The sequence below is a fragment of the Patiria miniata genome, unplaced genomic scaffold, assembly GCF_015706575.1.
Source record: "Patiria miniata isolate m_02_andy unplaced genomic scaffold, ASM1570657v1 HiC_scaffold_1, whole genome shotgun sequence".
Taxonomy (NCBI): Eukaryota; Metazoa; Echinodermata; class Asteroidea; order Valvatida; family Asterinidae; genus Patiria; species Patiria miniata.
Window position 1 is genome coordinate 378,307 of NW_024037047.1, and position 51,785 is coordinate 430,091.

The 51,785-nt window shown below is 40.7% G+C and overlaps 3 protein-coding genes across 5 annotated transcripts; all 3 read left to right on the plus strand.

Moving 5' to 3' along the window:
- Positions 1-4,489: 4,489 nt before the first annotated feature.
- On the plus strand, positions 4,490-25,495 carry LOC119723060 (monocarboxylate transporter 12-like). Its single transcript, XM_038193581.1, has 5 exons — positions 4,490-4,598; positions 5,668-5,916; positions 6,184-6,422; positions 23,247-23,928; positions 25,380-25,495. The coding sequence occupies exons 1-5, from the start codon at positions 4,490-4,492 to the stop codon at positions 25,493-25,495; spliced, it is 1,395 nt and encodes a 464-aa protein (XP_038049509.1).
- A 1,486-nt stretch (positions 25,496-26,981) lies between these two features.
- On the plus strand, positions 26,982-33,063 carry LOC119732973. Of its 3 annotated transcripts, none has more exons than XM_038206583.1 (4): positions 26,982-27,087; positions 29,948-30,007; positions 31,109-31,260; positions 32,015-33,063. In XM_038206583.1, the coding sequence occupies exons 2-4, from the start codon at positions 29,953-29,955 to the stop codon at positions 32,252-32,254; spliced, it is 447 nt and encodes a 148-aa protein (XP_038062511.1). In that variant the 5' UTR covers positions 26,982-27,087; positions 29,948-29,952; the 3' UTR covers positions 32,255-33,063. The 3 variants fall into 3 exon arrangements, with proteins under 3 accessions (XP_038062511.1, XP_038062625.1, XP_038062579.1); XM_038206697.1 differs by having other exon boundaries at positions 26,986-27,082; positions 29,946-30,007; XM_038206651.1 differs by lacking the exon at positions 26,982-27,087 and adding an exon at positions 29,451-29,674.
- Positions 33,064-34,587: 1,524 nt separating this feature from the next.
- On the plus strand, positions 34,588-46,134 carry LOC119733172 (NLR family CARD domain-containing protein 4-like). The gene is made up of 5 exons (XM_038206787.1): positions 34,588-34,811; positions 37,604-37,764; positions 39,476-39,643; positions 40,221-40,304; positions 40,923-46,134. Exons 2-5 carry the CDS (start codon positions 37,611-37,613, stop codon positions 43,910-43,912), a joined length of 3,396 nt encoding a protein of 1,131 aa, XP_038062715.1. The 5' UTR covers positions 34,588-34,811; positions 37,604-37,610; the 3' UTR covers positions 43,913-46,134.
- The last annotated feature ends 5,651 nt before the right edge of the window (positions 46,135-51,785 follow it).

The window sequence follows — 51,785 nt, forward strand, 5'->3', positions numbered from 1 at the left end:
TTTTTCTAAATTTACTTCGTGGGTTTGTAGTACATGTAATTTCAAAAAGTAAGACTGCCACTTTTTAGGGACATACTGTTACTGATCTGATTTGGAAATGTCCTTTCAGTCAAATAAGCAGTGTGCAACGTTTTTTTTTTTTTTTTAATTCTGAATAATTCAAGTATGAAATTGTTTTGCTTTTTGCAGCTTTGTGACCTACTCTCAATTCGCGACCATGGGATACAACAAGACCAGAACATCAAGCTTCGCGTTGGCGGCTTGTTGGGCGGTGGACTATTAGGTAACTATATCTCGATTGGGCATGAGGCTGTGTTACAACTGATAATGTAGTAACCAACGGATAACGTATCACCAACCGATAATATATCACAAATTGACCGATATTGTATCACTAACCGGTAATGTAGCAAAAACTGACTAATAGTGTAGTAAAATGTGTATCCGATAATGTATCACGTGTCGACGGATAATGTAACTACAAAATAACTGTATCCGATAATGTATCACCACAGAACGGATACTGTATCAACCAATAATGTATCAAAAATCAACCGATAAGTATCAATATATTTGGAAAAGGTGGAAATATTGCAAATTAATTAAAGTCTAATAAGTGTCTTTGCTATGATAAGTCCCCACTCGGGAAAGTTTATCATTTAGAATATTTTTTGTGTAAATTTGGGAGGGAGTTGCTCTGGTTTGGAGACGCTCTACTTCCAAGTGGGCCTAAGCTAGTGGCGTATCCAGCTTTTGATGTCGGGGGGGGGGGGGGGGGGTAACTGCATTCGCACATCTGCGCCGAAATGTGGACAAGTTCTTTTCTCCGGACACTTGGCCTCCGTATGGGCTCCGTGCTCCAACCCAAGAGGGCACGTTTTACCACTTTTGAGAGCACCATGCATGGACGCACGGGACCATTGATCTCCGTATGGAGGGGACACAGCATGTGCGAACTGTACTGTCTGGTTCGCGCGCAAAGTTCAACGCCACTTCCAGAATGTGCCAATAGCCGCAGCGTCTTTGCATGATCGTCGGGCAACGTCGGCGCGCGCATACGTTCAATTTAACTTGCGATGGTCTCAAAGACTATTCCCTCCCCCAGTAACTTTGCATCATTCAAAATACGCAGTGGATGGACCGGGACCAGTCTAGGTCCTCCCCCAACTCTCCGTTTCTGGCCGTTGAAGGGGCACTTGTGCACGGAGCCCATAGTTCCATGGTAAAATCAAAAACTGAGGGAGGGGGGGGGGCTGGAGACCACATGACACTTGGGGCGTTGTTCATGATACAGATGTATCAGCGCATTTCAAGCTTTTTTGTGCTTTTTCTCCCTTTCTCATTACTGTTTAATACATTTCGGCGGTTGGAAAGTTTGAAAAACACCTCAAAATCTGCCTTTTTTTCTCTAAATACAAAATAATGGGGGTGGGTTGATCCAATAGCCCAGACCCCCTTCCCCGTCAAAAAGTGGGGCGGGATACATAGGACATGAAACAAACATTTGTGTACACCTTTTCTTCGTACTGATACATTATCGGTTGATTTTTGATACATTACCGGTTGATTTTTGGTACTTTATCGGTTGATACAGTATCCGTTCCGTGGTGATACATTATCGGATGCAGTTATTTTGTAGTTACATTATCCGCCGACACGTGATACATTATCGGTTAGTGATACAGTATCAGTCAATTTCTGATACATTATCGGTTGGTGATACATTATCCGTAGGTAACTAAATTATCAGTTGTAACAGGCTGCTTAAAAAAAGGTACCCGGGTTCCCGTTAAAGGCTTGGACTTGTACCATATTTTCATTTGGGAGCGCTTACAAAATCCTACAATCATGCACACGTTTTGCCTAATACAAATGCCCCTTCTCAGGACGCAGACAATTCGCATGTGACGTCACCATCTAACATTTTGCTACTGCCATTTTTGGCGAGCTGCGAAGCAGATGCGAGCCTATGTAATACCAATTTCCGTCCGTCTGTCCGGGCGTCCGTCCGTCCGTCCGTCCGTCGGAACGTCTGTCCGTGCTTACCAGTGACCACTTGTGGGGTACCTGCCCATTGTTGGAGGTACCCCGCAAGTGAAATCTTTAGAAAATAGGGTACCCCGCAAGTGAAATCTTCAGAAATAGGGACAAAGGGACAACAATGGAGGTACCCCAGAAGTGTCCGCCCGCTGGAACGTCCGTCTGTCCGGCCGTCCGCGTTCAGATAAAAATGTTGAAGTTTTTGGTTCTAGTTAACTTGGGGAAAAAATAAATGCAGTTGTCATGTATCATCTCTATAACTTCAGTTAGGTTCATATCATTGCAGTAAATTTTATGATTTTATTGAGGAACTTTAATTCAAGGAAATGTTAAAGTTTTTAATTGTAACATGTACATGTACACTGGTATAACATGTACGTGTGTGTATACCGGTATAACATGTACATGTACATTATGCATTTTGGGGATGTACATAAGCTTCTGGTTTGATCTTTTAGTTTGTGGGGTTGGAGTAGGGATGGGGTAGGGGAGGGTGGGGTGGGGTGGGTTGGGGGTAAGGTTGGAGTTAGGGTTTGTGTGAGTAGGATGAGTAGGGGAGCTAGGATGGGTGGGGCGGGGTGGGTTGGCGTGGGTGGGGTGGGTTGGGGAGAGGGGTTGAAATACTGGATTTGGGTGGGGTGGGGATTTGTAGGGGTGGGGTGGGAACAGGTAGGGAGAGACAGGTAGGGGGAGACAGTTAGGGAGAGGATGGGCATGGATGTAGGGGTTGGGTTACGAGGGGGTTGGGCAGGGGGCGGGATATAGGATCGGAATAGGGGTTGGGTTGGGGATGTGTAGGGATGGGTAGGGATGGGTTGTTGTAGGGGTTGGATAAGGGGAGGAGGCAGTATATATGAATCAGAGTAGGGGTTGCATGGGGTCAGGTGGGGATGTATGGGTGGGAGAATGGGGTGGGCGGGATATTGGAATTCGAGTAATGGTTAGTATGGGGATTTGTAGGGTGGGTAAGGACAGATAGGGGAAGATTGGGTAGGTGGGTGTAAGGGGTTGGGGTAGGGGAGGGTACGGGTCAGGGGAGGGGGAAGAAGATAGGGATTGGAGTTTGGGTGGGGTTGGGATGTGTAGGTGATAGGGTGGGATGGTTAGGGGAGGATGGAATGGGTGTGGGTAGGGGGTTGGGTGGGGGAGGGGGAGGGGCGGGCTGGGGATGGGGTAAGGTTTTGGGATGGGGTAAGGTTTGGGGGAGGTGGTGATGGTGCTGTGTCTACACATGTACATGTATACCCATTCTTGTTCTGCATTTGTGGCGACTACACAAGAGTTTTTCCATGGTAATACCAGTATAGGGAGCAGAAGACACTGTTGGGGCTGCAAAAATCCACAACTGGGTCCTAATTACCCTAAAAATGGAAAACTCCCCCATAATACAGTGACGGCTATTTATTAGGTAATCTGTTGACTTTTTATGTTGACATTTAAAAACTGACCCCTACACCTAGGCACATCAACAAGAATCCTGATCCCCTTCCATCATGCCCATCCCCAACCCTACCTTCAGCCTGCCTTCCTGCCTTGGACAGCGAGCCATGACGGCTTCGCCGTTCTAGTTGTTGTATGGAATTTGTTTTGTTTTTATTTTTATTTTTTTTTTGTTGGGGGGGGGGGGGGGCTAGACAAAATTTGCGTAGCCCCTAGCCCCCCCCCCCCCCCCCCCCCCGTAGAACCACGCCTGGGTTTGCGGTGTAAACTGCAACTTTCGCGAGCATCATCAACGTGAAAAATGTTTTGTTTTCCCGTATTGCCAGGTTTATATTTTGCAAATTCACCACAAGTGACTTTCGACACTTTTGTTGTAGGGTGTGTCAGACGTTACTAAGTAAAAAATAAAGTTGTTTACGAGTACTCGATTCCATAATCTGGAAGCAGTTCCTGACATCAACGGTCGGGTACTCGGGTACCTGGTTCCGATGCACAGGTCAAAAATCAGTTGCATTGTGTTTATCAAAAATTCACCTTTCAAAACGGAGGAGTAAATTTGTCCCCAATTTCGGCAGCATCCCTTGGTAAATTTTAAATTACAATGAGCTAAAAAATAAACCCCTGCCAACGGTGAACTTGGAAATGACGAAGTGTGCTTTATGTTCTTTTAACAAAATTTTGTATAAGAGTTCCCGTCTACACTTACATGTGTATGAGCTGAAAGCGTCACATATGTTTGATCAGTCAGTACGATGGGCTTCGGATCTTAACCTCACCCTAGAGTTTAGCGTTTGGAGCCCCTATGCCTTGCTGAGATGATTGATGCATACTGTTTTTATGATTTTGCATTGCAGAAGACGAAAAGTCGAGAAGCATTTGCTTCTCAGAATTGTCAGACGAGCTTGGACGAGGCTGGAAGAGGCTGGCCAGACAATTGGGATTCAAGGAAGGACAACTGGACCAATTCGGAGAAAACTACAGAGGAGACTTACACGAACAAATCTACAAGATGTTAGATGCCTGGTGGAAGAAGCAGGACAACCCTGCAGATGCTCCTGAGAAGCTGAGAGACGCTCTGCAAGCGGTGGATCGTGCTGACTTAGCATCACAAGTACCAGGTATGAGAGCTAACCGAAAAGGTCAATGCACTCTTTTTTGGTCAAGTTTAGCTTACTATACATCACTTTACTTTATGTGTTACTTTTGACGAAATTTAAAGTAATACCAAATAATCTTTTTTAGAAATCGTGAGGCTACTAACAGGTTATATCTCTCGGTGATTCAATTTCAACTGAATGAAACTTTATTCTCCGGATAATCAAAGCTGTACATTACTTATTTTTTACAAAGTTGCAGCTGCTGACAAACGATACAAAACACCCAATATTTAAATTTGTGAAAACTATTTGACATCTCTTTGGGTACATTTCATGAAAGTGCACTTCTTTTAATATTTAGCCATTATTTTCCCAACAACTGAGGTCGTTGTTCATGTGATGTCAATTTAGAAAGACACTGTTCAGTACAGGTTTTTTTCTGTTTAAGTTGTGAATCTATACGAATATTTTCACTGCTCATTTCAAATAATTTTGGAGAAACAAATTACTCATTGGCTTATCGTCATTTTACAGAATCAACAACGAATCGCCAAACGAAAGCAAAACAAAAGGAAAATGTACAACGTAAATAGCTGTAACATAGATGTTTCTACATGAAATGACATCAAACCTTTGCTCAAGAATAAGAAAATTGAATTTTTGAATTATCATCAAAACAAGAAGGCACCAAAATGACCCTCAAAATAGCCAAATGTAAATTTAAGTAAGGTTAAAAGGCACATAAAGGAGCCTTTTTTTAAAACACATTACATGGGCCATTTGCTGATACACCATCAGCGGAAGATATCAATTTCCACAAACGTTACAAATTATGCTAACCTTCAGCAATATTTCACGTTGTGGATTTGCTTACGGTTGCGTGCATTAAAGCAGTTTTACTCTGAATTTAGCATGCTCTTCACTGGCTTACTGCTTACAATCTCTGTGAAAATGATAAAAAAAAGTCTTTAGCATGTGTTTAGCAGAACCATGAAATTGGGCCCGTATTTTTAAACTTACAGATCAACTTTTTATATATAAATCCTAATAATTTACTTGATTGTTCCCCCGAATGACTTTTTCTGCACAGGCACTGCAGGAGCCACTTTTGATGTTGACCAGTGTGCGAGAGAACTGGCAGCTCATTACCGAGAGACGATGAAAGTGACGACGCATCCTAAAGAGAAGCACATGGCCAGAGAGATGGATGACATGTACGTCAATCTACAGCTATTAGAAGAGACAAACATACCATCTCCTGTCTCCTCATCAGAGACAGAGACGCAGGCAGAAACAGTCAGCCAATCGGAGCATTTGAAAGCATCCAAAAGAGCTATAGGTATCCCTGATCTTCCCAAATCACAACCTGATAAGGAAAAAGGGCTTCATGTTCAGAACATTTCCCTTGACTCGTATAAAGACATGCTTGTGCTCAAATCAAATCGATTATTAATCAGAGCTGAGGCGGGTTACGGGAAAACCACCCTTCTTAAAAGGATTGCATACGATTGGGCGGATATGAAAACCAAGGTGGATCAAACTGAAAAACAACAAAAATCTGAGCCCACATCAGTTCTGGAAAGATACGAATTTGTCTTTGTGATAGATGTCAATCGAATGGGTAAGAAATTCGACATCATCGACGCCATATTCTCTCAGATACTCACAGACAGCAAACTGAAAAAGAGAGACTTAGAACAATACATCCATGATAACCCAGAGCGCGTATTAATTCTTTTAGATGGCGCTGATGAGATTTCTTTACAAAGAGTAAAGGACGCACAGTGCAAGAACGGATTTGACTTGAACGGTGTACTATCGTTCAAATCACTGAAGTCGTGCAAGGTAATAGTTACGAGCCGACAGAAGACGGCAAATGAACTGCTGACTATGCATGCACACTACACAAAAATTAACATGGTTGGCTTTGACGAGAAAGGCAGGCAAAAGTACGTGAGGAAATACTTGTCAAATTTTCAATCAGATAATCAAAACAGCTTCCTTGAAAAGGTGAATGGATCTGAAACGCTTCGTAGTTTAGCGGAGATACCGTTATTTCTGTGGCTGATGTGCCACACATGGGCAGCTGAAGGGAAACTTCCTGATCAAATAACAAACCTTTTTGGGGATAACATTCAGCTGCTTTTCCAGCATAAGGAAAGTAAGGAAACAGTCGAGCAAGTTTCTGACACTGAGACACATGTTTCCAAACTTGGTCGGATAGCTCTTGAAGGTTTGTTAGATCCAAATGGGGAAAAACTTCATTTCGAGGAAAATGAGATAGATTCAAAGGATCTAGATATGTTTGAGAAGGGATGTGATGTTGGCTTGTTGTCAAAACGAAAAATGTGTCAAGGTCTCAAGACGGTTTCTCACTTTTCGTTCATTCACAAGACTTTCCAAGAATATAGCGCAGCGGTTTATCTTGTAGATTTGTCAAGAACTGACCGGCAAGCCTTTGACCAATACTTGTCTCGTATATTTCATGGCAATGTGGAAAGCGTGGAATACGTTCTGCGATTCTGCTGTGGGCTGAACGGAAATGCCGCCGAGGTGATTTTGCAGCGTATTGGAGATCTCTTCAAGCAAAATGAACTGAACAAGTCCCTGCATAGAATCTTGATGTTGCTCCTGTTTGAAGCTCAATCAGAATCCCTTGTGAAATACTTTGTTGAGACTGCGAAGGTTGCGTTTCCCTGTGAACTCCAAGGTGAAGTTCTCGTGGCTGCGCATTATTTCTTTCAAATTGGGTCCAAACATACAACTCTACACAAACTAGGCATACAAGAAATGGGTGCTACATGTCGAGGTTTTGCTGACTTTAGACTGTTAGAAGATATCATGACACACATACAATGTAAGCCAATGCTTAAACTTGTACTTCATGGAATCAGCTGGGGTAGCTTTGTGGATAACTCCACGGGGATATTGAAATATCTGAAGTCTTTAGAAGTACATAACTGTGATTGGAACCTTGTAAAACTTTTAGAAGTGCTATCGAAAACCAACACGCAAACAGTTAAATTGAATGGCATCAATTTGCATGAGACACTGTCAAAACAAAACATTCAACCAGTTCCATCTCTGAAAGAATGCTGTCTTTTCGATTGTGGGCTGACAAACAGTGACATTGAGCCACTTTTCTGTCTTCTTTCATTAGCAGGCAGCATGAAGAGAGTGGTTCTGAGGGAAAACAATTTGCACGGTTTGCAGCCTGTCACGATCGCTAGTGTCCCTTCCCTTGAAGAATTGCTACTGCTTGAAAGCGGTCTGACAAACAGTGATATAGAGCCACTTTTCTCTCTTCTTTCATCAGCAGGCAGCATAAAGAGGGTTATTCTGAGAGGAAACAATTTACACGGTTTGCAGCCTGTCACGATCGCTAGTGTCCCATCCCTTGAAGAATTGCACCTATATGAAAGTGGTCTGACAAACAGTGATATTGAGCCACTTTTCTCTCTAGTTTCCTCAGCAGGCAGCATAAAGAGTGTTGTTCTGAAAGGAAACAATTTCACGGTTTGCAGCCTGTCACGATCGCTAGTGTCCGATCCCTTGAAGAATTGCACCTATATGAAAGTGGTCTGACAAACAGTGATATTGAGCCACTTTTCTCTCTAGTTTCCTCAGCAGGCAGCATAAAGAGTGTTGCTCTGCAAGGAAACAATTTACACGGTTTGCAGCCTGTCACGATCGCTAGTGTCCCATCCCTTGAAGAATTGCACCTATATGAAAGTGGTCTGACAAACAGTGATATTGAGCCACTTTTCTCTCTAGTTTCCTCAGCAGGCAGCATAAAGAGTGTTGTTCTGAAAGGAAACCATTTCAACGGTTTGCAGCCTGTCACGATTGCAAGTGTCCCATCCCTTGAAAAATTGAAACTTTTTGAAAGTGGTCTGACAAACAGTGATATTGAGCCACTTTTCTCTCTAGTTTCCTCAGCGGGCAGCATTAAGAGTGTTGTTCTGCAAGGAAACAATTTCCATGGTTTGCAGCCTATCACGATCTCTAGTGTTCCATCCCTTGAAGAATTGCACCTATATGAAAGTGGTCTGACAAACAGTGATATTGAGCCACTTTTCTCTCTAGTTTCCTCAGCAGGAAGCATAAAGAGAGTTCTTCTGAGGGGAAACAATTTCCACGGTTTGCAGCCTGTCACGATTGCTAGTGTCCTATCCCTTGAAGAATTGCACCTATATGAAAGTGGTCTGACAAATAGTGATATTGAGCCACTTTTCGCTCTAGTTTCCTCAGCAGGCAGCATAAAGGGCGTTGTTCTGAAAGGAAACAATTTCCACGGTTTGCAGCCTGTCACGATTGCAAGTGTTCCATCCCTTGAAAAATTGAAACTTTTTGAAAGTGGTCTGACAAACAGTGATATTGAGCCACTTTTCTCTCTAGTTTCCTCAGCAGGCAGCATTAAGAGTGTTGTTCTGCAAGGAAACAATTTCCATGGTTTGCAGCCTATCACGATCGCTAGTGTCCCATCTCTTGAAGAATTGCACCTATATGAAAGTGGTCTGACAAACAGTGATATTGAGCCACTTTTCTCTCTAGTTTCTTCAGCAGGCAGAATAAAGAGCGTTGTTCTGAAAGGAAACAATTTCCACGGTTTGCAGCCTGTCACGATCGCTAGTGTCCCATCTCTTGAAGAATTGCACCTGTATGAAAGTGGTATGACAAACAGTGATATAAAGCCACTTTTCTCTCTAGTTTCTTCAGCAGGAAGCATAAAGAGTGTTGTTCTGCAAGGAAACAATTTCCACGGTTTGCAGCCTGTCACGATTGCTAGCGTCCCATCCCTTGAAGAATTGCACCTATATGAAAGTGGTCTGACAAACAGTGATATTGAGCCACTTTTCTCTCTAGTTTCTTCAGCAGGCAGAATAAAGAGCGTTGTTCTGAAAGGAAACAATTTCCACGGTTTGCAGCCTGTCACGATCGCTAGTGTCCCATCTCTTGAAGAATTGTACCTGTATGAAAGTGGTATGACAAACAGTGATATTGAGCCACTTTTCTCTCTAGTTTCTTCAGCAGGAAGCATAAAGAGAGTTCTTCTGAGGGGAAACAATTTCCACGGTTTGCAGCCTGTCACGATTGCTAGTGTCCTATCCCTTGAAGAATTGCACCTATATGAAAGTGGTCTGACAAATAGTGATATTGAGCCACTTTTCTCTCTAGTTTCCTCAGCAGGCAGCATAAAGGGCGTTGTTCTGAAAGGAAACAATTTCCACGGTTTGCAGCCTGTCACGATCGCTAGTGTCCCATCCCTTGAAAAATTGCACCTATATGAAAGTGGTCTGACAAACAGTGATATTGGGCCACTTTTCTCTCTAGTTTCTTCAGCAGGAGCATAAAGAGTGTTTTTCTGAAAGGAAACAATTTCCACGGTTTGCAGCCTGTCACGATTGCAAGTGTTCCATCCCTTGAAAAATGAAACTTTTGAAAGTGGTCTGACAAACAGTGATATTGAGCCACTTTTCTCTCTAGTTTCCTCAGCGGGCAGCATTAAGAGTGTTGTTCTGCAAGGAAACAATTTCCATGGTTTGCAGCCTATCACGATCGCTAGTGTCCCATCTCTTGAAGAATTGCACCTATATGAAAGTGGTCTGACAAACAGTGATATTGAGCCACTTTTCTCTCTAGTTTCTTCAGCAGGCAGAATAAAGAGCGTTGTTCTGAAAGGAAACAATTTCCACGGTTTGCAGCCTGTCACGATCGCTAGTGTCCCATCTCTTGAAGAATTGCACCTGTATGAAAGTGGTATGACAAACAGTGATATTGAGCCACTTTTCTCTCTAGTTTCTTCAGCAGGAAGCATAAAGAGTGTTGTTCTGCAAGGAAACAATTTCCACGGTTTGCAGCCTGTCACGATTGCTAGTGTCCCATCCCTTGAAGAATTGCACCTATATGAAAGTGGTCTGACAAACAGTGATATTGAGCCACTTTTCTCTCTAGTTTCTTCAGCAGGCAGAATAAAGAGCGTTGTTCTGAAAGGAAACAATTTCCACGGTTTGCAGCCTGTCACGATCGCTAGTGTCCCATCTCTTGAAGAATTGCACCTGTATGAAAGTGGTCTGACAAATAGTGATATTGAGCCACTTTTCGCTCTAGTTTCCTCAGCAGGCAGCATAAAGGCGTTGTTCTGAAAGGAAACAATTTCCACGGTTTGCAGCCTGTCACGATTGCAAGTGTTCCATCCCTTGAAAAATTGAAACTTTTTGAAAGTGGTCTGACAAACAGTGATATTGAGCCACTTTTCTCTCTAGTTTCCTCAGCGGGCAGCATTAAGAGTGTTGTTCTGCAAGGAAACAATTTCCATGGTTTGCAGCCTATCACGATCGCTAGTGTCCCATCTCTTGAAGAATTGCACCTATATGAAAGTGGTCTGACAAACAGTGATATTGAGCCACTTTTCTCTCTAGTTTCTTCAGCAGGCAGAATAAAGAGCGTTGTTCTGAAAGGAAACAATTTCCACGGTTTGCAGCCTGTCACGATCGCTAGTGTCCCATCTCTTGAAGAATTGCACCTGTATGAAAGTGGTATGACAAACAGTGATATTGAGCCACTTTTCTCTCTAGTTTCTTCAGCAGGAAGCATAAAGAGAGTTCTTCTGAGGGGAAACAATTTCCACGGTTTGCAGCCTGTCACGATTGCTAGTGTCCCATCCCTTGAAGAATTGCACCTATATGAAAGTGGTCTGACAAATAGTGATATTGAGCCACTTTTCGCTCTAGTTTCCTCAGCAGGCAGCATAAAGGGCGTTGTTCTGAAAGGAAACAATTTCCACGGTTTGCAGCCTGTCACGATCGCTAGTGTCCCATCCTTGAAAAATTGAAACTATTTGAAAGTGGTCTGACAAACAGTGATATTGAGCCACTTTTCTCTCTAGTTTCTTCAGCAGGAAGCATAAAGAGTGTTGTTCTGAAAAGAAACAATTTGCACGGTTTGCCGCCTGTCACGATCGCTATTGTCCCATCCCTTGAAGAATTGCACCTATATGAAAGTGGTCTGACAAACAGTGATATTGGGCCACTTTTCTCTCTAGTTTCTTCAGCAGGAAGCATAAAGAGTGTTTTTCTGAAAGGAAACAATTTCCACGGTTTGCAGCCTGTCACGATTGCAAGTGTTCCATCCCTTGAAAAATTGAAACTTTTTGAAAGTGGTCTGACAAACAGTGATATTGAGCCACTTTTCTCTCTAGTTTCTCAGCGGGCAGCATTAAGAGTGTTGTTCTGCAAGGAAACAATTTCCATGGTTTGCAGCCTGTCACGATCGCTAGTGTCCCATCTCTTGAAGAATTGCACCTATATGAAAGTGGTCTGACAAACAGTGATATTGAGCCACTTTTCTCTCTAGTTTCTTCAGCAGGAAGAATAAAGAGTGTTGTTCTGAAAGGAAACAATTTCCACGGTTTGCAGCCTGTCACGATCGCTAGTGTCCCATCTCTTGAAGAATTGCACCTGTATGAAAGTGGTATGACAAACAGTGATATTGAGCCACTTTTCTCTCTAGTTTCTTCAGCAGGAAGCATAAAGAGTGTTGTTCTGCAAGGAAACAATTTCCACGGTTTGCAGCCTGTCACGATTGCTAGCGTCCCATCCCTTGAAGAATTGCACCTATATGAAAGTGGTCTGACAAACAGTGATATTGAGCCACTTTTCTCTCTAGTTTCTTCAGCAGGCAGAATAAAGAGCGTTGTTCTGAAAGGAAACAATTTCCACGGTTTGCAGCCTGTCACGATCGCTAGTGTCCCATCTCTTGAAGAATTGTACCTGTATGAAAGTGGTATGACAAACAGTGATATTGAGCCACTTTTCTCTCTAGTTTCTTCAGCAGGAAGCATAAAGAGAGTTCTTCTGAGGGGAAACAATTTCCACGGTTTGCAGCCTGTCACGATTGCTAGTGTCCTATCCCTTGAAGAATTGCACCTATATGAAAGTGGTCTGACAAATAGTGATATTGAGCCACTTTTCGCTCTAGTTTCCTCAGCAGGCAGCATAAAGGGCGTTGTTCTGAAAGGAAACAATTTCCACGGTTTGCAGCCTGTCACGATCGCTAGTGTCCCATCCCTTGAAAAATTGAAACTATTTGAAAGTGGTCTGACAAACAGTGATATTGAGCCACTTTTCTCTCTAGTTTCTACAGCAGGAAGCATAAAGAGTGTTGTTCTGAAAAGAAACAATTTGCACGGTTTGCCGCCTGTCACGATCGCTATTGTCCCATCCCTTGAAGAATTGCACCTATATGAAAGTGGTCTGACAAACAGTGATATTGGGCCACTTTTCTCTCTAGTTTCTTCAGCAGGAAGCATAAAGAGTGTTTTTCTGAAAGGAAACAATTTCCACGGTTTGCAGCCTGTCACGATTGCAAGTGTTCCATCCCTTGAAAAATTGAAACTTTTTGAAAGTGGTCTGACAAACAGTGATATTGAGCCACTTTTCTCTCTAGTTTCCTCAGCGGGCAGCATTAAGAGTGTTGTTCTGCAAGGAAACAATTTCCATGGTTTGCAGCCTATCACGATCGCTAGTGTCCCATCTCTTGAAGAATTGCACCTATATGAAAGTGGTCTGACAAACAGTGATATTGAGCCACTTTTCTCTCTAGTTTCTTCAGCAGGCAGAATAAAGAGCGTTGTTCTGAAAGGAAACAATTTCCACGGTTTGCAGCCTGTCACGATCGCTAGTGTCCCATCTCTTGAAGAATTGCACCTGTATGAAAGTGGTATGACAAACAGTGATATTGAGCCACTTTTCTCTCTAGTTTCTTCAGCAGGAAGCATAAAGAGTGTTGTTCTGCAAGGAAACAATTTCCACGGTTTGCAGCCTGTCACGATTGCTAGCGTCCCATCCCTTGAAGAATTGCACCTATATGAAAGTGGTCTGACAAACAGTGATATTGAGCCACTTTTCTCTCTAGTTTCTTCAGCAGGCAGAATAAAGAGCGTTGTTCTGAAAGGAAACAATTTCCACGGTTTGCAGCCTGTCACGATCGCTAGTGTCCCATCCCTTGAAAAATTGCACCTATATGAAAGTGGTCTGACAAACAGCGATATTGAGCCACTTTTCTCTCTAGTTTCTTCAGCAGGAAGCATAAAGAGAGTTCTTCTGAGGGGAAACAATTTCCACGGTTTGCAGCCTGTCACGATCGCTAGTGTCCCATCCCTTGAACAATTGATGCTATATGAAAGTGGTCTGACAAACAGTGATATTGAGCCACTTTTCTCTCTAGTTTCCTCAGCAGGAAGCATAAAGATTGTTGTTCTGAAAGGAAACAATTTCCACGGTTTGCAGCCTGTCACGATCGCTAGTGTCCCATCCCTTGAAAAATTGAAACTATTTGAAAGTGGTCTGACAAACAGTGATATTGAGCCACTTTTCTCTCTAGTTTCCTCAGCAGGAAGCATTAAGAGAGTTGTTCTGAGGGGAAACAATTTGCACGGTTTGCAGCCTGTCAAGATCACAAGTGTCTCCTCCCTTGAATATATAGGGCTTTATGAAAGTGGTCTTACAAAGAGTGACATTGAGCCACTTTTCTTTCTTTTTGCATCAGCAGGCAGCATGAAGACAGTTGTTCTGACCGGAAACAATTTCCACGGTTTGTCACAATTCAATATCGATCCCCTCCCCTCCCTTTGCACACTGGAGTTATCTAGATGTGGTCTACAAAATAGCGACATCGGGGCAATCATTCGTTTACTGTCATCTCTTCGTCATGTGACTGAAGTCAGGTTAAGCGGCAACAATTTGCATGGTAACGTGGCGGAGGCATTGGCTGCCGTTCCTTCTTTGATGGGTTGGCTGATTTAAATCACAATGATTTAAATCACTGATATAAATCGCGATTTAAATCATATGATTTTTTGTTATCACTGCTTTGAATCACGTTTTTGTAAAATCTTCTTTTTTCCCCAAATAAATTGATTGAGTGTAATTTCAATCATTTCAATCAACATTCTTAACGTTTCGCCATGGGTGTAAGGGTGCATGGGGAGATTTAGACATGTTTTTAGATATATCAATATTTTGAAAGTTTTAAAAATCAAACAAATCTTATTTAAATGATAAAAAATCTGAATTAAATCAAATAAATCTGGTTTAAAAAAAGAACGCCAACCATGATTCCTTGGAATTCTTCATTCTCGGTACTGAGTTGTTACCGATATCAAACATTCAAATAGGGTCGAAAACAGACAAAAATAAGAATTGTATGATAATGTAATTCGCAGCTAGCTGATGTTGCACTGTTCATCATGTTTTCCCACATATGAAATCAGTCAGCATCTTTCTGATGGCAACAATTGCTCAATTAGCACCAATACCAGATACATTTCAACTGTCTCTTAAGCAGGATAGCGGATCTAAGTTTGGCGGAATAAAAGTGGGGGAGGGGTGTCTATAGCAGGCATGTGATGTTTTTCCCCGTTATTCCTTTAGATGCTGACCACAAGAAGGTGTTGGTTAAACCCGCTTGCCCCTCAGTTAGGAATTAATGATACAGACTCTTTCCAGGATTTCTATTTATTTTGTTTCTAATTACAAACTTGGTCCAAGGTTCAATAATTTACAAGATTCAGTTCACTGTAACAAAATTTCCCCCAATTCCCGAGAGGTCTCCAATTTCCGATCGTGTACAAAATATATTGGAGGTCTTTTTAAAATGTGAAATTACAAACAAAAGCGGGCCAATAGGGGGTCCCCGATTGCAGGCAAGTACACACTTGGGTGTGTTCATGGGAGAATTTGAGAAATCAATGCCAGACGATTTAACAATGCCGAAAACTCTACGAAATATATGAAAAATAATTGAAAGCATAAAACGGTAACTGACTGTGGAAATAAAGATGTATACCTTCCCTCTGTTCATGTTTAAGATGTGTATAAACACTTGGTTTTGTATAAAGTTGTATAAAAAAGGAATACATAATTATATGAGACACATTCTAAACAAGGGCAATGAATTGCTGGATTGTATTGTAAATTTGCAGTAGTACCTGGAATAAAGTCTTCTATAGCAAACGTTTATGCCCTATTATGTTAAAATTGCCGAAACTGTACTTCCAAAACGTTCAACATGTGTTCGTTCTGATTGTTTTCTTTTATGATTGTATGTATGAAAAAGGTGTTAAAATCCAAAGAAGAAAATACTTCTATGTGGAAAATGGATTTCAAACTTTGGCACCTGCATGTTAAGAACAGGAAAAAAAAATTGTCGGATTTCAGGATTTACACAAAGGCATCGAATGACGCTCTTTCGCAAATCGAGTTTTGTTGTCTATGGCTGTCATGTTTTCTGGATGCACTAGTCATATTAAAGTGAATATCTTAGGTTGACTGTTCAACAATGCTAGATGCCCTACTTTTGAGTGATTGGAAGCACTGATTCGATGCCATTTTGAGACCGAGAAAAATAACTGTAGTTTCTCGTTAATTGAAGCAAAGTTTTGTTTCTGAGAATTGCTTCAACCCAAACATTTGTGAATGTAAACATGTAACTTGGAATTGTTTAAAGTGCATCTCTTTGTACCAAAATAGATGCATTACACACAGCCTTCCATTCACTCGATTAGGGCTCACTGCATTGTTTATATCATTTTGTTATTGAGTTATGATTTGAGCATTAAATATACATGAAAAAGAGTATCTCAGGCCAAAATAGGCCGCAGGTTCATTATGTTACTGTAGGGAAAACAATAGGTCGGATTATAGAAGGAGTTGTTGTCGTATCTAGAGGTACTCTGGATGTTACCTTTTAGATTTTCCTATATTACCTTGAATTTTGAGAGACGATGTCAAAAAGTATCAAGGTATAATACGTCACATGTTAGTTTTGATTTCTAACACCTGAAAACCGAGTACGATTAAAGCAGTTTGTGTCAAACATATTATGTTAGTTTATCGATTTCACTAAACAGTTTAAAAAGAGAGTAGCAGATTTTGACATTTTGTAGACGTGTTACGTTGACTTTCGATCAGAAATGCGACGAATTTTAAGATATTGGTTTTTTTTAACAACTTGTTTTTAAGAAACTGCCGTTGTGGAAGCTTAATTTGTAGCTTTTGCAATTTGGGCAAAAGCAGTTACCTTTTACAAGTTCAAAAATTATATCGATACTTTGTGTTTTTGATGCAATACATTATAACTCCTGTTTCATTCACCGTCGAACTGTGGATCGATTTGAATCAAAATTTGTTAAGTTACTGTACGGGAGAAAGTTTTATTGAGCATTTGGCAACCAAGTTGAATTTTAATAAACCATGAAAAATAATAATAATATTTGAATCACGCTTTAATCCACTTCTTATCAACGGTCATTTTAGATTTATTTGTAAATGAGAAGTAGTCCTTCAAGTTTACACAAAAATATTGTGCGTCCCAAGAGCCATTTTAGTATTCTGTTGAAGTTTAAGTTTTTACCCAATGACCGCCATCTTTGTAATAGTGCTCCAAGTTCCACCAGTCCAAATCTATTTTAGATTTATGGAAGTGAGAGGTCAATTTTTGGTGCAATATTTCTCTTTCACGTCGTGCGAGTTTTTAGTTTCCATACATTGAGATTCTTGTACCCATTTTACAAAGACCCTTTCCGAGGGCGATTTTTTTAAAGAAATCAATGTAAGCAAATAATTTCAAAAACTCTGACTTTTACACGCCGTAAATCTCCTATTCCAGGGTCCGGGAGCGCGCCACCAGGGGTCAACTTTCAGGCTCTATTTTGAAAGATGTGGCACACATTCTGTGGAAATGACCTTCATATTTTGCTTTCTTCAAAATGACAACATGCCAGAAGTAATTTCAAGGGGGGGTTTTATTATTACTATTTTTAAACCAAATAACTAATCTTCCTGTCAAGTTTACGTTTCCACACAAAAGTGACTTAAAATCATATGGGCTCCGTGCGCCAACGAAAGAGGGCGCCCTTTTACCTAGCAACGACGTCCCATGGGGGTGCAGACCAGTAAATCGGTCCGAAATTGCCTACGCGGGCCAAATCACGATTTGCATGCCCTCAAAATCTTCAGTATTTGAGCATGCTGTGGGCCATGAACCTGAGGGTTAGTAAAAAAATATGGGTGGAAGCTGCGCACAGGACTGGGAGCGTGCATTTTGTAATTTGGATGTTATTTTGACCCTAAAAGCGCTCTATTTTGCAATGGAGTGTAGGCATCGTTTTTCAAAATGGCGATGGGCTTCAGGACTATTTTCAGGGGTAATCATCTTCAGATGGATTTTTCTCCTAAAAGTCATCAGTTGACCCCCAAAAATTGAAAAGAAAATGTAAGATGATGAAATAAGCTTTAATTTGATGTGTGTCTCGAACACCTTGGAGAGTTGTGAGTATTTTCCCCGAAATTCTAAAGTGGGAGCATTTACCATTGGGGTCTATGGAAGTTTATTACTGGTCTGCTACCTTATACGGTGCTGACCAGTGGTTGTGTAGATCGTTGGTTATTGTCCTTGTGAGTATTTTTTTCCTTCACGGTTCCAGTCGATTTCCAATTTTTCTGTCATGACATCACGACTTATTATCGAACGAAGTTTCGTTTTAGTACAAATTGATTTTCTGGAGTTACTGTCTCCAAAAGAGTGCTTCATTTTTTTTTTTTCAATTAGAATAGACAAAGATTCAGATTCGGAATGAATTTTTCGTATTTTAAGCACTGCTTTCCTTTAATCATATTAATTGTATTCTTCCATGGTTCACGCCAATATTCAAACGGGTTGTGTCAAATGCTATGGTTAATAACCATTGGCAATTTGAAACCAATGCAATATGTTGTTCTTAGGTTATTGTCTCAACAAAGAGTGTCAAAAGAGACTAAAATTCGGCATGAACTTTTCGTGATTAAAACGCTTAGGCCTATATTCTTTAAATCATATCAAATGTATTCTTCCATGGTTCACGTCAATTTTCAAACGGAATGTGTCAAATGTTAAATAATATCAAATGTTTAATAATCGTACGCAATTTCAATCCAATGCAATAGTTTGTTCTTGAGTTATCGTCTCAACAAAGAGTGTCAAAAGAGACTACAATTTAGAATGAATTTTTCGTGATTTAATTAAACGCTTAGGTTTAGTGACCATTCAACCCTGGTTTGTAAAGGGCCCCCCGGTAAGCTCGCCCCCTCCCAAAAAGCCCTTTCTTACCGGCCCAGCTACCGCCCCAGGTGGCTAGTCCGGTGGCTGATCAAGAACTCTCCCATCCTGGGGTCTATTGTTTGCAAGTGTTGACACATGTAATCTATCCCAGAAAACGCCCGCTTGTGGTTTTCATCCCCCAACGCGAAACAAAAGAGCCCCTTCGCCGGCACAGATCTAAACCCCTGCCATGCGGTTTGGCACACAATGGGACTGTAAATTACTTACACGCTTGCAAGCATTAATCTCCTGAGCGAAACAATAGAACCCCATACCAGCCCATGAAGGCTCGTGCTATTGGGTTTCCCATACAATGTTATACAAATGGGGTTGCAAGCGCAAGCATTTTCACTTTTTGAATATTAATACGTTGTGTGTGGAATTTCTTAATTGCAGACTACATTTATTTTGATTTCAACAGCTTTGGGAAGGAACTGATGCTGAGGCGTTTCTGGATCTCGTAGAAAAAATCCAACCGCGAAAATGTTTACAAGCAATCCTTTTCAGCCAAGAACTACGAAAAAATAGAGCAAATTTCCCATCGTAATCCCCCAGCCAATACCATATTTTAAAGGCCCAAAGTTAGTTTAACTTATCACTCCTGAATTTACAAATGCATGTAAAGATTTTGGGTTTTGTTCGGATTAATGTGAATATCAAGGTCCTTCCTTTATGGGTTTAAAAACAATCAATCTTTTTTCCCAGGAGTTTATTTTGAGCTTACGGTGATTTGCACCACCATTTGTAGCTTCAAACTGCACACTTTAATCGTGGCATAGAAACATAGGCCCTACTGTAGCTTTACGGAATCCATCATTATTACCAAAAGTAAGTACATGTGTGTCGAAAACGTTTTACAACAACTCCCCCAACCCGAATTTTAGGAGGCCAGCAGCGGTACTTAAACAGTTCGGTAATCTCTGGCCACAAGTCTGTAATCCGATAAGCCGTCTTTTGTTCTGCTCTGGACGTTCCCCAAGGGGAAATAAACTGATGCGCCTGACTGACTTCAAAGCTTCAGGTCCGACAGACCTACATACCGGACTAGACTGGACTGAAGACCGGATGAGCTATAGACAGGCCGAGGTACCGGGGGGCGCTTTACAAACCAGGGCTAAATGGTCATTATTCCTTAGGCCTATTTTCTTTAAATCATATTAAATGTATTCTTTCTTGGTTCACGTCAATTTTCAAACTGGTTGTGTCACATTTTATGGTAATTAGCTGACGCAATTTTAATCCGAAACAATATGTTGTTCTTGAATTATCGTCTCAACAAAGAGTGTCAAAAGAGACTAAAATTCAGAATGAAGTTTTCGTGATTAAATTAAACGCTTAGGCCTATTTTTTTTTAAATCATATTAAATGTATTCTATCTTGGTTCACTTCAATTTTCAAACGGGTTGTGTCAAATGTTATGGTTAATAATCTGACGCAATTTCAATTCAATGCAATATGTTGTTCTTGAGTTATTGTCTCAATAAAGAGTGTCAAACGCGACTAAAATTCGGAATTATTGTTCGTACGTGCATTCGTGTCATTGACGCCCCCCCCCCCCCAGTCTGGATAGGCTGCTGCTTCTACCTTTGATTAGATGTAGCTATACTATTAGTAATATTTTTCATTGCTATCAAACTTAATTCTTAGCAAATGTGTATGCCTAGCGCTCGTGTCGTTCAGACATAATAAGTTGTATTTATAATAAATATCAATGTGATTAAATGTTAATGTGATTAATAGTTAATGTGACCACATCATTTAAATAACTGAATGTAAAGTTCATATATTTTCGATAAGGTTCGATAAGTGTAGCCTATAACTCTATTTTGTTTTATATTGTAAGGCATTCACAAATTGATAGACAAGCAATTTGGGCAAGATAACATCTTACGTTCGAATTCAATAATTTCACCATCAGTATACATTTGCATAGAGGAAAGTGAAGGATTGGATTAATAATTCCAAAAATCCCCCCCCCAAAAAAAAACACCACAACACAAATATTTTTTCCCCTTATGGGAAACTTATTTATTTAGAAGAAACGTTTCTCTTGCGTTTTACAATGAGTATAAACAAATAAAAACTTAATCATTACATAAAAGAGAGAATGGGTCCCATTTCGTATTAAATTTAGCAACATCATCATTTGTAGTAAATATGATTTTTTCTAATACATAGTATTAATTTAGCTCATTCTTAAATACTAAAAAGAGACGTTGCACCAAACCGTGCACCAAACTCGTTTTGGGTGTAACAACTTAAGAAATACAAGATGTGAAAAATCGATTTTTTGACCACTTATTTGTCGTTATGTTAAAAATTACCAGATTTAATTTCATAAGAAACCGACCAACAGTGAAGTTATTATGACCATAACGATACAGTGCTTTACGCAATCCGAATGAGAGTCAACGTGGATTTTTCGCGTGTAAAACACTACATTGTTACGATTATATTATTTTTTTTGGTCAACGTTTTCTCGTAATATTCAATACACTTATGTTACACATGGTGGAAAATCAGTGCTCGAAATTTCAATTGAATACGTTTCCTATTTCTTGAGTAGTTCATCGGAAACGAGTATGTTCATTTTGTTCATTATTGTGCAGCGTCCGTGTTTTTGCTTTGTGGATACCACTAGTTATGTGGCGCGCCCTCTATTGAACAAATCTTAAATATAAAGCAGGCGCGTTTGTCTTGGTGGTGTGGACGGTAATTCTGTCCCCCGGTAAAAGTGTCCGGGGGGGGGGACAGAATTACCTAGGTAAAAGTGTCCCCCTGTCCCGTTAATTCTGTCCCCCTCCAGGTAATTCTGTCCCTTCCAGTTAATTCTGTCCCCCCCCCCCCCTGGTTTTGAACGCATAAGTTGTTATATTGATGTTATTATAATGAATTCAGCGCACAGGGTATACATTTTTAGATTTTTCCAGCGTTCATCAATGATTATCAAAATGAATTTAACGTTTAGATGTTAATCATAGAGCTGTATAATAAAGTTTATTATACAACTCTATGATGTTAATCAACCGATCTATGTTTCTACAAGAAAGCAGAAAAGGCACGCGTAGTAATAACTATCGCTAGCGCGCACGCCCTCCGTAGGTGCGGTACACTCGCGCGCCCTCCCACCATGCAAATCGCTCGCTCCCGAAGTCGTCATCAAAACGGGAGTTGTGCTTTGACGTGACGTAAGCACCATTCCCGAATTTAGCAAGGCGCCGCGCAAAAACAGTTAATAACTTTACTAATATACAGTCTGGGTGCTAGACTTGTGACGTTGCACGGGGACACATTTACCAGGGGGGACACATTTAACGTCGTGCAGGGGGACAGGTTTACCTAGGTAAAAGTGTCCCCCCCCCCCCCCGGACAGATTTACCGGGTCACGACCCGATAAATCTGTCCGGGGGACACATTTACCAGGGGGGACAGAATTACCTGCCACACCGGTGCGAGAAGTTTGATTTAGCGCGCCTTTCTCGAAAGAAACTTTCAGTTGTTCTTTGATGGTTTCTCACCTATTTAAATCTCCTTTTGTAACCATCAAGACTGATCACTGGCCGAACTTAGTATAATACCGGTCAAAAATCCGTCCGCCGAGCTCATGAATAAAAGTTATACCCTCAAATCTTTTTTTATATTAGAGGCTTCTGAGAGCCATGGAAGCGGGTAATTGAAGCGATATGGCAATACACATCTTGTGCGGACTTGGGGCTTCCAATTCAGAGTATTTTGGAAGCAATTGGGCCTGAAAGTGGCGCTATTTAGCCATGTTGTGGAGGGATCCGTTTTCAAGATGGCAGCTTGCACTCAGTTGGGAAGCATCACTCGTTTCAGGGGTCGTCTTCTTTGGGCGAGAATTTCTCGAAAAGTCATCGGTCTACCCAACAACAATTGTAAAAAAAAATATATAAAAGATAACGTGTTGATCATCATGTTTTGTGCAGCCTAAACACCTGTGAGAGTTTTGTGTATTTTCTAAGAATTTTGGAATATGGGCATTTATCGCTATTGTCTATGGGCCTTATTCACGAGTCGGCCATCTTGAATTGAAAGTGAGGTCAAATCGTCAATTTTGGAACTTGCGAAGAGAAAACAAGTTAATTCATAATAAAGTGCAATCTGCTTCAATGAATAATATTCCAAATTTGTAATTAAACATTACAAAAGAAATGACAGTATAATAAGGCTGCATTGTGCCTGCATAAATAATCTGGTGCCATCCCATTCAACAGTTAACAGTTAATAAAATACATTCAGGAAACTCGACAAAAATGACCAACTCGTGAATAATTTATTTGATTGGGTACACCCGGCCTAGTGGTCTCGATCTCGCTCCATTGCCTACTTTATTTTTCTTTCAATAAAGGGCGCGCCACATAAATAGCGGTCTCGATCTCCCGTGCACCAAACTCGTTTTGGGGGCAACAACTCAAGAAATACAAGATGTGAAAAATTGAATTTTTGACCACTGATTTGTCGTTATGTTAAAAATATGTTTCTTTTGTCATCTTCCCGCCTTTAACGCAGTTCTTTATGGATGTGTATGGTTGGCGAGGAGCCCTAATGCTTATTGGATCCATACTCTTACATCTCGCGGTGTGCGGAGCCCTGCTTAGGACACATCCGGTTACAAACCAACGCGATGGGGACTATGCGATAGTCACCAACACTTCATCAGATGACAAGACGATACGAGATAAGTTTAGGATTCTCTCTGTCTTGACGTCCATGAAAAATGCTGTCAATATTGATCTGTTCGCCCTTTCCGGGTACTGGCTGGTCGTGTTGATATCAATATTTACCACAGTAGCAGCCACAGCATGGTTTGTGTACTTCACAGCTCACACCAACCAATACAAAGGTTTTTCCCTGTCCGAAGTCGTCGCTTTTGTCTCTGTGTTTGGTGTAGGGAAGATCCTTGGAAATTTAGCCGTGGCATTCATTGGCGGCTATCAATTCATCGGAATGAACCTATTGATGGGATTAGCCGTGACTGTCAGTTCAGCCTGCTTCCTCACCGACCTACTGTTGGAATCTTACTGGCCAATCATGGCGTACGTCTTTGTCTACGGCTTTTTCCAGTCTTTCATTTACACTCTTTTAGATGTCATGACCAAGGAAACGGTTGGTGTGGAACGTTTAGGAAGCGCCCTCGGATGGATCGGATTGAAATGTGGCTTCGTCAGGGCACTCTTCCTCTTCTTGCCTGGTATGATTCATTAACTTTCTGTAGTAAGTGTTTGGGACTGCACTCAAACTAGAAAACATAGCACTAGTGGATAGGTACTAGGAGATGTGTTTTTATTGTTAACTATTTTATTATCCTTGGCGTCCATGCAGAAGCGTTTATGATTGTGCAACAGACATGAATTTGAGCTCAGCCTTACAAAACTTTGGATGTTATTTTCGTAGCACGTAAACTAGAGTGAAGCGGTACGTACGCCGTCATGAAATTTGGACTATTTGAAATATGAAATCTGGTGCACTGGTTCAGCCACGGTGGAGCCAGGCCGCGATTCAGCACCGCGATTCGGCCCAAAATTTGGTGGACGGGTATCCCGAAGAACATGCATTCTTTTCCACTCGTGCGGAAAGGAGCCCTGCTGATTTTCTTCGCCCTCGTGTGCACGGAAGGAAAGCAATGGTTTTTTGTTGTTTTTATTACGTGCCCCCCCCCTAAAAAAAAACTAATCTATGTAATGTAATATACCATGACGAAGAGACATGGTCTATGATATGTGAGCAGATTCGCTGATTAATTATACAAGACAACGCCTCTTGACCTCTATAGATTTTGACCTCTATACCTCTATAGATCTCTTGACCACTATAGATTTCGACCAGTGGGCGCTTTCTATATCACCCGTTGTCGCGTCAGACATAGATAAAAAAAAAACCTAGACACAGCAACAAAGGATGTGGTCACGCCTGTTATGTTACGCGATACGCGCAAGCTTGTCTAGGTTTTATCGATTTATTACAAAACACTGTATTCGAATTGACAAATCAAACATTCAGATCGGATCGCATAAATCTGAATGCTTAGATATATCAGACGTTATACAGAAGACTGGGCTCCGTGGATAACGGGTGATACTCAGACAACCCCAAAACACGCTTAGGCCAGAAAGTAATGCCTATGTTGGTCTAAGGGGGTCTTCTAAAGAAAAAAAAGCGACGAGTTCTTGGAAAAATTGAGATAAAATGCCCAAATGTTTGGACTCCTGCACATTTATTTTCAATGGACCGTTTCGCTTCTGGCCGCCAGACCCATTTATGCGCATACGTCCATAATTATGAATGTATTAGTAAAAAGGCCCATTGCTACTACACTACGCGTCATCGGGAGTGCATGCATGTCGGACTTCGCTACACATCAATTAATGTGATTGGTCAAAACATATTACGGGGCGGAGCTTAATAGATTGGTCTCCTTTAGTATTAACTGAATGATTCGCAGGGGTCGTACGTACAAGATGAACCTGGTCTTTAAATGCAGTCACTCAGATTATTTCAAACAGAACTCTCGTTGATTAAACCCACATTACGAAGTTTCCCTGAAGAAAAGACAGCAGAAAGCGTTTTCCTTTCATAACTCTAACACTATCCAAATTGTTCTACCTCACCTCACCTATCTGATATTTTGTTTCCATTTCTCAGGATTGATCTACGACACACTTGGAAGTTACACGGTGGCTTTCATCTTGATGGCATTTCTCAACGCGTTAGCTCTGCCTGTTCTGCTTGTGCTCATGAAACTCCAAAGGTGCAATTAATTTCAACTCCATAGGCCTACACAACTCTTAGAACGTTAACGAATTTTGACCTACTTTGTTTGTGAAAATATTTTTTCCTTTTTTTCACATACAAATTCGGAAAACGGGTTTCATCTCACCAACATAAAGCAAAACGTTTTTCAAATGTTATAACTTGAAATCAATAAGCAACACAAAACAATATAAAATATAATATATAGGTATTCCCGGCCAATTTCCTAAAATTTGTATTCACTTCTGAAAGTCGGTCATTCATTTTTGCCTGAATTTGAGAATTGCTCTGAACACGCGTTTGATTTTCGCTACCAGACCATTACATTCCATTTCAGTTCAATCAATTGAGTGATTGAGCAGCACCTTTCGTTTATGTTCATTTAAATTCGTTTTCAAGACTTCTTTTTTGTTTTTAGAGGTGCGATTTCACACATTCACCATTCTATTTCACTTTAGTTTAATGCGTTCGGCACCAGATACGATTAGCGGTTTCTTTTTATTAACCGTCAATCAAATTAGCTGTACCTGAAATCAATTTAAAAAGGTATGATTGCGTAAATGAATGCACAGGTAACGTAATTGGCCGGTTTTTTCTCAAAACCGAATACACGGGCTATCGTTGACTTGAAAATCGTGCATTCAAATTCAGACGAAAGTGAATGACCAATTTTAAGATGTGAATGAATATTTCAGGAACTTGGCCGGAAAAACCTATTCAAAATGATTAAAAAGGGAATTATTAAATGATATTTGCGTGGTGGATGATTTCTCAAACATGAGCTTAAGCCCCAAGCACGAAAATCTTGCGTGTAGGCCCTAATGGATACCAAAAGATACGCATTTCAGCAAGAAAAAAGAAAACCCAGTTTTGCTTATGAAACTCAATTTAACTCAATGTTTGTGAAATGAAATTAAATAAAGGCAGGCAATTTTACTTACTACAGGAGGGCGGAGAGTGCCTTGCCTAAACACTTCCTGGTCACGGTCTTGGCTCATCTGTGGAATGATAGCACAGATGTTTTTGATTTTAATTGACACGGGTGAGGTGAGCAACGAAGCCCTTGAATACTCCAGGCAGGTATTTAAGAATTCTACATCATCCTGTCGTCTTGGCCCCCTACAACACCTGATCTGGGCGTCTTCGTCTTCCAAACCTGACGATCGATGTCTTCACCCAGCCAGTTGACCATCACGCCCCACCGTCTCAATATGACACTCTGCAGAATTGGCTTCTACATTGCCTTGTGCCATTCAAGCTTTCATCACATGTGTTAACCAGTACATACTGGTTTATTAAGGACAATCCATTGCACTAAAAAAAGTTGTCATCAAACACCAGCTATATGAACTCAACAATCAAGCACAAACTATTTAACCTTAGAGTTAGTGTAGGTTGGACCATTGACAAAAGCCCCTGTGTATAATAAATCCCAATTGGCGCTCCATACTTTAAGCAGGACATAACTTGTTAAAATGGTCAGGGGCCAGCAGGGAGCAACTCGCACGGGCATCGTGCAATGTGTTGTGCACCTGACATACACAATCACAATACATTCAATCCAAAGCACCATCAAAACTGAGCAGTTTATCAAAAGCAGGTGAGTAAGCCTATCAATAATTCCGATAACTTTTTTCGGTTTCTTCGCGATCCCTGTGTTTATGGTGCATGTTATTTTGTGGTGGCCACAAACGGTCAACCGTTTGTGCCTCTATCTCGCCGAAGGACACATAGGCCTACGTACAATGTACGTATTTTATGGGCTTAAGAGCCATATACATTATGTACATGTACATGTATGCATTTTTCGGGGTACGCTCTTAGAAACTATCAGATCACTAGCTCTAACCATTTTATGGGCGGGCCATTGCATTAAAAAGTGGGAGCTTCGCCCGCATAACATGTGGGGGGGGGGAGGCGTACAAAGTGCATTTCGAGTAATTCTGGGGAATTCTGCAGATTTTTGCTAAATCTGACAATTTTTTTGAAGTGCATTTAGCAGAATTTGGCCATGACGTTACTGTCACTCTGATCCGTCCCTTGGATAACACGCATGAACACTATCTCATTGACAAGGCATTTTGAAATAGAATATTGTGCGTTCTTATTATAAGACTAGCATGGATCAGCTTTACAAGTTTTGCCTTAGTCAAAAATCAAGGACCACCCACTTAACAGCCGTATGGTTACGAACACAAAGCGTCGTGCCGTTGTTAGGCAAAGCTAATCCGAGTACATACTTGGATAATATAACAAAGTGCAGTGAAATTCATGCACACCCCCCCCCCCCCCCCCCCAAATGGCATTTTGAACGTTGTGTTTCTCCAAAAATATGCTCAGGTTGATTGAAATGTTAAACTATAACGGAAGAAGAAATTGTAATCTCAGTTCAGTGAAAAATCGCCGTCATCGTTGAGTTTGCCCCGTTTTTTTCTCAGAACCCTAATTACTAACTCACAAAAAGAGACTGTCACGTTAGGGTGCTATCGTAAATAGTAGGCCTATCTTCTTGCTGTCTTCACCATGCAAAACCGTTCCAATCTTATGTTCACGTATTTGATTTTGATTTTGATTTGATTTATATCCGTGCTTTCTGACACATAGTAGTAAACCAAATAAACTAAATATAAATGAAGTAAACAATTCAAAGAAAATGAATGAACTGAAATATTTAAATGAAAATTCAATAAATTAAATCAATATAAAATCTGAAAAAGAATACAAAAGAAACCACGTAGGCGTTTCTGCATGTGCATGTACTTGTGCATGTACTTGTATGCATATCTCCATTTAACACACAGTCTCGGCGACATCCCATGCACATGCTTTGCCAGACATTATGTTGCCGTGATGTCATTTCAGGAAGAAACTGTTTTGGGTTTTGGGTTTTCTGTTCAAATTGAGAACCCCAAAATATACTGAAAACATTATTTGTGAGGAATGTTTGCTCATTGGCCCACTGTCAATGTACAAGGGCGGATCCAGAATAATTTTTTTTTTGGGGGGGGGCACCAAAAAAAAAGGTTTGGGTCCCCCAAAAATTGGGTACAAAATATTACGGCGTGGGGTTCGGGGCCCGCTTATGGGCCCCGAAATGTTATCGGATTCTAGATGCTCTGTGGTGCGATCTGAGGCAAATCTGACCACTTTGACCCTTTTTTAAGGAAAAGATGGCAGTATACGCAGTGCCTGCCTTTATTGCGACGTCACTTAAACATTTTTTTTTCAATGGGTTCGGGGTTTCTTTTGGAGGGGGGCATGGCCCCCGTTTCCCCCCCCCCCCCATCCACCCTTGGTCATGTACTGACACACCAATGAATCACCGAAAAAAATATCCAAAAATCTGGCAACTTTATTTTGCTGAAATATCTGTAATATTGAGGTTTCTGCCTGAAACGACATCACACTATTGCTCATGGTTATGGAAATTCGCATTTTAGCATAAAAAAAAAAACCAAAAAAGGCACGGAATACTCTTGAAAATGGCAAAACGATAATTGAAAATTAGGTTAAATGGGACACAAAGGTGCATTTATAAGGACTGCATTAAAATAATACATCGCATGGGCCCTTTAAATTTAGCACATGTCCTCAGACCAGGTCGCCTATGCTTGCGGGAGCGCAACCGTGGAATATCCCTGACCCGAATTTAAATTCAGGCTGTTTGACTTTATCTGTCCATAATTCCTTTCAATTTATAAACTTCCATGGTATCTTAATCAGACAATATCATTTGAAAGCAATTAATTGGTTTTGCAAGTTGCCCTCAACTCCAGAATCAGACGAACCCCAAATCATACAGAACAGCAAAAAGAAAAAAAAATACTTCCGACGGTAGCCATGGCGTGGAGTATGACCCGACGGCTGTTTGGTCCACTGGGATTAATGACTAATGCATACTAGTCAGGCGGTGTCAGGCTGGTTCTTTGTGTCGGCTTTGTGTGTTAATTTATAAGAAATGATGACTACACTCGCAATGTCGTCACACATCCGATGTGCTGCAGACACGGAACACGTAGTGTACTGCCAAATAACAAGATCAATCTTGTCTTCAGACATTCAACAAATCTGTTGCATGTAGGTCAATAGGCTACGCGCATTAAACGAATTGTGATTTCTTGTGAGAAGGTGAAACTCGGCAGCCCATACGTGTACACCCTCGTTTTGGTGACAAGGCAGCAACATAGGTTTGTGATTTCTTGAACATTTAGCGCAGTTGCCAACGTCAGAATTCCTCGGCATTGAAGTTGCACGCAGTTTATTATACGTGCAAGGAAAAAAAAGAAGCATTCCCGACAGTTAAGGAGCAATTTGGCGCCAATTAGTGATAAAATAGACGTTATAATAACGGCCGTTATCTGATGGCTACAACTTGAAATTGTCTTACTTGATATTCACGCTGATGATAAAATCGTGTCTCAAGCGTTGGAATTAAATGCACTTTCTTTTTTTCTTATCAGGCAAAATGAGAACCCTTTCAGTGACGTCGTTGGTGATTGTCACGTGGCTAACGTTACCATGTGAGTATATCTGTTTCTTGGCTGTAACACGTTCAAAGTGTACAAAGCTATCGCTACTTAACAAGGCCGACATTTCATAATATTAAGTTGGCATTATGCATGATATTGTTTTCTTGTTCCATCCATGTACTCAGTGGCCAATTTCTAATAAGTGGACTTCATTAAGCAATATCCTTTCATTATACCCATGATGCTTCGCAAGACTTGAAATTACACACGTGCATGGGCGTCGCCAGGTTTTTTTCTAGAGGGGGGCAAAAAAAAAATTTGCCAAAAAATGCTTGCATTTCTCAACACATTCTCGATTTATCAGTTTTAGAGGGGGGGCAGGGACATTTTGCCCCCCCCCCCCAAAAAAAATCATTAAATTTACACCACTTTGTCTTTGCGCCTCTTTTTCTTTTCTTTTTTTTTCTTTTTTTTTCTTCCTTTTTTTTTTTTTTTTTTTTTTGCTTTTCCAGGGGGGGGGGGGGCAAGTGCCCCCCTTGCCCCCCCCCTCGCGACGCCCATGCACACGTGTCAATGAGAAGTGGTGTAGTTTCAAGTCGCAACCTTAATTCGGACACAGCGTAATTAAGTTACAACACAGCCCCACTTCCATGGAAATATCGAGTGCGACGAGCATTCTCATTATTAGTTAATTGAATTTTAATTTGCCCATGATTATTTATTTATGTGGAGTGCTGTGGCCTCGTGGTTAAGGGCACTGATTCGTGGTCTGCGGGTAAAGCTGCAGGTCGTGGGTTCGAGTCCTGGCGGGGTCATGGTGCGTGCGCCCTTGGGCAAGGCGCTTTGTCACTCATTGCTTCTCTCCACCCAGGAGTAAATGGGTACCCGTGAGGGCAGAGATGGATATGTGATCGATTTTGCTTGCTTGCGCCTAACATGCAGCATTGAGCTGTATACTCCCCAGGGAGCTGAGATGGTATTTGGAATGTTTAATTGGCCCAATGATCAGGGGTAATAACAATACTGTAAGCGCCGTGATTTAGTTTACTAAAAAGGGCGTTCTTAAATGCCGATTATTATTATTTATTTATGCAGCCCTACCGTTCTTTCAGCTTAAACATTTCCAACGATTTTCTCTGTCAATTCTTGCAGTGATCACCAACTCACAGGATGCACAGCCCTCTGATATCATATGCTATGCGTGTACCTACCGCACTGTAGCCAGTGCAGTCGTCGGTGCACACTGTAACGATCCCATCAATTCGGCAGTATCAGCTAATATCACCTGCGACTCCATGTGCATGGTGCGTAACTTTTGTGAAACATTCGTTATTATCTGACTGGTAACTTGTAAACTGGTACTGAACAGCAATGTACAGCATCAGAACGCAAGCAATAGAACATTATCATGTTGCGGCCATCTTGATTTTTTCCCTTTCAAATGAACGTGGTTCCTTTTTGCACATAAAACATTTATCATTCATTACTTTTATTGGATACAGGGAACACGACTGAAATGGTGGCATTATGATAAAGGTTTATAGTGTGACCGTGCAATATTGAAGTTCCATTTACCATGGATATAACTTTTGTGTTTTACAGTGCGGCTGGGCCGTGGGTTGGGACGAATAATTCAATGACACGTGATCAACGATCCACCAATAAGATGAAGGGGATTATTTAGCCAGCAATCGATTAGATGCAGCAATCACTCTGATTGCGATTTCAATGTGCACTTCCTTCCTCAAGCGCAAACACAATGACATGAAAACACAACATGATCATATTCACGGCAAATTGTACACAGATTAGCAAGAGGGTCGTCAGAACTACCTAGGGAAATCAGAGAGTGTTTTTCCCGTTGCAGATAACAGTTTCTATAATCCCTCACATGTCAAGACGCATTATCTTTAATTGGAGACAGCAGGATACCTTCCAACCGAAAAATATAACAAAATGGGGCTTATAGGGACTGAGACTATAAACACTTCAGGCTTACATGATATTGGTTATAGGCTTATCATAACATTGTTGAATATTGTTTCTAAATTGTGACAGAAACGCACATATAAGGGAGGGGTGGAGCAGATCAGGCGAGGCTGTTACTCGGACTTACGGGAACCCGGCCCGTGCGAGACCTACTATGACAAACCAGTGCCTGGATCAGACCCCCCAGAGACTGTGACACAAGTATGCTGTCAGGAGTCATACTGTAACCATGGCAACATCCACACCTTAGGTTTAGTCACTCTGATACTCACTATGTTTAGTATCCTACTCGTCAAGTGGTTTGGATGATGGCGGTAAACAAGTCATCGACTGCAACAATGCTGCATGTAATCATGTGATTATGATCACGTGATATCAATTCAGTTTTCCTGCATGTTTTGATTTGAAGGAAAAAAGCATGCTAAAAATTCAGATGCATGTGTTAAAGGAATATCACTACCATAACGTTAAAATTGTAAAGTTTTCAAAATATGAATATTTTACTACATAATATGTTGGATTAAGTGGTGTGCATTTCCGTGAGTACGGGAATCGGTAAACTATTTGAGAAAAGTACGGATACCCGGGTACATGTAAAAGAAACCCAACCGCAAAATTCAAATCCCGGAAGTTGTGTGAAGGGTTTTCATAGCTTTATGGTGTAAACTACAATTGTCACGAGCGTCATCTGTCGCGCGTCAAATACATATCAACGTGAAATCAGTGTTGGTTTAACATGTAGCCTGGCTTTTAATTTGAAAAAAAAACACACAAAATGGCATTCAAATTAGTTCTTTGACATTGTCTTATAAGTTGTTAAGTAATTTATAAAATTGGGTATGGGCGTAACCGATTACATAATCTGGAACTGGTTCCTGACATCAGTGGTCGGGTATACTCGGGTACCCGGTTGCGATGCACACCATATAGGTGGTTTTTGAGTCAAGTTGCATGTCCTGGATTGATGGGTATGTTCAGCCGTAACATACCCTTGCAAACCAGCAAGTAACAGTTTAAAAACTTTGTAATTTTACGCTATTTTCAATACCTACATGAAACGTCCACTTACGACGATGATAGTATTGAAAGGGATAATAACTCGACATTTAACACCCCCCCCCAACAAAAAAAAGGAACAGACTGCTTATAATTCCAAGAAATGTAAAATTCTACATGTGTAAGTCGAAAACATACTGGTTAATTTTTCATATTTTAGGTTGACCAACGAATGAGATTTTGTATTTTGAATATCAGTATATCGTGTGTTATATTTTTTTGTAGTCGATTTTTTTGCTTTTATTGGTATTTGTTTTCGTGAACAATGTTATGCCACAAGGCCAGAAAAAGAGTGCAATTTTGAAAGTTTTTGTAAGCTTAAAGGTACGTAGTTCATTTTCTTTGTTTTAAGCAACAAGATTGCTCCAAATCTTTTGTATAGGCTGCGTTACGACCCAACTCCTTGAAGTTTCTGCTCAGTGTATACCATACATTTTGATATAAAACAGAGAAAACGCATGCACAATATACGGGTCTTTTAACATGGATTGTGTTGCCAACGGTCAGAAGAAAGTGAGCTCGTATGTATCCCATTTCGAAACCATCCTCAATTTTAGTTTTCTTCCAAACGATGCTGTGTCAGGCGGAATAATTTCACATATAGTATTTGAGACCAGTCCCATCTTCACCTTTAATCAGGTTCCTGTCATTAAATCTTCAGGCGCTTTTCCGAGTGATTGTAAATGATCCTACGTGACTTTAATAGTCAAGATGGGAATGTGTGTTATATTTTTGGAATATGAAATAAAAACAAGAACTTTTGCAAACTTTAAATAAATAATTGCTTTTAATTCATCCATTGGTGTCATTCTTAAACCTTTCATTTGATTTTGAGCGCGTATTCCAAATGCATTGTTTGTAAAGTGTACAGATAAACCTGCGCTTTGATTGCAATGCACAAGTCGGCCATATTGAATTGAAATTGAGGTAAACTCTTAATTTTTGGAACTTTTGAAGCGAAATAATAGCAAGTAAATTACTAATTGATTCCAGCCTGCTTCAATAAATAATTTCAAACGTGTAATTAAACATTCCCTAATGTTTAAAGCCAGATAAGAAACCCAGTAACATACGGCTGCATTATGCCTGCATAAATAGTCTGGCTCCATCTTATTCAATAATCAACAAACAATGAAATTAATTCGGGGAACTCGACAAAAATGGCCAACTCGTGCATAAGGCCCAACGGAGCTAACAATTTGGCACTTGCCGTAACTGCTTAACATTCTCAAGTGGGTGTTTTGTTCTTTTTTTTTTGTTATCCGTTAATTTTGGTGCAAGTTTGTGTTTTCTTTTTTTTTTACGAAACTGTTTCATGCTTTTTTCGGAAGAAGAGTTGTTAATCCAATAACACAAACAAATTGCAATGATAAAGAAACGCGCATCAAATTCTCGTCCCACTGAGTGACGGCGCATTTTCCAACATGTCCAATCCGGTTCATCGCGACAGAAAGAGGTGAAAGATGGCAAGCTCCCCTGCTTATCAATAGCGCCCTCACAGGGGCGAGATTGGCGTTATGTGTCCATGCAAACTAGGTCATGGCCAGAACGAGGAAATAAAAGCGAGGAAATAAACCAAAGTAACTTCTACGCTATTGGAAGTGAGTGTGGGTGCGGCGTTTACTTCACTTAAGCTTTCTCGTAATTACGGAGAAAATATTGTTGCATATAGTAGTGCTATGATGGGATAACTTGATGATGCCAAGCTGTCTTACTCGCTCTCGATGAGAGAGTCGGAGATTGTGATACCCCGGTGCAGTTCTCCCTAAGTTTGTGTACGAGGCTGTTCTGATCACATTCACGATACAAGGTGTGTTAATATACTGGATATAGGATAGGCCTACAAAACTTCAATGAAACATTCTTTACTAATAGTTGTGAGTTACGGATGGTGGTTCTTAAAAAGCATATTTCATTGCTCTATGTTAAAAGCATTCAAATTCACTCGTATATTGCCAAGTTTTTATTCATGTATCTGATTATATAATAATAGTGCAGTTTTTCAGAAATCTACAACAAAAGTACATTTAACCGACCCAAAGCAAAATGGGATTGCCTATGGATGGGCCCACCATGCATATACCAACCCGGAAACTACCGACTTCCTATCATGTTCCCCTGTCAGTGCAGTGCTTATAACGTCATACAAACTGGCAACCGTTGGACCTGGCAACCCAAACATTTCAAGCATCCTTTGCATGTTTTATTTTCCACATACAGGATGTTACCACTTATAAACTATTACCGTTTCACAAGGTATTATTTAAGCAGTGTAGAACCGTTTGCAGGAAGTTTGTATTTAAAGAACTGTCACACTGTGTGTAGTTTAACGAAGCTATGTCCAATTCCATCCAAAAGCGAATTACATGCAGTTTTCGAAACACGGCCACAATATCGAACAAACCTGCAAGAACTATTGTTGGCCTTTTTTTCTCAGTCATAGTGCGGCTGGTTCGGATTGCAGATCATCCATTTTTGACTTCAAGTTTCAATTTGGTGTGATGTTGACCCTATGCAGTTACTTTCAGTACCGCAGACGCGTTTATGTTTTTTCTGTCTTCCTCTTGACGTGTTTGGAGGGCATGCTATAAATAATAATTTCGGTATCTCATCAACGGCTACGTGTCGTGTAGAGCATGAAACACGCCTCCATTGTTGAGTTTAAGCATTTCAGGAGTTTTGTATAGCAGTTCCGTATTGTGAAACTTTGCCAAACCTTAGTTTTGGACTTCAAGTCGGTCTAGTATATAAAGTAATTAACTGGATCAAAAAGTGATGTTAGGGGCCATTCAGAATTTTCAATGTTTTAAAATTTCGATCTTTTTTCCAAATTGTGGATGGTGGGTCAAGCTAAATAATTGAAAATCGAAATTCACTTTCCATGGAAAAAGGATTAAAAAAACAAAGAAAGATAGATCTTTTGACCTGAACAACGCGCAAGCGTGTTTCTTTTTCAACTTGGTCCCCTGTATGTACTGTACATGTACGTCATGCATATATAGACCCACTGTGGCGTGAGAAGGTAGACTTGGATGCCGGGCGTTTCTAGCGGTTAGGCCGTGCAGAGGCAGCAGGGTACCAGGTGTACTAGATAGATCGGCTCTATAACACGCCGCGGGTGTCGATTACCAATCGCTATAAAAACTTGACTATTCAACCACTGGACTCCAAGACTACGAGGACCGCAGCCTGTGATGTGATGACTGCCCAAACCTGATTTTTTTTTCGCTCGTACCCCGCCCTGCAAACAGGGCAGGGGGTACGAGGGAATGTTTTTCTCAGCTACCTCACGTGACAGGCACAACCTCGTATGTCACATGTCATCCACCTCATCCAGAAATAGCCCCATAAATGTGGCCAATTTACTGGACTTCCTTCGTAAATAAAGGCTACACTGCCACCATATACAAAAACATGTCGAACTTTGTCAAATTTTGATTTTCACATTTAGGCTTAGTTTGTAGTTCATTTTTGCTTTAGAAGCATACTCACCCCCTTTATAGGGTAATTAGAAAGTGCTGCCTTTTTCAGGTGTCTATTTTTCGTGAAATTTCCAGATTTGTTTGCACACGTTTGCGTATCAAAATTTCAACATGAAATTTTACGAAAAATAATGTTGAAATTTTGATACGCAAACGTGTGCAAACAAATCTGGAAATGTCACGAAAAATAGACACCTGAAAAAGCAGCACTTTCAGGCTGATTAGCCTATAAAGAGGGTGAGTATGCCTCTACAGCAAAAATAAACTACACACTAAGCCTAAATGTGAAAATCAAAATTTGACAAAGTTCGACATGTTTTTGTACATGGTGGCACTGGCAGTGTAACCTTTATTTACGGAGGCAGTCCAGTAAATTGGCCACATTTATGGGGCTAATCCAGAAAATGACAAAACCACGGTCATCTTTGTGGCTTCCAAGACTGCAACCTGTCTTTCCAAACAGCATATCAGCTGGTAAAACACAAGAAAACTGAAGGCCACCACTGCAAAAGAGGATGACCGACAACTTCACGCCGTCTCTGAACTAGACACACATGTACATGGGTACACATGAACATGAACATGGGTATACATGTACATGTTCAAGTATATGTACACACTGTACATGCAAGTGCATGTACATGTACATGTTCAGTTTTTTATTAATCGAAATTAGATGTGGGTGGGGGGGTCAAAATAATTTGGAAAAAAAGTCGAAAGTTTAAAACATTGAAAATTCTGGATGGTCCCTTACAACAACCACCACCCAGCATCACCTATTAAAAGGGATTAACATTTAGATCCCCTTCAAACGGTAGCAACGTTAACCGTAGTCTAGTTACTGTTATTTAAAAAAACAAACAAACAAACAAACAAACAAACAAACCTTTATGCAATTTTGTTCAAGGCTAGGCCTAATATAATAGTCGGGTTTGCGGTAACATGTGGATTACTCAGTCTCTTTGGAGAAGAAGTTCGGTTCTTAAAAGAAACCGGTTGGTTGTGTGTTTCACAACTAACCGGTTCTTTCTAGAACCGCATCACTTCTTCTCAAAGGGGATTATTCCACATGATGTTCCTATATACACTACCACCATGTAAAGTTCCAACTCTTTTTTAGGCATAAAATGGCCGACAAGGATCCAAGAAAACGCTGCAGCCCAACCCAAGAGACACAGGCGAGTGGAAATCAACAACAGGAAACGGAACGGAAACAAGCAAACACCGGTGTCACTCAAAATGAAACACGACAAATGGTGCAAGCCAGACCAGAGACACAAGGTATGAAACTCATTTTGAAAGAAAATACACATTTCAGTCATTATGAGGGTCGCGAGGGAATGGGAGGGGGGCAAGGGGGCGCTTTCCCTTCCCAGAAAAGCAAAACTATTCAAAAAAAAAAAAAAAAACCCTCAGCCACAATTTCTGTATCATGATTAGCCGAGCGCGAGTCACATGGCATATTCGCTTTTATTCCTATCTTGCTGTGCTAGGCCATCTATGCTTGTTTTACATACCTAGTGTGGACAATCCTTTGTTTTCGTGTAGTTAACAAAACTAGTGAAAAAAACGCATTTTACTCACACTGTAAAAACCCTTTTATCCCAAATTCTTTTATATGATTCCCTTTAGTGTTTTTCTAAAAATTTGCCACAAATAAACCTAACCCCAAAATGCCTCTACCTGTTTTGCAAAGGGGGAAACATTGTGTGGACGTGGACGTCGCTGCTACCTGGTTTATGTAGACACCTTTTGTTCGGAAGTCCACACGGTGAATGTAATGCTTGTACACAAATAATGTACAACCAAAGTACCATAGAACTGGGTCCCAATTTCATGGCTCATTTTCTCAATCATAAGGTGATGTCTCAAAACCACCAAACTCACTGGTTTGACTGGAATTTTGCTGGTGCACAATTTTAACATGTATTTAGATGGGGTTACGATCGAGTATAAGCTTTATGTGGCTTCTCTGGGCTCCCATATAGTTTGCACTAAATTTTAGTCAGGCACCATTGGCGGTCATCAGCCGACATTTGCGTCGCGGCACCACTTTTGGGGCAAGCTCAATACCAGAAATCGAAGATTTTTTTTTGCCTCAGCGAAAAATCCCAGCTAATTACTGTAGCAGAAAATTATGTGCGTGCGATAAGCATATTTCACGGGTAACAAGGAATGTTGGCTTCTGCGCATGCGTACATCCCGTAACTAAGGATTCTGCGCTGACAATGTTAGCAGGGTGCAACCCTGCATTAAAATTCCCATAGACATTAGTGCTAAATTCACATACTCTATTTTTTTTTAAAAATACTTAGAACGTTCACAGCTATTTAAGCTGCACAGAAAAATGACGACGATCAACATGTAATTTTTTGGTGGGTTGACTTTCTGAGAAATTCTCATCCAAAGAAGACGACCCCTATTTTCCCAAAGCGGAAAGGTAGCCATCTTGAAATACGATCCCTCCACAACATGGCCAAATAGCGCCACTTTTGAGCTCAATTGTACCCAAAATGCTCCGAATTGGAAGCCCCAAGTCCGGGCCAGAGGTTTATTGCCATATCTCTTCAATTCCCCAATTTTACGGCTCTCAGAACTCTCTAATATAGACTATTTTGAGGGTACAACTTTTATTCATGGCTCAGCGGATGGATTTATGCCTATCTGCCGGTGTGCAACCAGCACAGAATTTTACTGCTAGCGAGGTTAGCACAAAATGGAGGCGGTAAGCACGGAATTATGTGGTTATCAATAGAGTCATGAAATTGGATGGTTTTTTTTTGTCTATAAAACCCTTCCTGTTTGCAAAATCGTGTGGCTGTCGGCAATATGCTGCCATGAAAGCGCCACCTATAGTTGTCCACTAGTGTCCAAAGTCCGAGTCGTACATTGCCTCCAATAAGTCCCCCCCCCAAAAAAAAAAAAAAAAAATGGATGCCCAACTGATATAAACACCTGTGATAACTGTGTAATGGTCTGTTTTACCTTCCAGTATCACTAGACATGGCGTCTCAGCTGACTCAGTTAACACTGGAATCCAAGTCGGCGCAGATTTGCTCCACCGGGAGTGTCAATGTTCCTGGTGACTACAACCCATCATTCCACGCCCCAGTATCTGGAACGGTCAACATCCATTACAATGTAACAGCTAATCCAAAAGGTAAACATTAATAAAGAATACCCTTAATCTTGTATTGTTCTGACTTTGAAAATAAGTCGCTGCCCGCTTACTTTTGATTTGTGGTGTAAGGATGTCGTAGTGGGTTTGATGCCTGCCTGGGCCAATTGGGTTTTCAGTCCCTGCCTGATTCCGTGGGTTGTCCCCAGAATATTCTTGTACGGTTTTCCTCGCATCTCTAAAACTGTCTCCTCTTTACTAGTTTCCATTCCAAGGGAGACCAGTGGATTCTACTACATGGGCTGCCCAGTTAATTAGTTGAATTTAATTTGATTTCATTTAATTTGATTAATTAACATATGTACATTGCATGGATTTTGCTTACTGGGCTAGAATGCGGTCACGGTACCTGACCAAAATTCGTAATGTACATAGGTCAGCGCGCACTGTTTGATTGATTGGATTCTATTCTAAAGCTTGATTGCGAAGGAAATTCGTTCACGATGTGCTTGAGGCATCCTCCAAATGTGCCTTTAAAGAAATGGAAAGCGGTTCCACTCCACTTCACAACCATTACTTCACCAACTACCTTCAATTTGTTTTGACTATATTTATTTAGATGCCCCGCCAAACCAGGTGCCAGAGATTCCCGGATGCTCATCGACTGAACCATGTACGCAAGGACCGAGTCCTTCAACACAAGGTAACGTAATCCTGTGTTAAAGAGGCATTCTGATTGATAAGATGTGTCTCAGGTTTAGCCTAAAATTAGGAAAACAGACGGGCAGGACACTACCACCTTTGCGGGAGCATTAAATGCTAATGTGGTTGAACTAATCCCATCTGTATTTCATTTTGAATCTTTGAAAAGACATCTACTGGACACTTGTCTTGAGAGTTTTGCTGAAAAGACCACCCCGAATCTGCTGCCCTAGTTGTTATGATCAGAGATCTCAAATGTTCTCGAACGAAATGTGAACGATATATGTGATGCGATCAAGCTAAATGAGTCGTTTGTCGAGTCTGGTCAATTTTTTTTTACAGATTTGAAAAGAGCACAGTCTCAGCATTACCTCTGTGAAAACTGCATGCTGATACCATCTTTAGTTTTAAAAATATGGAACTCGGAACACCAAGAGATGTGATGAGGTGATGTGACGAAGTAGCCCTATTTTGGCCTGTATCTCCAAATGAAAATTCCCGACAAAGACTCATTTAGCTTGATCGCATCACATATTTTGTCTCAGTCGCCAGTAAACTCAACTGTACGAAAGATTGAATTATTGACATTTTGTGCATTTGTCATGCTGTACTCATGCAGATACTTCTCAGCCGTTCAAGAGACATCATCAAGTACCGGAACGAGTTGTTACCTACGCAGAAATGCACACGGCTGCAAACAGTTGCGAGGCAGCCCTGAAGTCACATTACAAAAGCACGGGTAGCTACGTTCAGATGATCCCTTGGGTCGATGACGACACCAAACATATTATGGATATCTACACCACATTACTGCTGGAGAGCATGGGGGAGGGTGTGGTCTGTTCTAGATTGGAACTAGAATCTTACCAAGATATTTTCTTCTTTAAGACCAAGGAGGGTGATGCTATCAAACGGGCAATTCTTAACGGGTTAGCTGGAAGAGGCAAGTCAACTTTGGTTGACAAGATGGCGTATGATTGGGCTGCGTTCAGTCAGGCGCTGCGCATGTTCAAACTTGTCTTTGTGCTAAAAATGTGCGCGCTGGAACACAATTCAGAGCTCATTGATGCGATTTTTGACCAACTTTTAGATCACGACACGAAAATAGACAGGTTAGCTTTGAAGGAGTTCATTCACAGCTATCCCAATGGCATACTTGTCCTCTTGGATGGCTTCGATGAGTTCACGATGTCCACTGCCAAGATCTGTCCCGAGTCTGTCCTGGGAATTATCAATCGAAAGATTTGCAGAGAATGTTGGGTAGTGGTGACAACAAGACCATCCCACATCAATAGTTTGATGTCAAAACAGCTGATCCAGGATCCATTCACTCACGTGTTGGTTTCAGGCTTCAGCTCAGATAACATCCAAGAGTATGTGACAAGATTCTTCTCGACAGAACCTGTCAGTGCTGTGGGTTTGGTTGAGAAAATTCAGTCTTCCGGTGTTTCGTCTGACCTTGCAAAAAGCCCCATGCTTCTGCTGTTGATGTGTCTGCTCTGGCGAAACAACGGTTCACTCCCGGAGACGACCACTCGACTTTACGATCAGGCGATACAGTATGTATTCCGAAGAAAAGCAGACATGTCGCCAGAAGAGATGTCAGACGTGGTTATCGCACTGGGAAAAGTGGCCTTAGTGGGTCTCCTTTCTCCCGATCAATTGCTCTGCTTTGGAGAACGAGATTTTGAGAAGAGTGCACTGGACGCGGCCGTTAAGGTGGGTATCTTGACGAAGCAAAGGGAAATTGGTCAGGGGCTCAAGGTCTACAACAGCATACAGTTCATCCACAAGACAATTCAGGAATACTGCGCCGCAAAATATTTGCACACCTTGTCGGAAGATGAGTTTCAGAAAACCTTTGATAAGGTTGACAGGTTGGATGAGTACGAGTACCTACTGCGGTTCTGTTGCGGTGACAATGATGCGTGCAGTCAGATCATTTTACGGATGCTTGAGAGGTGTTTCTTTACAGAGCAGAAGGAGGCCTATGCACCTGTGTCGAAGATGTTGTCTCGTGAGCAGCATGAGACGAGGCGCACGAAGTTGGCCCTTTCATGTTGTTTGGAGAGTCAGTCCAAGACATTACCACCAGTAGACTTCGTGAGTTCAGTTCTCACTACAGAAATCAGTCTCAGTGATTGGGACCGTGATAGTTTACATGCATTCTCCTTCGTAATGGAATCAGTCGCTATCTCGACTAAAAAGGAGACAAAACCTTACTTAGCCAAGGTGCAGTCAGTGAACTTGCAGAGTTGCAAAGTTGGCAAGTTCTGCGAAGATTTAGAGCACTCAGCGGGGGCTATGACAAATCTGGAGCAAGTAAACCTCGTCAGATGCTCTTTGACAGCGACTAATGTTAGCAATGTTGCATCTTCGTTGAGCCAGGCAACCACCCTAACCAAGCTTGATCTATCGCACAACAAGACTCTCAGTGGTTCAGCAAACTTATGGTCACCTTCATTGACACACTTGAAGTCTCTTAAATCTTTGACCTTGAAGTATTGCTCACTGATGCCTGAAGATTGGAGGCAAGTTCTTTTGTCCCTCTCTGAGCTTCCCGGTTTAATCGAGTTAGATCTCTCCTCCAACAATGAGATGCAGTGCTCTGGGAATATATGTTTTACTCACTTGAGGTATTGTAAGTGTCTTCAAAGACTGGACGTGAGTAACTGTAGTCTGGGAGGCACTGATGTGACTCAAATATTCACCTCAGTGAGTTATCTGACCGGGCTGGTTGAAATAAATTTGTCTTTGAACGAATCAATCAGTGGCTCAGCTTCACAGTGGTCCAATCAGTTGGAGGACTGCAAACACCTCAAGAAGTTAAATCTGAAGCACTGCTCACTGACTGGGGGAGATTTGATGCAAGTCGCAGCATCATTGAGAAAAATACCTAACTTGATGGAGTTGTATCTTTCTTCACCTGACGTAGAAGGGGACCCAGTTGCACCCAGGTGCTACTTAGAGCAGATGAAACCTCTCCACAAATTTGACATACATTGTCGGATCACTTCTGCTTCAGTTCTCAAACATGTCATTGAGTTACTGAGCAGTGCAACCAATTTGGTTGAGTTAAATCTCATCTTCAGCTATCAGCTCGAAAATTCAATGGCGGTGTGGTGTCCGCATTTGAAACAACTGAAGAATCTTCGGAGACTTACGTTTGATGAATATCGATCAGAACTACAGGATCTATCGCATCTTGCTTTGGCCGTTGGACAAATGCCAAATATTCAGGAGTGTGTGATCAGTCACGAGTACGGTGTGTTCGATTTCATCACAAACACGCTTCTGTCGGAAACCAATCTTGTGGCTATAACTAATGGTGGAATCATTCTGAATCTGAGTGGCTGTTCCTTGAGCGGCGAAGCCATAGACACCATCCTAGAAACAATGACAAAGAGGGGCGACTTGATTGAGATGAATCTCAGTGGCAGTACACTTACAGGTTACAAGGCAGTTTGGTACAAGCACTTGAAGAATCTCAAACTACTCCGAAAGCTCGTTTTAAGGCACTGCTCCCTCAACAGTCAAGATGTGAAGGAGATTCGAGAGGCTCTTGGTGCCGGTAGCTTGGTAGAAGTGGATCTGTCACAAAATGAGTGATTCTCTAGTTTGCGCCAGAGATGCGCAGGCTGTGTAAATAGAATGCCAAAGTAGCATCAATTCATCAAGACCACCGAAAACTGTCCCAGACCCATTTTTCGTCCGAGATAAGATTCGATATAGGCCACCTATGCAAAAACAGTATTACATGTATTTGCATTACAGTATATGAAAGCGAAAATAAAATATCGTTCAAGACCGAAATTTCATTCAAGACCTACCAGAATCGTGACGTAACGTACGCCATGCCTTAATAAGCCGTACTGTTTGTTTTACAAATATTTTCATGATCACTGCTCCACTGGTCCATCCAACCAGGTTCCTCCAATCAAAATGTTGAGAGAGGAACTCGTTTGTCTGCCTGTTCTCATCCATATACTGTTGCAGATGAACAAAAGGATCTATTGCAATAGCTTTTTTTTCCCACGTGCTGCATCTCCTTGGAATTCCTTGCCTGGTGCTTGTTTCCCTCCAACCTATGAATTGTCCTGTTTGAAGAGGAATGTTAATTCCTACCTTCAGTTTTCCCGAGTACCTATACTCTTCTTTGTTATTTCTCTTCTAGCCCTGTGCCCAGAGTGGCTTCTGGCCTTGTTCAAGGCGAATATGAATGACAAAAAAATACCGTCTGCATCCTCATTACACTGTAAACATCAGAAACTTGTCAAGCACACAGTACTGAGCGAGGTTAACTTGGTCAGTTTGCCAAGCGTATAATTTGGGTAAGCTGCGACCACAGCATCATTAAAAAAAGGTCAAATCTCTTCCTGTAATGCGACAACTGAGTTCCAGATCAATAAAGAAATTAAGTACTTTACAAAAAAGGGTAAGAAAAATACTACGGGTACGTACATGTACATGGACCGACTGACGTGACCAAAATGACGATGAATTGTGTTTCATAACATTGTGCGCATATTATTTCATCAACCCAAAGTTTAAATGCTAGAGCGCCAGTAACGTACACAGATTCTTCCAGCAAACCTACCTTCCAAGTGGAAAAGTACTTATCTAAAATATCATGCCAAAATGCTCAACTTCTTCCTAATTAGCGAAATCGGGTTAATATGGCGGTTACCGTGATAGTAGGCCTATGTTGGTTATTTTTGTGTAATTTACAAATAAAGTTGAACCCTGATAAGAAGAGCAGCGTTAATTAATACAACATCCTGCTTATAACAAGCAAATCTTAGGTCAAAAGTATTTATTTTCCTTTGTTTTTCATTACTGTTAATACAAGGTACTGTTATAACAAGGTAATTGTGAAGTCCCAAGGACCTTGTTACGAAGGTACACTCAGTCTGTTCCTATCATTTTAAATGACACTCATCTTGATCAGGTTAAGGGTACCAAATTTTTGGGAATACATATTGATGAGAACTTAACTTGGAAGAATCAAATAGACGTTATAACAGCTAAAATATAAAAAAATATTGGTATAGGCCTAATGAACCGTCTAAAATATTTGTTACCTAGTAGCATATTTCTAACCTTGTACAACTCATTTGTTTTACCGTATTTAAATTACTCAATTCTGACCTGGGGTAGTCAAACTCCTAAATGCAACAAACTGATTACTCTACAGAAACGTGCAGTTCGAGTAATTTTTAAAACTGGCTATTGTGAACACTCTGGGCCTCTATTTGCAAATTTAAAATTGTTAACATTCATTGACCTGTATCATCTTAACTTAGGAAAATGTATGTATAAATATGTGAATCGTGCATTACCTGCTTGTTTTAACCCCTGTTTTACACTTACTTCAAACATTCATTCATATAATACCCGCAGTACTACTAGGAAAAATCTGTATGTTAATTATTGTAGAACGACATTGTCCAAAAACAGTGTTGTCCAACGTGGCACTCTATATTGGAATAGTCTGGATAACTCTTTTAAATCATCACCCAATCTCTCTATTTTTGCTAGAAAACTAAAAAATTAATTTTTAATTGCATACTAAAACAATGTAATAGGGATAATAACGACCTTGATTACTGTCTTACACCGGTGTTTGTGCTCTGTCTTTCCATGTATGTCTGTCACTTGTCTGTCTGACCACAGGCTGGGGAACAAAAGCTTATGCTTCACCCCGGACCTAGATGCTGCCATTTAGTTAATGTTCACTATTGTAAATATATGTATCGCCAATTTGAATATATAACATTATGTATCGTCCTTTATGCAGCATCGAAATAAATGTATGTATCTCTAAAAAAAAAAAAAAAGGGGTTTGACTGTATAAGTTCAAATATTTACACGGATACAAAAGTTTAATGATTCAGTATTTTGTGAAGGCCCTATGTGAATGTTATTGAACACAATGCAATGCAATATGCCTTCATGTCACTAATGCTCATCATAACAAAGGATTCCTCAAAAGTGCCCTAGTAATAGTTAATACAGTATAGGCACTGTAGCTCGCAAACCTGAAGAAAAACAAACCCGGCGCAGAGAGGAGACGAGAAGAAATTACAGTTTTAGGGGGTGGAGGAAAACTCCAGAGGAATATTTGGGGAAAACCCAGGACATCGGGTAGGGACTGAAAACACAATCCACATGTGTATATACCGGGGCAGGAATCGACCCAGGTGTAGCGTGAATTTAGGTTTCTATGAAAATCGGACTCATTGGTAATACTGCGCATGCGTAAGTATGATAATTAGGAAAGTGACCGGTCACGTGAGAGGGATTAACCAATAAAAGGCAAAAGGGGTCCGATTTTCATAGGAGTCGGATTTTCATGTGACACCGGGTCACAGTGTTGGGAGGCGAGGAAAGAACCGCTACTCCCCATAAGTTAAACCCGTGAACGTGGCTGTATACAACGCCACGTTCACGGGTCTACGGTACCCCTAAGTTAATTACGAAAACTCATCTTCTTCACTATAAAAAAAAAAAAAGCTATTTCACTAGGAGGAAAGAAGTAAACTTTTACTTTGAAACCAGTACAATTATGGAACGAACTTACCGAGTCTTACCGTCACGAACTCGTGGCATGGGGGCCGCCATTTTATTACACAGATTACACACTCTGTAACTTATGGAACGTGCAGTTGGTGTCCGATCCCTCAAAGTGTTAATGCATGGGCATACGTCAAATATGTAATTAGGCCTTATTGTAATTTAAAATATATAACATTGCACAGCATGGGAAAGACAAAACAATTGTAGCCTAACATGCAGCTGGACATTGTTTTTATTTTGAAATACACGTTCCGTCAATGTAAGTATTATTCTGAGCAATTTCAAACGCATCTGCAGTAGGCCAACATCCTGAAAATAAACTAAACGATATTTTGACCTAAAACAAAGCTAGCTAGCGTGAAATAAGCGCAATTACCCCTAATACATGTAAAGATCATTTGCTCTGCAGCAATCTTGGAGGTACGCGAGAGTGCATTTATTGTTACTGAATTAAAAGAACAAACAACACGTCAAATATGGCTGTTGCATGCAAAGGCTCTATTGTGTTTTCCCGCCAAAGTAGCAAGAAGCATTGTGCAACATGTATGTACACTTCAGATGTTTACGTTTCTTACCCTATAAACATTGTTTAAAACATTCAATAAAGAAAAAAAAAATGTTTGATATACTGAATTTTGTTTACTTGCGACAGCCTCGTTTCTGAACATGATGGGATTCGTATTTCGTACGGGTTAAAGGGAAAATACAACATTTGCAAACATCAAAAAAGGAAATGATCAAATTACCACGAAATACCTTACTGAATTGTTAGGGACTGACAGTCTAAAGCATCCTTTAAAATCGTGGGTCCTGGTGGGCTGCATTTTCAAGAAAAACTGCATTTTTCCAACGCTGGTCGGCCGACCAGCGTTGGAGAAAACTGTTTTTTTTTCAAAAACTGTTCTTAAATTTTCATATTTAGTTATTCTGATTTTTCTTTGCAATTGATCACACACCTGTGAAGGGGTACAATCCTGCTAGACTGATTATCTGACCTTACAATTACCCAAAGTGTATTAATTGCTTCGTTTCATCTTAAGTGGGATCAGGGAACCAGACTACAAGAACATGATAGGTTTTCTTGGTTTTTCCAGCATCTACAAGCCCAAAACATGAAACAAGTCAGTTTAACAATATTTAATGTAACATACTAATCCTCCAAATCCATTTAATTCTGAAAAATTTGAAGCAAAAGCAAATGTTGTACAGTCCCTATAAAAGTGTATTGGTTTGTTTGTACGGGTTTGTGTTGTTATGTTGGTTTGTGTTGTAATTTGTGGGGTTTTTTTTTGGGGGGGGGGGGCGGGGTAGGGGTGGGGGCGTCGGAGATAGGGAGCGCAGAGTTCGAACTTGGGACGGAAGCTTCCCCAAGTCTCATATCTCAATGCGCATCGCAAGCTACATCGTATACTAAGGTTGGGACAATTAGGGAAGTTCTTTATATAGCTCTTTTAAAATCTAGGATATGAAAGCCCAATTCATAAGCTTTCTTTTAGTACAAGCATTATTCAAATCACTCGTAGACTTTTCAAGTTACTGAATTTTAAACACAACCACCGTTTTAAGGTTCTGTCAACGGATCACACAAAAAATTTAGTGTTCTTTCAGCAAAACGAAAAGAAATCACGAAGGGATGTGTGTGAATTGTTTTCGTTTTGCTGAAAGAACGCACACCTTTTTCAAGGGCGGATCCAGAACACAATTTTTTTGGGGGGGGGGCCAAAAAAAATTTTGGTCCCCCCAAAAAGTGGGTCAAAAAAATTACGGCGTGGGGTTCGGGGCCCGCTTAAGGGCCCCGAAAATTTTTTGGATTCTAGATGCTCTGTGGTGCGATCTGAGGCAATTTCTGACCACTTTAACCAATGTTTTTTGAGGAAAAGATGGTGGTGTGCTCATTGCCTGCCTTTATTGCGATGTCACATAAAAAAAAAAAAATTGGTTTCGTTTTGGGGGGGGGGGGGCCATGGCCCCCTTTGGCCCCCCCCCCCCCTGGATCCGCCCTTGACCTTTTTTGTGATCCGTGGACTTAAACCATTGCTATGACGTCACACTATTGTTAAAAGTGTGGATTCGGATCTATGAATCTCTTACGCTTGTCACAAAGTGTGGATTCGGAACGACGAATCTTTAGTAAAGTGTGGATTCGGAATTACGAACCTTAAAACGGTGGTTGTGTTTACAATTCTGTTTAACTTGAAAAGTACATGAGTGATTTGAATGATTCTTGTACTAAAAGAAAGCCTATGAATTGGGTTTTCATATCGTAGATTTTGAAAGTGCTACGTGCAGAACTTCAATACAACAATAGTCCCGACATTTGGGTTTCGTTTTTTTTAACTCACCCTGTACAGTAATATTAAGCAAGAACACAAAAGTCATCGTGTTTTATATTAACATGCAGTACTTGAACCATCTTTAATTCAATACAGCAGATCTAGTCACGCTAACAATGTACACACAATAACTTACTGTTGTGGTTAATCTGGACTTAACCTCTAAACGGTTGGGTATTAATATTTACAAGGTGATTTTCGATGAACAAACATAATCCAAAATAAAAAAAATCCTTCCATTGAATGACCGCCCAAATATTCCAAGATTAATCTCAAGTGCGTTTTGGAAGTTTTTTGGAAAATAAACTTATTACAAAGTAAGGTAGACTTTTCTAAGCGTGGCAAACTTTGCCAGCGTGGCAAAACTTTTCAGCTTTTAAGGTACATGCAGTATTTTCTTGCTTACAAAGTAATTTAGTTTAATAACGAAATAAAGCGTGCTCAAAATGCGGACTATGATTATTTGCAGAAATCAAACTACAGTGTTACAGCTCCAGCAAAGACAGGCTAAATGAAAAAGGTATAAAAACGTAAAAACAATACAACACAAACAAACAAACAAACAGAAGAAACGAATATGAGACATAGATCAATGCGCTGATTGTTACCAACGGCAAATCATTGTTACGTTACCAAACACTAGCAATTGTAAATGCTGAATAATTTGTTTCTCGTTTGGGCGTGTCGGCTGACTCAGTGAAGTAAATTTCAATGGAAGTCAAGTCAGTGATTATATGTAACCCCACTCTTATATTCTTGGCGATAATGCGCTCACAACTTTTATATTGTATATCTTTAAAAGTGCAAAAATATTAAAGCTACCACATGTACTGTATAAACAACTGTTTGATTCACAAAACAATTTTCCCCAAACTCATTAAAGGTAGAGAAGACTATTTGAAATGCGTGTAATTGTTCTCGTTTGAACCAACAAAAGTGCTCAAAATCCAAAGACGGGTGCTTAATAACTAACCTGATGAACTTTTAGCTCTGTGCATGCTGTATATTTCGAGGAAACAGAACAAACATATACGCCATTTTCTGGATCTCGATTTTGATTCCAAACTTGCCGAGTCAGATTTTGAATTGCGCCCTCTCGTGACACAATCCCAAAAATCATCATTCGGGACGTGATTCTCATTCAGCCGGTGATCACTCATTCCAAGATTCGCTCAATTGCAAACCAACTACATGTACAAATTTGAACACATTTGGGCGGATCCACGAAAATTTACAAAAATGTGTCACTGGACACATCTTTGGAAATGACCTTCTTTTGTTGTTTTCTTCAAAATTACAGCATGCCAGAAGGAACAATTTCACAGGGAGTTTCCTGTCATTACCTATCCCTAACCCTAACCGCCCTGAATCCTCCAAAATCCTTTTTGCAAATTGGAGGAATTTGCAGGATTGAGGTTACATGGCAAAAGTGCGTTGCTGATTTCGGAGTACGCACTGTGTCAAGGTCTTGGGCCGGACCTTGTGTTGTTTATGCCCATCCGTGCTTAAATTTAGTCCTTGATTGTACTTGACAACCTCCGTACTGCTCCAGGATGTCACTGCCTCTGCCTCAGCCTATTGACAGTCATAGCCGGAGGATTTTGCAGGATTCAGGCAGTGGTCACCCCTCCATGGACCATATTCAAGAAATAACGGAGGAATTTGCAGGATTGAGGCTATATGCTATTTTCCCATGGGGCCAATTGGAGGATTTTGCAGGATTGAGGCTACATCCTAGCAAAAAGGCCTAGGGAGTTAGGGTTTTAAACAAAGTAAGCATTTTCACAATAATGTTGTCAGTAAATTTTCGGACACCAGCAAATGATCTACTCTACCTCTAACTGAGGAATATTTCAAAAGTTGAAATGAAGGCAGTGTTGGCCAATAAAAAACCCTGCCTTCAGCGACCTCTATCTAGATTTACACATTTATTCTACTGACTACATAGCCCCATAAATGTGGCCTATTTACTGGATTGCCTCCGTAAACATAGGCCACACATCCACATGTACAAAAAACGTGTTGACTTTGCAGAATTTTGATTTTCACATTTAGGCTTACTTTGTAGGTTTTTTTTGCTTTAGAAGCATACTCACCCTCTTTATAGGCTAATCAGAAAGTGCTGCCTTTTTCAGATGTTTAATTTTTGTGAAATTTCATGTTGAAATTTTGATGCGCAAACGTGTGCAAATGTATCTGGAAATTTCACGAAAAAATGGACATCTGAAAAAGGCAGCACTTTCTGATTAGCCTATATAGAGGGTGAGAATGCTTCTAAAGCAAAAAAAACGTAAAAAGTAAGCCTAAATGTGAAAATCAAAATTTGGCAAAGTCGACACGTTTTTTGTACATGTGGATGTGTGGCCTATGTTTACAGAGGCAGTCCAGTAAATAGGCCACATTTATGGGGCTACTGACTACAGAGCTACAAAATCGTTTCATCTTGATGGACACTGGAGTAGATAATTAATACCTTATTTATATTCTTGTCATCTTATCCCTCCAAATCATAATCCATGAAGTCAAACATTATCTCTCATTCGAGGAAATCTGCAAGTTCATGTATATGTTAT

Coding starts and splice junctions, on each gene's coding strand:
- LOC119723060 (XM_038193581.1), top strand. CDS start 4,490: ATGTTAGATGCCTGGTGGAAGAAGCAGGACAACCCTGCAGATGCTCCT. Junction 6,423..23,246: donor AATCACTGAAGTCGTGCAAG/GTAATAGTTACG, acceptor CCTTTAACGCAG/TTCTTTATGGATGTGTATGG. Junction 23,929..25,379: donor ACTCTTCCTCTTCTTGCCTG/GTATGATTCATT, acceptor TCCATTTCTCAG/GATTGATCTACGACACACTT.
- LOC119732973 (XM_038206583.1), top strand. CDS start 29,953: ATGAGAACCCTTTCAGTGACGTCGTTGGTGATTGTCACGTGGCTAACG. Junction 30,008..31,108: donor CACGTGGCTAACGTTACCAT/GTGAGTATATCT, acceptor CAATTCTTGCAG/TGATCACCAACTCACAGGAT. Junction 31,261..32,014: donor CCTGCGACTCCATGTGCATG/GTGCGTAACTTT, acceptor AAATTGTGACAG/AAACGCACATATAAGGGAGG.
- LOC119733172 (XM_038206787.1), top strand. CDS start 37,611: ATGGCCGACAAGGATCCAAGAAAACGCTGCAGCCCAACCCAAGAGACA. Junction 39,644..40,220: donor TGTAACAGCTAATCCAAAAG/GTAAACATTAAT, acceptor ATATTTATTTAG/ATGCCCCGCCAAACCAGGTG. Junction 40,305..40,922: donor ACCGAGTCCTTCAACACAAG/GTAACGTAATCC, acceptor GTACTCATGCAG/ATACTTCTCAGCCGTTCAAG.